The following is a 72089-nucleotide window of genomic DNA, read 5'->3' on the forward strand; positions in this document are numbered from 1 at the left end:
AGTCGGCAGCTGGAGGCGTCTCCTGAGAGCTGAACAGCAGACGACGCCTGTTGCAACTTGGCTTCTCCGCGGTACCAGCTAGATCGCACACGTCTTTTGTTGGGTTGGGTTCTTGAGAAGGAGGCCCCATGAAGTCGCCACCATCCCCATGATCGGCAAAGTACTGATCGACGTTGGCAAATGTATCGTCGTCGTCGTCGTTCTGATCCTGTGCCATATGCATGTTTGGATCCAGTGGCATAGGGATGTCCGGCACCGTTGCGGCGGTCTTGCCATGGGGCCGACTTGGCGCCGGCACGACTGGCGGTGTTGTCTTTGGGGTGGTGTCCCCCGCCCCCAAACGAATCTGGCTCTTCGGCCAAAGCAGGGGCCAGCTCAGGCAGGCGCTGAGGTTCATCACGTCATCATCGTCGGCCCCCATTGGTTGAATCGGAGGTAACACCTCGTCGCAGCCTGGCAGCACCCGAACCAGTTGAACCCTAAACAAGTTGGGTGGCATCTGGGTACCGTGGAACAAGGGGTTGCCCGGTTGAACGATTTTGCCCTTGGCGACATCGACCAACTCGTTGTTCACGAAGTGCAGGAGAGTGCACGGAACGTCGGCGGCGCCCTGCGAAAACATGTAGGGCGTTAGGGATGCCCAGTCAAAGGCAAGGAGATGAAGTCCTCGGCCGAGAGAGGCTTAATTAGTTACCGTGATGATGGCGTCGAGCTCGGCTAATGTCGAGGCACCGCCAACGGCGGGCGTGCAGTTGACGGAGGGGCCGCTTGCTGCAGAGGTGCCGGCCGGCGTACACCCGGGTGCATTAAGCTCCCGTGCCGGCGTCGGAGACACCAATGCCGGCTCCGCCGGAGACACCAATGGCCCCGCCATCGCGTTCTGCGAGTTGCTGGCCGTGAAGCTAGGAATCGGGGGCGGCCCCTGTTGGCCGCCCGCAATCCACGCACTAATCCCCTGGATCAAGGTAGGCACAATGGCGGTGATCGTCGCTCCGAGTTGTTGTTGCACTTGCTCTTGGACAATCTCCGGAATCCGCGCCACCTGTGCCCTGAGTTCTTGAACCTCGCGCGCCTGGCTTTCCGAGCTGGTCTTTTTCTCCTTTCGCCCAGCAGTGTCATAGTATGACGACCATTTTGTCGACAAGCCTTTGCCGGCCACACGACCAGCTGACGTCGGCTTACTGAGCTTATCCTTGTTCTTCATTACATTCAACGCCCTATTTAGAGTGGTGTCCCAAGGGTTGCTCTTAGTCGACCCCGCGCTACTGCTTTCAGTCGCCTGCGGAAGGAATGTGAACCATTTAGAAATTTGGCTTCATTAATTAGAATGCAACCATATGGAGCTAATTACGAGGGGGTGTATTCCTTACCAGAACAAGCTCAAGCGCCCTGGTCTTCGGATCCGTGGTAAGCTCCTTTGTTTTCGGGTCCTTCTTGTACCGGGCCCTGACAAAGTTCCTGGTCTGCTTGTCACCGTATTTATCGAAGAGGGGCGGTAGGCCTTGCTCGGCACGGTCCGCCTCCTCCTTGTCCCATATAGGCTCCGCCACTCTGTAACCGCCGGGACCGAGTGTGTGTTCCCCTAAGTTCAGCTCCCGCATTTCTTTCCCCCACTTACTTGATTCGGAGTTTGCGGTGCTCGAGCAATTGATCTTGAAGTCATTGTAGTCATCTTCGGTGATCGAAGGATTTTTCTCCTTGATCTTCTCATAACTCTCACCTTTCTCGACCATTCTCTTCACATTGCTTTTCCAAGTAGACAGGGCCTTGCTCATCTTCGTGAGGGCAGCATTGTTCACTTTATTCCCTTTGAGGCTTGTGTTTTCAAATTCAGCGGGGAACTTGTATCGTTCGTGCAGCTTCGTGAAGAGGAGGTTGCGCAAATTCCCTCGGTCAGGATGCCTCAGGTTCTCGGTGTTGATCGAGACGGTGCTCCGGAGAATGCACCCGAGCTGAAGCGAGTACCCCTTGACTATTCGTTCGGGCGCCGTTGGATTCCCGTCGGAGTCCACTTCAGTAACTTCCTCCTTGAGGGTGCGGAGCACGGTCGGGCGCCGGTCCTTCCGTTGCCTCTTCGGTTGGCTGCCATCTGTGCGTGCGCCGCCATCATCAGTGGTGGCATCCTCGGCGGCACCATCAGTGGTGGCCTCGGGCACCATCAGTGGTGGGGTCATCCTCGGCGGTACCATCAGTGGTCTCAGGATCGGTGGGGAAGGCGGCGTCCTCATACAAGTGAGGTTGTTCCTCCATCTCCTGGGACAGCATCCAGAATGGCTTGACGCTCGAACCCCCGGCCTCATTGTTGTTGGCCATGTTTCTCTCTAAATAGGAACAAAGTTTGGTCAAAAAGTTGGTTATTGTCAAGGAACAAGATCATGGTCTCATCATTTAGGGTTTGTCGACACCGAGGCATCCTAAAAGCTAAGCTTTTATCATTGAGGGTTTTTCGACGCCGAGGCAGCCTAAAAGCCTAAGCTTTCATCATTTCGGTTTTTATCGACACCGAGGCACCCTAAAAGCCAAGCATTAGTCACAAGTACGCCGGGGCACTTGATCCTACTTAATTAACTACTAAGATACCCCGGCCCATGCATTAGTCAAAAGTACCCCATATGTCCTATTTTTAGCAAAGTCATGCTAAAATTCACGGAAAATTTCAGCATGACCTTTGCTGAAAATAGGACATATGGAGTACCCGAATTTGCCGGAACGGAAGTTAATCGACATTCCGGCAAACTCAAGGGCCTCTTGGGTGGACAAGGCAAAAAAGGCCTCCATCACAACATGGAAAATACACCAAGCAGTATCATTTGGCTATAATGTACAACAGGCTTTTGGTTTTTGGAACCATTTCATGCCCAAGTGATACAGTGATACAGTGATACAATGATACACAAGCAGAAACTCAGTACTTTTGCTACAATGATACAGTGATACAAGGTACTGCATTCTGTAACAAAACTACAAATCAATCATAAAAAGTAGTGAGCAAGACTGTAAATGTTCTGAAAATTAAAAGAAAAGAGTGATGTCTCAGAACTCAGCAGTTACAGCAGGAGGTACTGTATTTACTTGGAAACACAAATATGTTTTTCATTATCTGCTCATTACACCCAGAGGTTATTTTTTGGCAAACAAAATTGAGAAATTTTAAGACACTACTGAGTTAATATTAGCCGTTGATTTTTTAATTTTCTGTTTTTTGCACAGGTCACTAGCTGCAGATTTTTTCCTCAGGTATAGGTTGATGCTTTTCTTCATATTTGCCATATGAAAAAATTAGGATGCTATCATCCTATATTTTGCCATGCTAAAAGATTGTGCCATGTAGAAAATTGCCATGCTAATCTTTAGATAAATACAAATAGAACAAACTCTTAGATAAAAATTTGCCACTGTTTTTTAGCAATGCAAGCAACAAACATGCTTTTTACAAATTGTAGCTACTGTTTTTTAGCAATGCAAGTAACAAACTCTTAGATAAAAGTTCCTATAACATGGCAAAGTTTCTATAACATGCTTTTTACAAATTGTAGCTACTGTTTTTTAGCAATGCAAGCAACAAACAAACATGATCTCCCTTGGTTTGATCACATGTATGTATATGATGTACAGATGAAGACATCTAATTATGCAAAAGATTAGGTTCAAGTAATCTTCTAAGAAATAATGGAATCAAATATAGCAAGGGCATACACAATACACCATCATGAAAACTGCCCAAAATGGATAAAATAAATTGAACCCATGTAGCAAGATATGATATGGAAGTGTCATAAATCATCCAACCGTTGCCAAGTGATATGTGCTCAATTGTTTCAAAGTCACATTATTCTTCTACCTCTCTTTAGTATGACTTTATAATTACTGATTATTGTACTACAGGATCTACTGAAAAAAGTAAGCATTGTGACATGGTTAGCACTCTTCAAACCCTGACTTACAACTGCAGATTGTATGGTGTTGTTGTACCCTTTCTTCTAGTTGCTGTAGTGGTATTCTTTAAACAAATCTAATGCAGTGTGTTCATCTTTGTATTTTTCTCCCTGAAATGACATATATGCAGCAAGCTTACATATGGAGAAACTCTGCTGTGAGGAGTTCAGGTTACTTGAGCTACCGGCACCGGACGTTCTTGATGACCCGAGAGCAGTACAAACTACAGGGGCCTACAGTGATAAGGATCCAGAAGAAGTGATCGATCAAATGACAAGCAAGATTGCTAAAATGACAAGCAGCAGTAACATTTTTACAAACAAACTACAGTGATAAGGGGCCTACAGTGATCGATCAAGCAAGAAGTACTTCATATTTTTACAAACAAACTACAGGGGCAGTACAAACTACAGGGGGACAATACAATACAATACAATAATAATTGCGACATTCCCACTACAATACAATACACGATAGGATCCCTGAGCATTTGGTACAAGGCAGGACAGAAGAAAGAGACTAGGACTAATGGTTGACCATTGTTATCTTATAAACAAGAATCCAAAAGAACTTTGCAATTTCTTCTTTGAATCTGAGTGCCCAATACTAGTTTATATGTGCAGTCCATTTTATGATTCCAGTTGGGCTGGCAGTTAATCATCATCAATTTGTGACTATGAATATATTTATGAATCAACATCTACTTTGCACTCTTGATAGTTGTGAGGTAAACAAACAGATGATGCAACAATTGCTGCAGGTGAGGCGCTACCTAACATTAGCATCAGTAGTTGAGACCAACTGAAGAAGCACTCTGATTGGAAGAGGCGAAACATACCCTGCTTGCTCCCAGACCAAGAGCTCCTTAGTCCTCCGCAGGGCAGGCGGAGGAATCGTCAACAAGTCCCCAATCGGGTGGCTCAAGTGAGGCGCGCCGCTGTACAATGGGTTCAGGTTAGGGTTAGGGTTGAAGAAGAAAAACACATGAGAGAGAGGGACGGGGAGAAGAGAACCTAGCAGGATTTGAGAACTCAACGGCGGCGGCGCTGTAGTCACCGGAGGAGGAGGGCGAGGACGAGGATGACGGGGCGGCGTCGAGGCGTCGGGGCGTCGGGGCGGAGACGAGGACGACGGGGCGGAGAGGGGAAGGGGCAGCGGCGTCGGGGCGGAGACGAGGACGACGGGGCGGCGTCGAGGCGGCGGGGCAGCGGCGTCGGGAGAGGAGAGGGGAAGGGGATCGAGGGCAAGGGCAAGGGAGAGAGAGGCCGGTTTGGGCCGGGGATAGGCGAGGGCGAGGGCACAATACTAATGGCGCACCACCCCTCGGTGCGCCATAAGTACATCCACACTAATGGCGCACCTCACCCTGGTGCGCCATTAGTATTTTTTTTATTTCTGCTCGAGCCAACAGGTTATCTTCCACCTTACCTGATCCACACCAAGTCCCCTCTACTAGCTCGACTGGTCAGCAGCCAGTTCTCACACCAAGAGGTCCTGGGTTCGATTCCCAGGCTCCACAATTTTTTTATAAGACAGTAATAATTTTTTATAAGACAGTAATAATTTTTTTATAAGATAGTAATAATTTTTTATAAGACAGTAATAATTTTTTATAAGACAATAATAATTTTTTTATAAGACAGTAATAATTTTTTTATAAGACAATAATAATTTTTTTAAAAATATCATCAAACAGTAATGCCGGTGGAGCGGGGGAGGGTGCGCCGGGGTGCGGGGGCCGGTGGACCGGGGGGTGCTCGGCGGCGAGGGGGACCGGATCTGGCGAGGTGGGATAGCTAGCGATCGAGATGGAGGGGGATCGATATCGAGTGTCCATGAAATTTAAAAATATTCATGATAGTTCAAAAAGTGCCCATGAAATACAATCGAGAAATGAAGGCTACGATTTAAATACAATCGATCTCTTAGCTAGCTATCTGTTCACAATCTTCTTGCCCTTCTTTTTCGCAAATGGAGTTCTTCTGTGGAACGGACGTCCTTTAGGTAGGGTGGTCCTGCTTCTTATTGTGGTGTATGCTGGTACTTCATCATCGTCGTCATGTTCGATTCTCGGGTCGCCGTACTTGTCGAAGTCTTGCTCATTGGCTACTCCATCCATTCCGATGATCTTCCTTTTGCCTCTCCTCACGACAACACGACTGGGCTTTGACGGGTCGGTAATGAAGAAGCATTGGTCCACTTGGGAAGCCAGTACCCATGGCTCATTTTTCGCGGTGACGTTTGCGCCTGCGGTCTTGGATTTGGCTTCGGGTATAACCATGGTGGTGAAATACCGGTCTTCTTTTAGGACGCTCTTGGCCCATCTGACACGGAACATCGGGACCTTCTCTCCAGCGTAGCTCAGCTCCCAGATCTCCTCGATCCTTCCGTAGTATCTGTCCTTGTCGTTACCGGTGTAGGATTCCATCGTTACCCCGGAGTTCTGATAACCATCGCTCTTCATGTCCTTGGCCTCGGTGTAGAATGTGTAGCCGTTGATATCGTACGCCTCATAGGTCATCAGGTTGTGCTCGGCTCCCTGTGACAAGGCGAATATGAGTTGTTCTTCCGCGGAAGAATCCTCATGTAAAGGGTACGACAGAAGCTTCTGCTTGAACCAACGCGTGAAACATGAGTTGTGCTCTTTGAGTATATCTCCGTCCGTCCTCTGTTGGCCTCGGTCATTGTACGTCTTCTTAATAAAGGTTTTGTGCTCTACCACCCAAGGATCGACCACGTCTATGTGTTGTAGTGCGACTAGGTTTGCTCTTTCAAAGTCGGCGAGTCGACCCTCGAAGTCGACATGCATTTCGCGGCGACCCTCACGGTGACCCCATCCAGCGAGCCTGCCGAGGTGCCTGTTGACGGGCAGACCAACGGGGTTCTCGATGCCTAGATAATTCGTGCAGTAGGAGATGCACTCTTCGGTCAGAAAGCCCCTGGCTATGCTTCCCTCTGGACGTGACATGTTGCGAACATATCCTTTGATGACACCATTCATCCTTTCGAACGGCATCATGTTGTGCAGGAACGTCGGCCTGAGTTGGATGATATCGTCCACGATATGGACCAGCAGATGCACCATAACGTCGAAGAATGCGGGCGGGAAGTACATCTCAAGCTCGCATAGTATCACCACGATCTCTTCCTGTAGCCTTCTGAGTTGCCTCACGCCAACAGACTTCCGAGAGATGACGTCGAAAAAGTTGCATAGGCCAAATAGCGTTTCACGGACGTGCGCGTCCATGATCCCACGGATTGCAACTGGAGAACAACATAATATAGCTTCCCCCCTTACTTACCTATCAAAACAAGGTAATTTAACCACTTAAATTGAATGAATCTATGGTGGAAATGAGGTGAAAAAGAGGAGGCACCCGAGACAAGGAGGAGGTGGAGAGAATGAAGTGGGGAGAAAGTGAGTGTGGGTAGGAGAGGCTGTCCAAAATATCTTGTTGCTGCCCACTTACTAATGGCGCACCAACTCTTGATGCGCCATTACTAATCCAGGTTACTAATGGCGCACCTCCTGGTGGTGCGCCATTAGTATGTTTGTACAGGCTCACTAGTAAAAAAAACTTTTTATACTAATGGCGCACCCTGGGCCTGGTGCGCCATTACTAGTTACAACTAGTAATGGCGCACCATGGGCAGGATGCGCCATTAGTATGTTTGGACAGGCGCACTAGTTAAAAAAAAAATTTGATACTAATGGCGCACCCTGGTCAAGGTGCGCCATTAGTAGTTTCAACTACTAATGGCGCACTGTCTCTGGATGCGCCATTAGTATGTTTGGACAGGCGCACTAGTTTAAAAAAAAATTTGATACTAATGGCGCACCCCGAGGCAGGTGCGCCATTAGTAGTTTCAACTACTAATGGCGCATTGTCTCTGGATGCGCCATTAGTATGTTTGGACAGGCGCACTAGTTTAAAAAAAATTTGATACTAATGGCGCACCCTGGGCCAGGTGCGCCATTAGTAGTTTCATCTCTAATGGCGTATCGGAAGGTGGTGCGCCATTAGTATATACTAATGGCGCACGGCTTGTCTGGTGCGCCATTAGTGTTAATCCCATCTATAGCCCTTTTTCTAGGAGTGCTAATGAGATGGGGCATTATTGATTACCTAGTCTAATGCTGGCAAGGTGCCCACATTACTAGTGACAAGGGTGACGTGAGTTTACTCTCGGGACGGGCTCGTGCTTGGATAGGCGGCCATGACTGTTTTTGCAGGGCACAGGATAGACCTTTGGTCCTTTCGTGTAGGTGGGTTGATAAAAAGTGCAAAGTCCCAAGATCTTTATGATTATACACAAGGGTTGTGTACCAACGAGTGGAATCTATGTTAGTGTCGCCTAGGGGAAGATAGTGATCGGGTGCTTACCCTAAGTACATGAGGTACTGCGGGTCGTGGATGACACGAAAGTTCCTTGGATTTTGTGGGTGAAGTGTACAACCTCTACAGAGTGTCAAATTATTCGAATAGTCGTGTCCACGGTCATGGACAGTTGGGTGGTGCTACTTAAACTATGTCAGAATCCTTTTACACACTCGGTTAAGTACTTTGTTGATGCAATCGTGATAAGTCGCGATAAGCTTGAGAATGAGTTGTGTATAACTCTTTCTCGATGTTGATGTCTATAACCTCTCGATACATGTTACAGACGCATTCATGACACCATTGAGTTTAATCATAATTGCATAAGAAAAACTATCTTACCACAGTTATGCCAACATAGTGATATTGCCATGCATACTTTACTCTATTTTCATTCATGGGTTGCTTGCGAGTACATTCAAACGTACTCACTGGCTTGTCCCTGGCTGTTTACTTGGCCATGCCTGCAAGAGCAGGAATATGAAGAAGAGTTCTTTGGTGAAGAACATGCGAGCTAGGATGCTTTCCTAGTAAGAATGCATGTAGGGTTAAGGCAGATGGCATGGGTCCTAGTTATCGACGAAGATTTCCGCTACGATGTTATATACAAGACATGACCATAATGGTCCTATTTGTGTAAGACGAGATGTAATGGATGTAAGCTCTTGATATTCAGTCTGTGGTGTATAGCGAGCATTGATCCTTGGGATTACTCTACAGGTGTAACCGGTGGCTTTGACTGTGTAGGTTGGGGTCCCCCCAGCGTGGGGTGGAGCGCGGCTTTGGCGGAGAGAATGGAATGGAGGGGGCCAGGGGGAGGGGGTTTGGGGAATATTATTGTCTATTTGGCCGAAGGGCAGTTGCATCTGGGATTTGGGGGGAATTTTTGGGGGGAATTTTCACGCGGTGGGCGGGGGAGTTTGACGCATGGTCGGTTTCTCCAAACACGGTCCCACGTGTTAGTGAAGAGGCAAGCCAAAGCGCGTTCCATTAGGGTGAGCTGTGTGCAGGACCGACCATGTGAGGGGTGCAATGCGACCACGACAGGCGTGTTGTGAGTGTACTGCCTTTTTCCTTTTAAACTTGGTGCTTCGCGTGATTCATCGATACTAGTAGTAATCCGGTAATCCCGACTAAAAAGACACGACCCGGTCTTTTTAGGCGCGATATGCTGGGAGGTCAGCTTAATTGATTTTTCTAGGACTTTATTTTTTAGGAAAAGGCTTAGTTGGTTTGACAGACGGAACGAGAGAAAGATGTGAAATGCATGAATGTGTAGTGGACGTACCATTGGAGTGCCTAAGATAAATTATGTATGTAGTCCCGATGTGTTTACTTACTTCGCATGTTAGCTTTTCTTGGGTCAAACCTTCTAAACTTAGACCAAGTTTATACACACAAAAACGAATCATCATTCAATATATTTTCATACAATATATCTTACTATTATTGTGAAAGTTCATATACACTGGATGAGATTCATGCAAACACGACAGATTTTCATTACATTTCGAACTTTTATAGGACAGACAAAGAAAAGAAACCCGACCCTAAACCTATTCTATGGTGGCAACCGACGTCCACCTTCCTTTATACTTCTGCATCGTCGACGATGTCCTCCATCTACTGTCTCCATGAACGGCGGTGGGGTTCAAAACCCATGAAGTGAAGGTGCGGTCTCCGCCGAGAAAGAGTAGAACACGGGAGATGAACCGGCCAGTTGGCTCAGCATGCCCTGTCGCCTCACATGCCCTACTCATCCTCAGAGGAGTCCCCGACCTCGGCGGTGCTGGTGGACGTGAGGAAGATGATGATAGACGTGGACGGTCCATCCCTTCACCTGCCACATGTGCCACCGAACGTAGGACGTGTGGCTGGCAGTGCTCCCGTCATCGGCTGCCAGCATGGCCACCGCTTGTGCGGCCGCGTCCGCATCCAGCTATGCCGGTATTGCATTGTGAGCGGTGACTTGAGCGAGGGCGGCGACCTCGAGCTTCATCCCCGAAGACAAGCTCTCCCGTAGAGCGTTCCCGCTCACGGTCATGGTGGATGTGTGATACTTCTCCAACGTATCTATTAATATGCATTAATATGGTATTTTATATTATTTTTGGGACTAACCTATTAACCTAGAGCCCAGTGCCAGTTCCTGTTTTTCCCCTGTATTTGAGTTTCGTAGAAAAGGAATACCAAACGGATTCCAAACGGAATAAAACCTTCGCGGTGATTTTTCTTGGACCAGAAGACAACCAGGAGACTTGGAGATGAAGTCGGAGGAGCCACGAGGCGGCCACAAGGATGGAGGGCGCGCCCGGGGGGTAGGGCGTGCCCCCACCCTTGTGGCCCCTCGTGCACTTCCTGACCTAATTATTTCGCCTATATATACTCATATATCCCCAAACCAATAGAGGCATCCTCGAAAACACTTTTCCAACACCGCAACCTTCTGTACCTGTGAGATCCCATCTAGGGACCTTTTCTGGCACCCTGCCGCAGGGGGATTCGATCATGGAGGGCCTCTACATCAACTCTATTGCCCTTCCGATGAAGCGTGAGTAATTTACCACATAACTATGGGTCCATAGCTAGTAGCTAGATGGCTTCTTCTCTCTTTGATTCTCAATACCATGTTCTCCTCGATGTTCTTGGAGATCTATTCGATGTAATACTCTTTTGTGGTGTGTTTGCCGAGATCCGATGAATTGTGGATTTATGATCAGCTTATCTATGAATATTATTTGAATCTCCTCTGAATTCTTTTATGCATGATTTGATATCTTTGTAATTCTCTTCGAACTATCGGTTTGGATTGGCCAACTAGATTGGTTTTTCTTGCAATGGGAGAAGTGCTTAGCTTTGGGTTCAATCTTGCGGGGTCCTTTCCCAGTGAGAGTAGGGGCAGCAAGGCACGTATTGTATTATCGGCTTAACAATTGGGAACGTAGGGGTAATCACAGGAGCCAAGAAACCCGGCTTGACAAAGATCTTAAGTCAAACAAGTGCATATGTTGGCTTAACATGTATGAGAAGGATGCAATCATAACGAATGCGATCTATGTATTTATGCGACTCGTCTAGGGGATCCCCTAAGCAAAGCTGGGTATTACATTTAATGGTGTATATAATAAGGGCCTGGTATGGTTCAATTTAGCCGAACTAGCACCATGACGAAACAGAGAAAAAGGTAAAAAAAAGGGAAATAAAAGGCAAAAATTGATGTCGGACTCAGGCGTAAAAACGCCGCAGCCTTGCTACGTTCCATGGGTTCGCCTCGAGGCCGTTGTCAGATGGGCGGTGAAGACGATACACTCCTTTGACAAGTACTTCATCGATGATGTATGTTCCCTCCCATTTAGGTGATAGTTTATTCTTCTGTTTTTCAGGGAGTCGGAGGACAAGGTCTCCCACGTTGTATGTCTTTGCCCAGATTTCACGGTTGTGGTAACATCGTCCTTGCTGTTGATAGAACGCGGACGGAGCCCGAGCTATGTCTCACTCTTCTTCGAGAGCGTCCAGATCGTCCTGCCGATCGAGCTCGGCTTCCTTTTCTTCGTACATGCGCACTCTGGGCGCGTCATGGATCAGGTCGCATGCGAGAACTACTTCCGCACCATATACCATAAAAATGGTGTGTATCCTGTTGACCAATTATGTAACGCCTGGATAATTAAGCTACAGTGAACCTCCGCTAATGATGCCACGTCACCTCGGTTACTGTTGATAAACTCGCGTCAGTTCAAAACCCAGTTCAAATTTAAAATTTAAAATAAAGGCAAACAATAAAAGTTTTCAAATATTAAAAATAAATGTTCGGGTGGAGCCAAATAATGCATAGGTAATTATGGTGGAGAAAGCACAAATTTATAAAATGTTTAAATAATCTAAAATGAATAAAAAAGTAGCTAACAATTAAATAAATGTCTTTTGAATTTTATAAAATACTAAACTATTTTGTTCAGGGGTAAAACTTTTTGTGACAGTAGTTGGAATTGTAACTCTATATTAGGTGTGGGTTTTACATTTTGTAAAACTATAAACTATTAAAGAAATAAAAGAAAACAAAAGTCAAAAGAAAATTAAAACAAACAAAAGAAAAGAGAGCCCGCCCTTTTCCCACTGTGCCTCGGCCCAACTCGCCGAAACCAGTCAGGCCGGCCCACCCGGTGCCCCTGTATAACCCCCTCACCCCACAAACCCTAACCCACCCGACCCCACTTCCCCCGATCCCTCTCTCTCTCTCGTTCGGTTCCCCTCCCCCTCGATCTGGATCGAGGGGCGCACACCGCTCGCTCCCGACACCATCGCCGGACCTCCCCGCCTCACGCCGGCCCCCCGCCGCGACATCGACGCCGCCGCCACCGGATCGCCCTTGCTGCCGTTCGCCGGGTCGCCCGCCACCTCGTCGGCGCCACCTCCCCGCCGAACTGCGTCGTCCCCGTCCTCCACGAGCCCGCTGCCACTCCCTTATACCGTCCATGAGGACCTCCCTATCTCCCCGTCCGCGTCGCCCGTTCCGGCCACTGCGCCGTCCCGCGCTCGACGCACCCCATGAGCGCCCCGCCCGCGGCACGCCCCGCCGCCCCTGACCGCGCCTGACCTTTCCCCTACTCCGCCCCGCCTGCTGCCTTCCTCCACCGCTCACCTACGCCCGCGCGCCTCGCTGCATCGCCTCGCCGGTGCTGCTGCAGCTCGCCGGTCTCGTCGCTCGCCTCCGCCCCGCTTCCTGCGCGTCTGCTGCATCGCCGACCTGCGTGGTCGTCGCCTCTGCCGCACGCTCGCCGCGCCCGCACGCGCTGCTCCTCCCCACTCGCCCTGTGTCGCGCCGAGGAGCCTCCGCCCCTCCCGCCGCGACCTCGCGCGCCCGTCGTCCACCTCCGGCCGCCCTGCTGCGTGTCGGCAGCCGCGACCCTCCCCATGCTCCGCCTGGTCGCAGCCGCCGGAGCTGAACGTCGACGCACTGGCGCCCGTGCCCGCCAGCAGCCCAATGTTGCCCAGTCGGGTGCGCCCCTGCGGGCTAGCGCTCATGCCCGCTATGGCCTCCGGGCCACTGCCAAACAGGGCCCACTGCCCAGAACGTTTAAAAAAAGAAATGAAAATGAAATTAGTAAAATTAATAATTAATTAATCAATTAATTAGTGAATTAATTAAGTTGATTAATTCTGTTTAACTAAACTAATTAATATTAGTTAACCTAATCAATTAGTTAAACTAATTAACCCAGTTTAGCTAACTCGAGTCTATGACCAGTGGGACCCACGTGTCAGTTTGACCAGTCAACGGTCAGCGTTGACTGCTGATGTCATGCTGACATCATAAATGCAATTTCGAATTAAAATAATCTGTTAATTCTAGAAAATGATTTAAAACTTTAAAAATTAATATAAAATAATCCGTAACTCGGATGGAAAAACTTTGTACATGAAAGTTGCCCAGAACGACGAGACGAATCCGAATACACAGCCCGTTCATCCGCCACACATCCCTAGCATAGAGAACACGCAACTTTCCCCCTCTGGTTCATCTGTCCGAAAACGCAAAACTTCGGGGATATTTTCCCGGATGTTTCCCCCCTTCGCCGATATCACCTACTATCGCGTTAGGGCACACCTAGCACCGTTTATTGTCATGTCGTGCATCGTCATGCATATGTTTGCTTTTATATTTATTGTTTCTTCCCCCTCTTCTCTCTCTAGACACCGAGACCGACGCCGCTGCTACCCAGTATAACTATGGTGTTGACGACCCCTCCTTCTCGGCTGAGCTTCCAGGCGAGCCCCCCCCCCCCCCCCTTGATCACCAGATGTCGCCTATTCCTTCTCTCTACTGCTTGCATTAGAGTAGTGTAGAATGTTACTGCTTTCGATTAATCCTATTCTGCTGCATAGCCTGTCAGTGTTGCTACAGTTGTTACCCTTACCTGCAATCCTAAATGCTTAGTATAGGATGCTAGTATTCCATCAGTGGCCTTACATTCTTGTCCGTCTGCTATGCTATGCTATGCTATCGGGCCGTGATCACTCGGGAGGTGATCACGAGTATATACTATGTACTTTATACATGATACATGTGGTGACTAAAGTCGGGTCGGCTCGTAGAGTACCCGCGAGTGATTCACGGATTGGGGGCTGAAAGGACCTTTGTCCTGACGGCCCTCTGTGTGGATCTTTGTGGCAGAGCGACAGGGCAGGTTGAGACCACCTAGGAGAGAGGTGGGCCTGGCCCTAGTCGGCGTCCGCGATTATTTCATAATAAAACGCTTAACGAGATCTTGGTATTTGATCTGAGTTGGGTCGTTGACCTTATACGCACTAACCGCCACATGGGACAAGATATGGGCAACCGGCGTCGTGGTATCAGTCGAAGCTCTTTCTGACGTCAGCGACTGAGCGGCGCGCGCCGGGTTGGACTGGAACGCCTGTTCTTGTATAAGGGAGGCTAGGTCTGCTCACCGACCGCGTACGCAACGTGGAGGTGTGCAATGGGCGATGGGCCCAGACCCATGCACACATAGGATTTAGACCGGCGTGCTGACCTCTCTGTTGAGCCTAGGTGGGGTTGCGACGTGTTGATCTCCCGAGGCCGGACATGACCCAGGAAAGTGTGCCTGGCCAGAGGGATCGAGCGTGTCGGGTAATGTGGTGCACCCCTGCATGGAAGGTGATCTATTCGAATAGCCGTGTCCACGGTAACAGGCGACCCGGAGTTGTACCTTGACCTTATGACAACTAGAACCGGATACTTAATAAAACACACCCTTCCAAGTGCCAGATATAACCCGGTGATCGCTCTCACACAGGGCGACGAGGGGAAGATCGCCGGGTAGGATTATGCTATGCGATGATATTTGGTGAATTTACCATCTACTCTCTTCTACATGCTGCAAGATGGAGGCTGCCAGAAGCATAGTCTTCGACAGGACTAGCTATACCCCTCTTATTCTGGCACTCTGCAGTTCAGTCCACCGATATTGCCCCTTTACACATACCCATGAATATGTAGTGTAGATCCTTGCTTGCGAGTACTTTGGATGAGTACTCACGGTTGCTTTTCTCCCTCTTTTCCCCCTTTCCTTTTTACCTGGTTGTCGCAACCAGATGTTGGAGCCCCGGAGCCAGACGCCACCGTCGACGACGACCCCTACTACACCGGAGGTGCCTACTACTACGTGCATGTCGCTGACAATGACCAGGAGTAGTTTAGGAGGATCCCAGGGAGGAGGCCTGCGCCTCTTTCGATCTGTATCCCAGTTTGTGCTAGCCTTCTTAAGGCAAACTTGTTTAACTTATGTCTATACTCAGATATTGTTGCTTCCGCTGACTCGTCTATGATCGAGCACTTGTATTCGAGCCCTCGAGGCCCCTGGCTTGTATTATGATGCTTGTATGACTTATTTATGTTTTTAGAGTTGTGTTGTCATATCTTCCCGTGAGTCCCTGATCTTGATCGTACACGTTTGCGTGCATGATTAGTGTACGATTGAATCGGGGGCGTCACAAGTTGGTATCAGAGCCGACTTCCTGTAGGAATCCCCCTTCCACACTCCTTGGCCGAAGTCGAGTCTAGAAATTAGAAAAACTTTTACTAATATGGATGTGTGTCTTACAGGCCCACGTCGCCATTTGGGTGGTATTAGGATCTTTTACTTCTCGATCTATACTCTGGGACTCTGATCTCTCTTCTATTTGGATTAAATGATTTTTCTAAGATCTAACTTTAGGTTGTCGAGAATACTTCTCCCAGAGAGCCCCTTCAGTCCAGATGACCGCCTGTTGCACCAGAAAATTTTGAAAATACTCTCCGATGTTTCCCCGAGACCCTTGTGCCCCTCGCCGTTGCAATTCCATACCACCGATAAATCCCTATGGAAAGCTACATACAATTGTTGTCCATAACTTTGTTTCCAATTGTTCTTGTTATTACAAGGTACCCTGAAATACTTCGGATATTCCGAGAATCCTTTGTGTCTGCTCCCTTGCAGCTCCTTTTCCCCATGAATACATGTATGAATAATTCCTCACACTTATCGAGGATTCGTTCATCCCCAGTTGTTTAGGTGTTTCGCAAAATTCTTTGAAATACCATTCGATCTTCTGAAATCCTCAGTAGCCTATTGATCTTGATCTTCTTTACCTGCTTGCATAATGGTTACTTCCATATGTCAAGCAATATTCATTAAAATACTTTGTGATCGACCTTCTGATCCTATTGATTCAACATGTGTGTGAATGCACAAATCATCAGTTATTCCTTGAAAATTATCCTTCCGGCTCAGACGTCATTTTGAACATGAGCTAGCTATCGACCAATCGAATTGCCACCGTTTGTGCCTCTAAGTCTATTCAACTTACTTATCTTTTGATCAGAGCATCTGCTTCTGATCCCCCAATTTGGAAATCATATTTCCTTGTATTTAAGCTCTCGAATTATCAAGATATTTATATAATCCGATGCCTTTGCATTATTTCTTCTTCTGGTTGAACATATATACTCACATCAAATTCTTTGCGGTCCGCCAGATCGTTTGGTGGATTATTATCCGACCGTTTCTGCATATTCTCAAAACCTTGAGTTCTTCCCCTGATACACAATGCCTTTGGTAAATTGTATCCCCTGCTTTTGTCAATCATGCTCTATTTTCGAGCTTGTGTTAGTTACACCTGAAGATCGTGGTATATGTTTCTAAGATGCCCCGATGGGTTGATCCTATACCTTCCCTAAAACCGTATGCACCCGAAAGTTTACACAAGTCATACCATTCTGGTGTTTTACCAGATAATTTCTGCTCTACGACTTCTTCGAAGACGAGAAGTAAATGATAGGTTAGGCATTGAAGAAGTGGGAGTCGACCTTGAACCCTTGTGTTCATGCCCATGGAACCGATGTGGAACTTATCATGGAAGCTTCTTGCTAAATATTTAATCATTTGAATAACTCTTCCGGAGTCGTTATTTTGGATCCCTGATAGCAATGGTTCCGACCATGCTAACTTTATTTAATATACTCTGAAGGAAAACCATCCGAGTGCCTCGTCTATTTTGACAAGGTTAAAGTATCTGATATCGCCAGTCAACGATCTAGTTTGGATACTATACTGGTCTACCTTTGAGTTTTACCTTTGTTATCTCAATAATATCACAGAACCATATTACTTCTATTGAGTTCTTCTTGAAGTATTATTTCTCACTGATTCCAATTTTCCCTGGATTCTGAGATGTTAGACACTCAAGGACACCTATAGTGAATCGAGTCTGTACTCCGATTCAATAACTCTAAGTAATTTTCATTGCTTACGAGTTTAATAATCCTTCAAGTCATTCCTAGCCTGATCGGCTATATCATTATTGTGCTAAATTCTAATTGTGCTACCTGGTCCTTCTTCCCGGAGCACAATTTTCGATGATGAGCTAAGCTTACGTCAATTTTCCTCGTCATATCATTTCGCCTTGAACAGCAAGCATGATTTCGAGTTTGTGCCGTACTCGTGGTTCCAATAACCTTTTGCTTCCTCATTCCTTTGACTTGATGTCATCGCCGATCGATTACATCTTCACGAAATCTCTTGACAATTGTATCATGATCATCATCAACATTCTGAGCTCATCCAGGATATCAATCGAATTCATGATGAGAAATAACGTCATTGTCCCCCCGATGATTTGTATTAACATCGACAACATTCTTGCATTCACTCCGACCCAAAACTTGTTCATGTTTTGTGTTGCACCAAGAGTTCCTTCCTATCCAACTTATATTATGATTCCATCTTGGAGTATTACATCTTTTATGTGAAGGATGTTGAGAGAATTTCTCCAGCTATAGTGATACTTCTCACCATCTCCATTCGTTTCTTGGTCTCCGTGTTGATTCTAACCGGAATACCGACAAATGGACTATGAGGTGTAAAATTCAAAACTTCTAGCAACCCTATTGCTTGTAAGTTAATGAATGATAGTTTCATTCTTTGTGTATTAGTTACTGAATCACCATTCTAAACATTGATCATGCTACCTAAGCCCATATTTCGGGTGCACCTTTCAACCAATGTTTAACTGTGTATGTTTTCCTCGAGCATACCTCATTACATCATTTGATCTGACAAATGTTATCCCCTTGTTCACATAAGTGTGGAAATCCATCCTTTGGAAATCTCGATGATTTGTCGCTGAGTCCATCAGCCACTTCCTCATCCTCTCCTTAGTTTACTGATGAACTCTTGTTTCGGAACTCGCTTCCATAGTTCATTTCCTGAGAATCTTATAATGTCTTCTCGTCAGTTTGTCACACATTTGCTTCTCAGACATCCTGAGTCTAAGGTATCCTTACACCAATCAGATCTGAGTCTCGGTCAGACATGATGGTTGGAACATATTTACATGAGTTATAACGTTGGTCTTTATATGACCCCGTAAGGTGATGTCATGACTAGCACGCCTGGCTGGAGGACCTATTATAATAGTTTCCTTTTTGGCAAGGTTACTCATTCTTCCATGAGGGAATTGTAAGACTTATTCTATAAGTCGATCTCAATGGATCCTTTGTGTTGACCTTTGCTTGAAGACCATGTCAATGCTATCTCGAAGCATGTCTATGGTACTTCGATTTTCAACAAGAACATTTGAAGCACCATGCTAAATGTTTGTTGTTCAAATTACCCAAACACCGTTGTATGGGTAATGTCATGAAATTTCTCTCCCCTTACCTGAAGGGTTTTCTACTTTATATCATGTCTTGGATATCATGCTCTGCTTGTCCTTGGGAAGGATATACCCCTGAATTATGTGTTTAAACACATTTTCCTTTCCATTGTTCTGTTTAATCTGAAAATCGCATTTTCCTTCCCATTGTTTTGTTTAAACCCTTCTTTTAATCTACTTAACTGGGCAGTGATAATTCCTTGCTTAGGTAAGCACCTCGTTGTACCACTCTGCCAGTAAGACCCTATTACTTTTGTTGATGACATTCCGGTAACCACTGATGGACGAGAACTTTGCCTATTGGTCCGCCTCGTCCAACGAGCAGGAGAATGGTTCTCCTCGTCCCTCGCCCTTGGTACCGATGTTGTTGCCGACATAACTGACAGGCTATCCTCTGGCATGCCTTACTTACATGATCGTGCAAGTCGTCACCGCCTTCCTACTTTTAACCCACATGGTGGGCCCATAACCCACAGTTCCACATGATCGAAACCTAACTCTCCTGTACACCCTATTGTCAAAGTTATTCCTCGCACGTGGCCTCGTATGTAATTCGCGAGCCACCTTCAAGTCTGATATTAGACACAATACTTATTCCCGTTGCTTTGAACCCCTTTCATGCCCTATAACAGGCATCGAACGATTGCCTGCACGCTTGAAACTTCCCAGGATATCTCCTTACTTTGCTCTCAATATTTCCTTAAGTTTCAATTCGAGTGTTACTTTCCGCCACCCTCCTCGATGTTGCCGACCAGATAGTCAACCTTGCATAGGTGCGTTCTCCTGAAATACGCACCTTTTTCTCTCATAAGTACGATGGAGTTCTCGAAGAAAGGATGCCGACTTCATCATGATGACCTGAAGCATAGAAATGAAGACATCAATGTAACTGATCGACCTCTTCGAGAAGAGCGACTAAGACCAAGAACACTCGTTAGAATTTCGTAACCAAATCCCTTCCCCCTACTCTCCCTCTTAAATCTCGGGACGAGATTTCTTGTAGTGGAGGAGAATTGTAACGCCTGGATAATTAAGCTACAGTGAACCTCCGCTAATGATGCCACATCACCTCGGTTACTGTTGATAAACTCGCGTCAGTTCAAAACCAAGTTCAAATTTAAAATTTAAAATAAAGGCAAACAATAAAAGTTTTCAAATATTAAAAATAAATGTTCGGGTGGAGCCAAATAATGCATAGGTTATTATGGTGGAGAAAGCACAATTTTATAAAATGTTTAAATAATCTAAAATGAATAAAAACAATAGCTCAAACAATTAAATAAATGTCTTTTGAATTTTATAAAATACTAAACTATTTTGTTCAGGGGTAAAACTTTTTGTGACATTAGTTGCAATTGTAACTCTATATTAGGTGTGGGTTTTACTTTTTGTAAAACTATAAACTATTAAAGAAATAAAAGAAAACAAAAGTCAAAAGAAAATTAAAACAAACAAAAAAAAGAGCCCGCCCTTTTCCCACTGGGCCTCGGCCCAACTGGCCAAAACCAGTCAGGCCGGCCCTCCCGGTGCCCCTGTATAACCCCCTCACCCCACAAACCCTAACCCCCCGACCCCACTTCCCTCGATCCCTCTCTCTCTCTCGCTCGACTCCCCTCCCCCTCGATCTGGATCGGGGGGCGCACACCGCTCGCCCCCGACACCATCGTCGGACCTCCCCGCCTCACGGCGGCGCCCCGCCGCCACATTGACGCCGCCGCCACCGGATTGCCCTTGCTGCCGTTCGCCGGGTCACCCGCCACCTCGTCAGCGCCGCCTCCCCGCCGAACTGCGTCGTCCTCATCCCCCTCCTCGCCGGACGTCGTCGACGCGCGCCGCCCCGCCGCTGCACCAACGCCTCGACCTCACCGTCGTCCCCGTCCTCCTCGAGCCCGCTGCCACTCCCATACACCGTCCGTGAGCACCTCCCTCTCTCCCCGTCCGCGTCGCCCGTTCCGGCCACTGCGCCGTCCCGCGCCTGATGCACCGCGCCCCGCCCGCGGCGTGCACCGCCGCCCCTGACCGCGCCTTCCCCTGCTCCGCCCCGCCTGCTGCCTTCCTCCGCCGCTCACGTATGCCCGCGCCCCTCGCTGCCCTGCCTCGCCGGCGCTGCTGTAGCTCGCCAGTCCCGTCGCTCGCCTCCGCCCCGCTTCCTGCGCGTCCGCTGCATCGCCGACCTGCGCGGCCGTCGCCTCTGTCGCACGCTCGCCGCGCCCGCACGCGTTGCTCCTCCCCGCTCGCCCTGTGTCGCGCCGAGGAGCGTTCGCCCCTCTCGCCACAGCCTCGCGCGCCCGTCGTCCGCCTCCGGCCGCCCTGCTGCGTGTCGGCAGCCGCGGCCCTCCCCATGCTCCGCCCGGTCGCAGCCGTCAGAGCTCAACGCCGGCGCGCTGGCGCCCGCGCCCGCGAGCCGCCCCATGTTCCCCAGTCGGGTACGCCCCCGCGGGCTAGCGCCCGTTCGGGCTATGCCTGTTAGCGCCCGTGCCCGCTATGGCCTCTGGGCCAGTGCCAAACAGGGCCCACTGCCCAGAACGTTTAAAAAAAGAAACGAAAATGAAATTAGTAAAATTAATAATTAATTAATCAATTAATTAGTGAATTAAATAAGTTGATTAATTATGTTTAACTAAACTAATTAAAATTAGTTAACCTAATCAATTAGTTAAACTAATTAACCCGGTTTAGCTTACTCGAGTCTATGACCAGTGGGACCCACGTGTCAGTTTGACCAGTCAACGGTCAGAGTTGACTGCTGATGTCATGCTGACATCATAAATGCAATTTGAAATGAAAATAATCTGTTAATTCTAGAAAATGATTTAAAACTTTAAAAATTAATATAAAATAATCTGTAACGCGGATGGAAAACTTTGTACATGAAAGTTGCTCAGAACAACGAGACGAATCCGAATACACAACCCGTTCGTCCGCCACACATCCCTAGCATAGCGAACAAGCAACTTTCCCCTCTGGTTCATCTGTCCGAAAACGTGAAACTTCGGGGATACTTTCCCGGATGTTTCCCCCCTTCGCCAGTATCACGTACTACCGCATTTGGGCACACCTAGCACCGTTCATTGTCATGTCATGCATCATCATGCATATGTTTGCTTTTATATTTATTGTTTCTTCCCCCTCTTCTCTCGCTAGACACCGAGACTGACGCCGCTCCTACACATTACAACTACGGTGTTGACGACCCCTCCTTCTCGGCTGAGCTTCCACGCAAGCCCCCCCTTGATCACCAGATATCGCCTATTCCTTCACTCTACTGCTTTCATTAGAGTAGTGTAGAATGTTACTGCTTTCAAGTAATCTTATTCTGCTGCATAGCCTGTCATTGTTGCTACAGTTGTTACCCTTACCTGCAATCCTAAATGCTTAGTATAGGATGCTAGTATTCCATCAGTGGCCCTACATTCTTGTCCGTCTGCTATTGTATGCTATCGGGCCGTGATCACTCGGGAGGTGATCACGGGTATATACTATATACTTTATACATGATACATGTGGTGACTAAAGTCGGGTCGGCTCATAGAGTACCCGCGAGTGATTCACGGATTGGGGGCTGAAAGGACCTTTGTCCCGACGATCCTCTGTGTGGATCTTTGTGGCGAAGCGACAGGGCAGGTTGAGACCACCTAGGAGAGAGGTGGGCCTGGCCCTGGTCGGCGTCCGCGGTTACTTCATAATAACACGCTTAACGAGATCTTGGTATTTGATCTGAGTTGGGTCGTTGACCTTATACGCACTAACCGCCACGTGGGACAAGATATGGGCAACCGACGTCGTGGTATCAGCCGAAGCTCTTTTTGACGTTAGCGACTGAGCGGCGCGCGCCGGGTTGGACTGGAACGCCTGCTCTTGTATAAGGGAGGCTAGGTCTGCTCACCAGTCGCGTACGCAACATGCAGGTGTGCAATGGGCGATGGGCCCAGACCCCTGCGCGCATAGGATTTAGGCCGGCGTGCTGACCTCTCTGTTGAGCCTAGGTGGGCTGCGACATGTTGATCTCCCGAGGCCGGACATGACCCAGGAAAACGTGCCCGGCCAGAGGGATCGAGCGTGTCGGGTAATGTGGTGCACCCCTACAGGGAAGTTGATCTATTTGAATAGTCGTGTCCACGGTAACAGGCGACCCGGAGTTGTACCTTTATGACAACTAGAACCTGATACTTAATAAAACACACCCTTCCAAGTACCAGATATAACCCGGTGATCGCTCTCACACAGGGCGACAAGGGGAGGATCGCCGGGTAGGATTATGCTATGCGATGATACTTGGTGAATTTACCATCTACTCTCTTCTACATGCTGCAAGATGGAGGCTGCCAGAAGCGTAGTCTTCGACAGGACTAGCTATCCCCCTCTTATTCTGGCATTCTGTAGTTCAGTCCACCGATATTGCCCCTTTACACATACCCATGCATATGTAGTGTATATCCTTGCTTGCGAGTACTTTGGATGAGTACTCACGGCTGCTTTTCTCCCTCTTTTCCCCCTTTCCTTTTACCTGGTTGTCGCAACCAGATGTTGGAACCCCGGAGCCAGACGCCACCGTCGACGATGACCCCTACTACACCGAAGGTGCCTACTACTACGTGCAGGCCGCTGACGACGACCAGGACTAGTTTAGGAGGATCCCAGGCAGGAGGCCTGCGCCTCTTTCGATCTGTATCCCAGTTTGTGCTAGCCTTCTTAAGGAAAACTTGTTTAACTTATGTCTGTACTCAGATATTGTTGCTTCCACTGACTCGTCTATGATCGAGCATTTTTATTCGAGCCCTCGAGGCCCCTGGCTTGTATTATGATGCTTGTATGACTTATTTATGTTTTTAGAGTTGTGTTTCGATATCTTCCCGTGAGTCCCTGATCTTTATCGTACACGTTTGCGTGCATGATTAGTGTATGATTGAATCGAGGCGTCACAAATTAGGGGTGGTGCGCAGCCCCCATAGTACGGAATCGAGTTCCTCGTCCCAATAGTAGTCTAATTGTTGAAGGGACCGAACAAGGCGAGGCTTAATGCCGCTCATAATGATTCCATTGGCCGTTCGAACTACCCATTGGTCTGTGGGTGGTACACTGAGGTGTAATCGAGCTTGATGCCCATTTCGCTGCACCAGTCTTTGACCACCTAGGCAGTGAAGTTGGTACTATTATCGGTGATTATGCTGTGGGGGACACCGTAGCGGTGGACGACATCGGATAAGAAGTCGATGATTGGTCCAGATTCTGCCAAAGTGACGAGTCTTGCCTCAATCCACTTGGTGAATCTATCGACCATGACAAGAGGTACTTTCTTGTTTGTCCCCCCTTTGAGTGGCCCGACCATGTCGAGACCCCAGACTGCAAAAGGCCATCTGATCGGTGTGGTCCGGAGAGCTATGGGGGGCATGTGCCTTTGGTTTGCGAATAGCTGGCATCAAACACAGTGTTGGACTAAAGTCCGGGCATCCTCGCTGGCAGTAGGCCAGAAAAACCCTGCTCGGAAAGCTTTGCTAACCAAACCCTGAGCTGCCGCGTGCTGACTGCCCATGCCTGCGTGTATCTCTGCCAAACGCTGTCGCCCCTCTTCTTCGGAGATGCACATTTGTAAAACTCCTATAGTACTCTTCTTATAGAGTTCACCTTCATCGACCTTGTATGCTTTAGAGCGGCGAACTATGCGTCGTGCTTCTGTTTGGTCCTTCGGAAGCTGATGTTGCGTGAGGTAGGCTAGAGGGGGTTCTGTGGAGGGTGGGATTACGGCCATTACCTCATGTGCGGAAGGTGTTTCCTCGAGTGCGGAGCCGCCGATGACATGGTCGTCTTGTTCGTTTTTGTGCGAGGCATTGTGAGCGGGCTTGTCGGATGGTGCACCGATGACGTAGTCCTGCCATACCACGGAGGGCTTAAACAGCCATTCGAGGAAGGTGCTTTTATGAACCGCGTCTGTCGGTGTACAAAAGTAGGGGCACACCTTTGTACCCCTTTACTTGTGCATGGGCAGTCGGAGCCGCGTGCCACGGCCACACTAAGTAGGGCAGAGGAGGGGAGCCGGAGAAGCCGAAGCACAAGATGTCCAAGGCAACGCCAAGACCAAAGATACCAAAGAGCGAGAGGGCGAGGTGGACTCTCCCGGCAAGGCCCTTGCCGGGGGCAGCCTCCGCGGCCCCGGCAAGAGCCTTGTCGGGGCAACTTGCCCGATGCTAACATAGCGAGCCACCCTTGAGCCCAAGGTTCCAACTCAACCAACCACATTGGAACTAGGGCTCGGGAGGCACCTCCGCGGTAGCATGCAAATCTTTGTCAAGACCATAGAGATATGAGATCAGATGAGAACCAGAAGACGGCGACCCTCGGCGGGATCCTTGCCAAGGAGATCCACAAGACCCCCGGCAAGCGCCTTGCCGGGGACGACTGCAACGCCACGGCAAGACCCTTGCCGGGCCCCCGGAAAGTCCCTTGCCGAGGGCGTCAGCGGGGCCACAGCCAGGCCCGTGTCGACCAAGACTCCACCGCCATCCCCAAGCAGCTGCTAGCTCAACCAGCTGGGCAGGCACCTGCGTGGCGACGGGCGGCCTCTACGCCAACTCAGCAAGCACTTGCGTGGTGGCATGCAGATCTTCGTGAAGACCCTACCACCGCGCCACCTCAGCTGCCTGCCTGCCTACATGGCGCCGCATGCACCGCTGGCCTGGGCGCGTGTCAAAGCAAGGCGGGGCGGCAATGGACGGGACGGGCCTCGTTCCCGTCCCCAATAAAGCTAAGGGACACCTAAGCTACGCATTAAATGTGTCTTGTCCTGTAACACGAGCGATAAGCTCGCAGCACTGTAGGCCTTTCCACCTCCTGTGTGCCACTGTGGCAGCCCCTTCCGACTATAAAACGAGGCCCTTGGCATACTGGAGAGGGATTTGGCTCTTTGGAACTAGGCAGCCACCATAGCTAGTTCGAGAGCTCAAGAACTCTCTCAAATACACACCAAAGCAGGACTAGAGTATTACGCATCCTCGCGGCCCGAACCTGGTTAAACGATCCTAGTGTTGACTTCTAATCCTGCTCTTCTCACAACCCCATGCCCCGGCAACCGTAGTAGGGATTCTTGTGATCACATAGGTGTCGTTTCCCACCGACATCTTTGGCGCGCCAGGTAGGGGGCGCAATTGTGAGAATCTGGTCTAGTAGTTAGCCTAGCAGTTCTTCATCGCCATGGCTCCCAAGAAGAAGACGATCACGGCGATCGGCTCGTCAGGGAGCCGAATGGCCTGTGCCAGTGCGAGCGAGCAGCGGGCCGGTCGCGGACAGGACCCGGGCCGCAGTCCGCGAGCACCAGCATCGCTCCGGCAATCAAAGCCTGGCGAGCGGCGTCATTCGTGCGCCAGGCGATGGGCCACAGCGTGCTCTTCCCAGGGTGCACGCGACGAGCAGCGCCACCACGCTGGAGACCCCGGACACCGCCATGGGAAGGGCCCTGTGCATCGTCCGCGGGACGAAGGAGTCCAGCATCCTCGCCGAAGTGCTGGTGAAAATGGCACGCAGCCGCTGGGCCATGGTAGAGCTCCTTCTAACGTAGTTAGAAGTCGAAGCGCGCCACGGTCCACGCAGTTGTGACCAGCACCCACGCCAGCGGAATCTTTGGAGCGCGCGCAGCTGCTCCTCGACTTCCCTCCTGCTGCGGAGAAGCTCGACGAGTGGAGAGCCACCATCCGGGGCCCCGGGAGGGAAGAAGAGGACCGGCAAGACCTCTCGCACCCACTCTGGCAAGCGCACCTCTTCGGTGTGTTGTGCTACCGTCGAGGACGTGCCTGAGAGCTCCACCGGCAAGAGCAAGAAATCCAGAGCTACGCCACCAGAGACCAAGAAGGTGTCCGTCAGGGAGGATGGCACGGGAGGGGCTTTCACCATAAGCTCCACCCTCGACAGCAAATAGGAAAGCGCGCTCATCACTTTCCTGCGGGCGAATGTCGATGTGTTTGCATGGCAAGCATCTGACATCCCTGGCGTTCCCAGGGAAGTGATTGAGCACCATCTTGCTGTCTGTCGCCATGCGCGACCCGTGAAGCAGAAGGTCAGGAAGCAAGCTTTGGAACGGCAGGAGTTCATCACAGAGGAGATCAGGAAGTTGGAAGCAGCGAGCTTGGTGAGGGGAGTACTCCATCCGACATGGTTGGCCAATCCGGTAGTGGTGCGCAAGGCAAACGGGAAGTGGAGGCTGTGTATTGATTACACAGATATCAATAAGGCTTGTCCTAAGGACCCCTTCCCGTTGTCGCGCATCGACCAGATTGTTGAGTCCACGGCCGGGTGTGATCTGTTATCATTCCTCGATGCCTACTCGGGCTACCACCAGATCTTCATGACAAGACAAGACGAAGAGAAGACAGCATTCATCACCCCATGTGGTACGTACTGCATTTTACGGATGTCTTTCGGGTTGAAGAGTGCTGGCTCAACATTTGCAAGGGCAGTCCAAATTGGTTTTGAACCCCAACTACATAGAAATATGGAAGCCTATATGGATGATATAGTGGTCAAAACCAAGGAGAGGGAAACTCTTGTACAAGACTTAGAAGAGATGTTTGCCAACCTGCACAAGATCAACCTCAAGCTGAACCCTGAGAAGTGTGTCTTTGGCGTTCCATCCGGCAAACTTCTCGGGTTCTTCATGTCACAGCGTGGGATCAAGGCAAACCCAGACAAGATCAAGGCTATCGAGCAGATTGAGGAGCCCAAGTGGATCAAGGATGTGCGTCGGCTCACTGGCCATGTTGCCGCCATGAGCCGATTCATCTGCAAGTCTGCCGAGCGTGCCCTTCCTTTTTTCAAGATCCTGAAGAAGGCGGGCCCAATGGAGTGGACCCCAGAGGCCGAAGCGGCATTGCAAGACCTGAAGAGATACCTTTCCTCTATGCCGATACTAGTTGCGCCGAAACCACAAGAACCGTTGCTGCTGTATCTGGCGGCGACGAACCAAGTGGTCAGTGCCGCGCTAGTGGCACAGAGGGAGATTGACAAAGAGGCAATGGAAACAGTAGGACCGGTGGACGGCAAGTCAGAGACTCCCCCAGCAAGGGCCTGGTGCCGGCAAGGCAAGGCTCCCGGCAGAGACTGACGCCGTCAGGACGGGGCCCGCGCGGCCAAATGAGGTGGTGCAGAAGAAGAAGATGATGCAACACCCGGTTTACTTTGTCAGCTCCCTCTTGTAGGGGGCTAGGTCAAGGTACTCCGGTGTGCAGAAATTGCTCTTCAGCCTCCTTATGGCCTCGAGGAAGCTGCGTCATTACTTCCAAGCCCATGAGATCACCGTCATCACCCGCCTCCCGTTGCAACGGATACTGCACAACCCACACGCAACCGGAAGGATTGTGGAGTGGGCCATGGAATTGTCGAACTTTGGGTTGAAGTTTGAAAGTACTTCAACCATCCAGAGCAGAGTCCTGGCGGAGTTCATTGTAGAATGGACCTCAACGCATGTCGGCGTTCTGGGAATGGGGGTCCCCAGACCTGCCTGCGGCCCATGGCGTGGCTAAGCCAGCAGGCTGTACGGCCCATCTTCATCAACAAGGCATCCAAGACCCTCGCGAGGGTCCAAGCCTCGCGAGGCGGACGACGCAGGACCTCCTCAGGAGTGGCCTAACCAGGCAGGCTCACGAGGAGCGGAGATAGCAAGGCAGGGCAAAACCTCGCGAGGCTCTCGTGACGTGAGCCATAACGAACGACACCAGGCGGGCGGCAGGCGGGCGCCAGCGCGCACAGCGTCCTTGTTTCCTCTTTTGTGCTAAGGAGGCCAACGCGGGCGAGGAGTACCGAGGCATCAGGCAAAGGTTGCTATATTGGTGCAACGAGACCAAGACTAGGAGGACGGCAAGACGGAGGTCATCATGGAGCCCAAGACGGCGTCACCACCAGAGCCTTTCGCAGGCGAAGACCACTTTTGTCAGGATAGCTTGTACTAGCTGTCCCCCTTCAAATTTGCCCGCCGTTGTTGGCTTCCTTCCCGCTCAATATTTGGGAAGAGGACCAGGGCCTCTATAAGTAGAGCTAGCCATCACAGTAGGGGGATCAAGCAATTCACCCAGCTCTCACCCGCTAAGACACCAAGCACAAGAACACCTCAACCTCAGGAGGCTGTTCTTCCCTTGTACTGTTCTTCATCAGCCCAAGAGGCAATCCACCACCACCACACTGGAGTAGGGTATTACACCACAACGGTAGCCCGAACCAGTATAAACCTCGTGTCTCTTTGTGTTCTGAGTTTGTCAAGTTCGTCCGTGAGATCTTAGCGAGCTAGGGCGTAGATTGGTAGGAGGGAAAGACTTCGCGCGCACCCCAGTGTTCGAACCTTAAGGGTTTGTCGAAACCCCACATCCGACAACGCCTGACGAAGAGATCCAGGAGACCACTCTCCCCGGCAAGGAAACAGCTCGCGACTGGATTATATACTTTGACGGAGCTTTCTCGCTGCAAGGCGCCGGTGCTGGTGTGCTGCTCGTCGCACCCACCGGAGAGCATCTCAAGTATGTAATCCAGATGCACTTTCCCAGGAAGATGTCCACCAACAACACTGCTGAATACGAGGGATTGCTTGCCGGTCTTAGGATTGCGGCAGACCTCAGAGTAAAAAAGCTCATCATCCGGGGTGATTTACAGCTTGTCGTCAGACAAGTCAACAAGGATTATTAGAGCCCGTTGATGGAGGCCTACGTAGATGAGGTGAGGAAGCTGGAAGAGCGCTTTGACGGTATACAAGCGGAGCACGTTCCCCGAGCGGAGAATGACATTGCTGACTACCTATCAAAGCGCGGTGCATTCAAGCTACCTATGGAACCAGGTACCTTTTTGCTTTGGTTGACTCAACCATCCGTCGAACCATCAATGGAGCAGAACAAGCGGAGGAAATCAGGCCCCGGCAAGTACTTTCCCGCCGAGCCCCCAGGGGCCGCCGGCAAGGGTGTTGCCATGGGCCCTGTGATGCGGAGCATCCTACGGTCATCCCCATGGACCTACCATCATCTCATCAAGAGCCAAGAGGACCCATGACACGAGCACGAGTTAGAGCTCTCGAGAACGAGGTGACTTCTCTCCTTAGTGATATCACGTATGATCCACTCGAGACATGGCTACTACCTAAGTCCGATATGCTATGCATGATTAGGTGTCAAGAGGACCCTCCCGGAGATGTACATGAAGACGGACAAGTCGCCAAGTCCATGGATGAAGAGAACCAACGGAAGAACGCAAGTTCACCTCCCAGGCCCTGGACATCCGGCCAAGGCCCCGGACATCCGGCCCCTGGAGCGTCCACATCAGCAGTAGCCCAGCCGCCCAAGTCTACACGGCCCGGACATCCGGCGTCCAGCCCGGACATCTGGCCCGAGCCCGGAAATCCGGCCAGAAGCCTGGACATCCGGCGCCATGCACCAGAACCTACAGAAGCTATCGCCAACAGCCCGGACATCCGGCCCCCAGCCCGAACATCCGGCTCCTCCTGAAGGCCCGGACATCCGGCCCGACACCCGGACATTCGGCTCCGCCTGTCTGCGCACAGTGAAGGGCCGAGGCCCATGTACCTCTTCGCCCCCTAGACTATATATACTCCATCCCCTTCCTCTTTCTAGGGTTAGCATTGGTTTAGCTCATATGTGAGATAGAGCATTGCTCATCCATTACGGATCTACTCCACAAGAGAGACCGCGGCCCCTCTACGGAGAAGATCACCTTGGATTCAAGACCCCCTCTTGAGTGGCCCCCATCAAGACCTCCTTACGAAGAAGAACCGGTTACCTTTGTATCGTCCTTTGTTGGACTTGGATCTTGTATCTCACCTTTGTGTTCATCGATCTAGCGCATGTGTGATCTATTCTCGTTGGTTGAGTGATTCTCTCGTGTTTCCTCTTGTGATTTCCCTCGTTTTCCCCTCGTGTTCTTCGTGTCCTTAGTTGGGATCCGCTCCTTTCGTGAAAGATCGGCCGTCTAGGGTTCCACCCTACATCATCTTGGTATCATGAGCCACATTGATCACGATTTCGGAGCCCCCTCTCTTTGTTTTCTAGCTTGATTTTGTTGTTTTTCATCCTAATCCGAAAATTGCCCCACAAAAATATACCCAATTTTTTTTGTGATTTGTTGGTGTGATGAAGTTTTGTTGGATTTGATCCGCGGATTTCATGTGTTGCAGGTAGATCTAGCTTTTCCCCATCTTTTCCCCAAATTCCATTGACAAAATCTTCCGAATTTTGCCCCGGATTTGCCCTCTCCACGCGATGTTCTTCGAGTTCGTCCACGGATCCCGAGCCCGGACATCCGGCCCGACAGCCCGGACATCCGGCCCGACCCGGACCTCCGGCCATCAGCCCGGACATCCGGCCCCTGACAGCATCACTTCCATCCTCCACTCCGTTTCCCGCCTAACTCTCGCCAAATTTTGTCCCGGTGCCCACATACACTTCCGCATACCACCACCACTTCCGCATATCACCACCATAGCCTTTCCTGCTACCAACTCCGACAATTTTGACCCGTTTTGCTTTGAGAATTTGAGTTGTGGTTTCCGTGTCCTATTGTGTTTCGGCTATCTAGGTACGGTTCGGCATCAACATCCCCACCGCTCATCTTCGCCAAGGACTACTACGAACGGCTACATCACTTTGGTATCACCTTCACCTTGATATCATCTTCGTATCGTGATATCATCATACTCTCTTGCATTTGCATTGATAACCCCATAGCCTTACTTTTGCGTCATTTACCCATCGAGACTAGCCTTCGAGTATTGCCGGCAATGTGACTTGTGCACATTAGTGATCATACTTCCCATAGCATCCATACCATAACATCGTGTTGCATATCTTGGAATCATCTCTTGTGTCACAAAGTTGTCATCGCATACACAATTGCTATCGTGGTTCGTGAAGCATTGCATGAGAAAAGAGCTCAAACAACAAAGAGCCAAACATGATATTAAGAAAAAGAGGAAAGATAAGCAAAGAGCTTATAAGCAAGAACCATAGCATCATACAACATTAAGATTGTCATACTCAATCGTCTTGGATCATACCATCGGTATACCATACATATAGCATACTTGGGATAGAAGTCGTTGCATTTTTCCTTAGTAGGTTGTGCACAAGTTCGTATCCGCCTATTGTGCAATCGTGCTAGCGTCTCTCTAGTGTAGTGCAACAAGAGCATCTTGGTGGATTCCACATTTTGGCTCACCCTTGGTTGCACAACCCCACATTATCTATTTGCGTGTGTGTTTCCGTGTACCATATCTTGCTATTGGTCTACTTGTTGCATTCGCAAATTTGCGAATCTTTTCCAACATTATTGAGTCTCGCTTACAATTGCATCAAATTTTGTTCCACCATCCTAACCAAGCTCCACCATAAGCTTTTACTTGTGTAGGTGTGAGAAACCGACAAGAATTGGTACCAATTGTGCTATTTCCTTGTTACACATTGGAGTGATCCTTGGTCCATCTTCAACATCGGTCAAGGTACATTTGGTATTGGTTCTTATTTTTCTCCCACTCACATATCTTTGTTTGGAATGATGGATAGGCCAAGTACTTCTACCAACCCACTCTTATTGGAGCAAGACGACGACATGTCATCCTACGTCACCAAAACACAACTATTTGGCGCACACCGAGCTTTGCATCAAGAACAACTTGCTTTGGGCGACCGCATCGACAATCTCACCACCGACCTACGACAATCCGAGCAACGTACAAGAGACTACTTCGACACATCCATGAGTTCCCTCAAAGAAGATATCGGAACCATGATGGTCAACCGCTCTTCTACAACTTCGTCCTCTTCAAGACGGAGCCGCTCAAGTCGACACTCCGACGACACTATCTCCAGTTCAAGTACACCGACATCGAACACTCTTCGTCATGCCACGCGTCAAGACCGTCAAGCAAACCGCAATCCTCTACACGACACCGATTCTCAAGAGCATCGACAACGTCAAGCCCAAGCTGCATTCGCACAAGCACAAGAACAGCAACGCCAACGACAACAAGAACAAGAGGAGCGAGCGCGACAACATCAAGATGCACAAGACGCCGAGGCACAACGCCAAGAACAACAACTACGAGAAGCTCAAGCACTTGAGGCGCAACGTGCCCTTCGAGATTCAAGTCGAGCCGTAGCCAACTGAGGCCGACAAGCTCATCTACATCAAGAAGCACTTCGCGACGAAGCCCAAGAAAGGATTTATCAAGCACGTGTGCATCGACAAGCTCCCCAACAAACTCGACAAGTTCCTCCTCAAGCTAGACAAGAACATCAAGTCGATCGAGAGTATGAAGACAATGGACCCCCTCCTCGCCAAGAGCAACATGAGGTCGACAACCCTCCTCGCCAAGAGCAACATGAGGAAGACAACCCTCCTCGCCAAGAGCAACATGCGATTGTCAATCCTCAACGACATGGGCGTCATCATCCCCGACCCCAACACAATGAAGAGCAACGGTATGGCAAGCTAAAGTTCACCATGCCAAAGTTCACCGGAAGCAATGACCCCGAAGAGTACATCTCATGGGCATTGAAGGTTGACAAAATTTTCCGCTTGCACAACTACGAAGAAGAGAAGAAGATCGCAATGGCATCCCTTGAATTCCAAGATTGCGTCCTTATTTGGTGGGAACAAGTCATTGAGCGCCGAGTGGCAAGAGGTGAACCACCCCTCACTACTTGGGCACAAATGAAGGATGTCATGAGAGCACGATTCGTGCCAAACTACTACAACCGCGACCTCTTCAAGAAACTCCAACAACTCAAGCAAGGAACCAAGAGCGTTGAAGAGTACTACAAGGAAATGGAGATTGCCATGATACGAGCCAATGTCAAAGAAGATGATGAGCAAACTATGGCACGTTTCTTGAATGGACTCAATCACCCTATCAAGAAGATTGCCGACTTCCAACGATACTCAAACCTCATCGAGCTAGTGCACCAAGCAACCAAAGCGGTACGCCAAGTGCAAGACGAATTCAAGTATGCCAAGTTCTCATCCAAGTCCTATGGCCTCTCCAAAAATCAAGCTTCGACGACTCCAACACCTTCGACCTCAACCAAGCCATCTACAAGCAACGGCGACAAGTCAAGTTACAAGAAGACTTCGACAAGCTCAAGTCGTCCTCCTACTTCAAGCAACTTCAAGCCGAAAGCTTCATCATCATCTACTCCAACCAATGAGACCATAAAGACGAGTTCCTTCAAATGATTCACATGCGGTGGCCAAGGCCACAAGTCCTTCGAGTGCACAAACAAGTGCACCATGATCCTCAATGACGACGGAACCTATGACTCAATGAGTGAAGGAGAAATGCAAGCCCTTGAGCAAGTGGCCATGCACCGGCAAGTGAACAATGAAGAAGAAGATGATCACATCTTTTGTGACGAAGATTCAAGCCCCGCTCTTGTTGTCTCCAAGGTCTTGACTCTTCAACATCAACAAGACGAAGACCAAAGATGCCATATCTTCCACACAAAGGCCGGCATCAATGGAAGGTCCGTCAAGGTCATCATCGATGGAGGGAGTTGCCATAACTTAGGAACTGAAGAACTATGCTCCAAACTCCAGTTGGTCAAGATGAAGCACCCGCACCCATACAAGGTTCAATGGCTAAGCGACACCGGCACCATCCAAGTCGAGCATGGAGTATAAGTCTCTTTCAAGATCGGAGCTTCTGAAGGCACTTTGGAGTGTGATGTCCTTCCGATGACCGTGTGCCACCTCCTCTTGGACGACCATGGCAATTTGACCGAGGTGTCATCCACAATGGGCGTACAAACCACTATAGCTTCAAGATGAAAGGGAAGGAGTTTGTGCTACGACCTATGTCTCAAAGCCAAGTGCTCGCCGACAAACAAGCCACCCATCATGGAGAGAATAGTGAGAGAGCGAACCATCAAAAAGAGAGTGAGCGCCACAAGCCAAAATTGAGTGCCTCCATGATGAGCGACAAGAAAAACTTAGTTTTATTTGCCACCAAACGTGAGATGAGAGAAGTGTGTGAGAACCCATCAAGTGTCCTACACTATGTCCTATTGTGCAAGGATGAGGCACCAAAAACCAACACCTCTCATGATCTACCTTTAGTGTTATCTTCTCTATTGCAGGAATTCCAAGATGTTTTCCCCGACGAGCTACCTCCGGGTTTACCTCCACTACGAGGCATTGAGCACCGAATCGACCTCATCCCCGGAGCGCCACTTCCAAACAAGGCCCCATACCGCGTCAACCACGAAGAAACCAAAGAAATACAAAGGCAAGTAAAGCATCTCATAGACCATGGACATGTGCGGGAAAGTTTGAGTCCTTGTGTCGTACCGGTCATTCTTGTGCCAAAACGAGACGGTAGCTTTCGCATGTCTTCCGATTGTAGACCTATCAATGATATCACCGTTCGATATAGGTACCCCATTCCACACCTTGATGATATGCTTGATGAACTTAGCGGTCCCACTATCTTTTCCAGAATTGATCTTAAAAGTGGTTACTATCAAATCCGCATACAAGAGGGTGATGAATGGAAAACCGCTTTCAAAACAAAGTTTGGTCTATGTGAGTGGTTAGTCATGCCTATGGGTTTATCGGAAGCACCCGGTACTTTCATGCATCTTATGCATTATGTGTTTCGCCCTTACATTGGTGAATTTGTTGTTGTCTACTTCAATGATATCCTTGTGTTTAGCAAATCTCTCAAAGAGCATGTCACCCACCTTCGCACCGTGCTACAAACTCTTCGAAAAGAGCAACTTTATGCTAATATGGAAAAATGCCTATTTGGTGTTGATAAGCTTGTTTTCTTAGGTTTTGTAGTATCTTCTAAGGGTGTTCATGTTGATGAATCTGATATCAATGCTATTAAAACTTGGCCCAGACCAACCAATTTGCAACAAGTGCGTAGTTTTATTGGTTTAGCCGGCTTCTACCGTACATTTGTGAAGGATTTTAGCACCATTGCTTCACCTTTGCATGCTTTGAGTAAGACAAATGCACCCGTTTGTTTGGGGAACATCCCAAGACATCGCTTTCAATGAGCTTAAGAATTTGCTTACTCATGCTCCCGTGCTTGCTTTACCCAACTTTGACAAACCTTTTGAGATACATTGTGATGCTAGTGGTAATGGCATAGGAGGTAACACAAGAGAAGCGCCCAATTGGGCGCTTCACTAAAACCTTTTGAGATACATTGTGATGCTAGTGGTAACACAAGAGAAGCGCCCAATTGCTTATTTTAGTGAGAAACTCTCCGGAGCGCAACTAAATTATCCCATCTATGACAAAGAGCTATATGCTTTAGTGCGAGTTTTGCGTGAATGGGAACATTACCTCCGCCCTCATGAGTTCATCATCCATACCGACCATGAAACGCTTAAATACCTTAAGGGTCAAACTAAGTTGAACAAGCGTCATGCTAAATGGAGTGAGTTTATTGAGTCTTTTCCTTATGTCATCAAGTATATTAAAGGTAAGGAAAAAGTTGTGGCGGATGTGCTTTCCCGAATATGCATGCTTGTTACTCAACTTGAATTGAATGTCATTGGTTTTGAGCACATAAAAGACTTGTATGAGCATGATCCTACATTTGCTATTCCTTATGCCAAGTGTTTGACGCATACTTCTTGGGAACGCTATTACATGAAAGATGGTTATCTTATGAGAGCTAACAAACTTTGCATCCCCGAGTCTTCTCTTCGTTTGTTACTTTTGCAAGAATCTCACGGAGGAGGACTAATGGGACATTTTGGACGCGACAAGACATTCGCCACGCTCTCCAAGAACTACTTTTGGCCTAAGATGTTTCGCGACGTCAACTGCTTCGCCAACCGATGCTCTACATGTCACAAAGCTAAGTCTAAAGCCCAATCTCATGGCCTTTACATGCCACTTCCAATTCCATATCAGCCATGGGAAGATATTAGCATGGATTTTGTGCTTGGTTTGCCTAGAACTAGAAATTGCAAGGATTCCGTTTTTGTTGTTGTGGACCGATTCTCCAAAATGGCACATTTCATTCCTTGCAACAAGATAGACGATGCTTCACATGTTGCAAAATTGTTTTGTAGAGAAATCTTGCGATTTCATGGAGTGCCAAAGACGATTGTCTCGGACCGCGATGTCAAGTTCTTGAGTTACTTTTGGAAGACCTTGTGCGCCAAGCTCGGAATCAAGCTTTTCTTCTCTTTGGCATACCATCCACAAACCGACGACCAAACGGAGGTGACGAACCGCACGCTCTCCACTCTACTACGCATGTTGATAAAGAAGAACATCAAGGAGTGGGAGGAGTGCCTACCTATCACCGAGTACGCCTACAATCGTGCAAGACATTCGACTACCGGCAAGTCCCCCTTCGAGGTCGTCTATGGCTTCAACCCATTGTCACCATTGGACGTTCTACCTCTACCGCTACAAGAGCGCACAAACATGGACGCGAGTGCCCGAGTCAACTTCCTCAAGAAGATGCATGAAAATACAAGGAACACCATCGAGCGCCAAGTACAACGACTCGCGACAAAGCTCAACGTCAACAAGCAACCCATGATATTCAATGTTGGAGATCTTGTGTGGCTACACCTTCGAAAGGACCGTTTCCCCAACGAACGCAAGTCCAAACTTCTACCACGAGCCGATGGACCCTTCAAGGTGCTTGCATGCTACAACAACAACGCATAAAAGATCGACATCCCACACGACAAGTACTCCCTGAGCGACATCTTCAACATCAAAGATCTCTCCCCGTACCATGGTGATGAGGATTTCGATTCGAGGTCGGATCTTTCCCAAGGGAGGGGAGATGATGCGGAGCATCCTACGGTCATCCCCATGGACCTACAATCGTCTCATCAAGAGCCAAGAGGACCCATGACACGAGCACGAGCTAGAGCTCTCGAGAACGAGGTGACTTCTCTCCTTAGTGATATCACGTATGATCCACTCGAGACATGGCTACTACCTAAGTCTGATATGCTATGCATGATTAGGTGTCAAGAGGACCCTCCCGGAGAAGTACATGAAGACGGACAAGTCGCCAAGTCCATGGATGAAGAGAACCAACGGAAGAAGGCAAGTTCACCTCCCAAGCCTCGGACATCCGGCCAAGGCCCCGGACATCCGGCCCCTGGAGCGTCCACATCAGCAGCAGCCCAGCCACCCAAGTCTACAGGGCCCGGACATCCGGCGTCCAGCCCGGACATCCGACCCGAGCCCGGAAATCCGGCCAGAAGCCCGGACATCCGGCGCCATGCACCAGAACCTACAGCCGGACATCCGGCACCCAGCCTGGACATCCGGCTCCTCCTGAAGGCCTCGACATCCGGCCCGACGCCCAGACATCCGGCTCCGCCTGTCTGCGCACGTAAAGGGCCGAGGCCCATGCACGTCTCCGTCAAGCCCTGGCCGTAGAGACGGCCGCTCCCATGGCAGAAGAAATGCCTTTGGTCCTTGCCGTCGAGCCCCGGGCTCCGGCATGGGCACAACATACCATCCGATTCCTCCAAAGAGGGGAGCTTCCTGAGGAGCAGGAAGAAGTGGAGAAAGTAGCCCGTCGGTCTGCTATGTATCAGTTCGTCGATGACGTCCTGTACAGAAAGAGACCGAACGATGTGAAATTGAAGTGTACTCCCCGGGAGGAAGCACTGGAGCTGTTGGCGGAGATACACGGAGGCATATGTGGCTCCCACATAGGGTCGAGGGCCCTTGCCGGCAAGGCGTTCCGGCAGGGTTTCTTCAGGCCCACTGCCCTCCAGGATGCAACAGCACTAGTAACCAAGTGTGAAGAGTGTCAGTTCCATTCAAATAAGCTTCATCAACCAGCTCAAGCCCTTCAAACAATCCCTCTCTCCTGGCCATTTTCGGTCTGGGGGCTCGACATACTGGGCCCCTTTCCCCGTGCTGTCGGGGGCTTTGAATACTTGTACGTTGCAATCGACTAGTTCACAAAGTGACCGGAGGTGGAAGCAGTGAGGAAGGTGACAGCACAGTCAGCCGTCAAGTTCTTCAAGGGACTAGTCTTCCGTTTTGGTGTTCCAAACAGAGTCAACACCGACAACGGCACGTTGTTCACAAGCCACACCTTCATGCAATACATCCAAGACCTCGGTAGCAAGGTCTGTTTTGCCTCCATGGCACACCCACGGAGCAACGGCCAAGCGGAGAGGGCAAATCTTGATGTGTTGCGAGGCCTGAGGACAAAGACTTTTGACAAAATGCACAAGAGTGGAAGGCGCTGGATCGATGAGTTGCTGGCGGTTCTTTGGTTGATCAGGACGATGCCAAATCGAGCCACCGGCCAGACACCCTTTGCCCTGGTATACGAGGCAGAAGCAGTTCTCCCCACAGAACTCACATACGGGTCACCTCGAGTGCTCGCTTACGATGAGCTTGAGCAAGAGCAATTGCGGCAAGATGACGCAACGCTCCTTGAGGAAGATCGTCTTCAGGGGGCTGTGAGAGCAGCACGCTACCAGCAAGCCTTCCGCCGCTACCATAGCTTCAAGGTTCATGCCCGAAGCTTTGAGGAAGGCGACCTTGTTCTTCGGCGCGTTCAGTCGGCCAAGAATACCAACAAGTTGACGCCAAAGTGGGAAGGCCCTTATCGGGTAATACGAGTCACCAGGCCCGGCGCAGTCCACCTGGAGACTGAAGATGATGTCCCAGTGAGCAACTCCTGGAACATCGAGCATCTTCGCAAGTTTTACCCATAAGGCGCGGCTTGCCGGGCCCCCCGGCAAGCCACCTTTTGTACAAGCTTTGCCGGCAAGGCATGTAACCCTCTGTACAAAGCCAGGCGCAGACCCTGAGCATAAATAAATGAAGCGCTGGCGCCCTAAGTTATAGCATGCATGCTAGGTTAAGTCTCTTCCTCAGTTAGGGTTGATAGTGCTTAGCGGCGACTAACCCCTAGCCTAGAAGTCGAGTGTGCGTCTTTCTTTCCTCTTTGGTTCGCAGGGCACGTGGACATATCTCCTGAGCCGCTTGGGAGAAAGAGGATGGACCGGCGCTCCGGCCCCGGCAAGCCAGGATCGCCGGGGGCTGAAGACACAAGGATCCAACCACGGCAAGCCAAAGTTTCCGGGGGCTGCGGATTCAGATAAGTCTTTTATCCCCTGTTATGCACTTCCGTATAGAACTGGACATATGAAACCTCGTTTATATTCTTAAAACCACCGTGCTCCCCTTTTCCCGTACCCAAGAGCTATCCCCTGGGTCGGAACTTGGTCGTAGTCGCGGTGGCAAGAGAAATGAACGAGGGGCCTAACCCTGCTTCGCCCCTGCCTCCGCCAAGAGCATGAGAATGGTCGACCAAAGCGGGGGGACGGCAAGGCCTGTTGCCGGGCGACAATGTTTACCTTAGAAATAACAAGGATTCGTCCTTGGCATGGGCCTCGCTCATGCACAGAGAACCCGGCAAACACCCTTTTTCATTAAAAACGTCCCATACAGGTACAGTTCATACGGAATAAAAAACATGACCAAGGGGATTACAAGTCTAAAAATTAACAAGTCCCCGCAGGCTTACAAACTAAAAAGATATAAGGTGCCCGTAATCCCTTTCTTGTCCCTCTCCTCAGGGGGTGAAACAAGACAGCAGGAGGGCGAAAGGAGCGCCTAGGCGAGGTGCGAGAAGCAGAAGGCGCCAAGAGACCATCCCGGTGCCGGCGGAGGGGCTGGAAGATGAGGCAATGGCCCGACAATACGCGACGAAGGTGTCGGTGCCCGCGTACTCTGAGTTGATGGCCGCCGCCTGCCTTCTTCGCCTTCTCCAACCCTCCTACGCCAGCCGCCCTAGGAGGCGATGGGGAATGTGCCGATGGAGAGCTTGATGAGGAAGGCCCTCGGCAGGGCGCGAGGCCGAGGGAGGGGCGACGTGATCAGTCGAAGTCGGGGTCGGCATCTTGCTGCCCGACTCCCTCGTTGCCGTTGTCGCTGTCCTCCTCATCACTCCCGCTTGAGGAGGAATCTTCATCATCGGAGGAACTCTCCACATAGCACTTCAGGCGAGTTCCAAGATCTTCGAAGACCTTGACGGAGAGTAGGCCGCCCTCCATTAACTTGAAGTAGAGGACGAGCCCCAGCGTCAGGCTATGGATGCATGTCTTCCATCCACGACGGAAATAATAACATGCGGAGCGGGGAAGTCGACGTCGACCCGCGTACCGCCGGTCCCGCAGCCCCTCATGTGCAATCTGAGGGTCTGGGGCGGATCAAGCTCCATCTCCTCAGCGAAGGGGGTGGGGAGACGGAGATAACGATGCGGTGGCCGGCGTGACCCTCCATCACGGGAGGCACCGCTGGCGGAGGCACGGCCGAGGTGCCACCTCGTCCCCCTCTCCCCCGACCGCCGCGGTGACCTCGGCCACGCCCCCTCCCCCTTCCTCTCATGGCTGGCTCCGCCGCCACGGGTTCGTGGGAAGGAGGGACGCGCTGACGAGCAGCAACCCTCGCCGCCACCGTCGAAGGCCCAGCGCCTCCTCTCACCATGGCAGGTGGAAGAAAGAACCGGAGGTGGAGGAGGGTGGATGCTAAACGAATGTGGGATGACGCCCCCCTCACCCCCTCCTTATAAAGGGGCGGGGTCGAGGCTCGGCCGCCCCACTCAGTCAATCCAGCCGTAGGGAATCAGGACCGACCCGCTGCCCCAATCAGCGATGGCCCGGTTTCCCGCCTCCAACGCCTGCCACTTGCATGAAGGACGCGTGACGAGTGAGCAGGGTCGAAAAGACGGGTGAGGCGACCGTTCCCCGCCCCGTGATCGGGGGGGGCATGGGTGCCTTGAAGACTGCGACCCAAGTCCATCCAGTAAATGAACCGCGCCTCCACGCCTCCCTCTTTTTATGGGGAAGGCGCGAGCCGCCTCTTTATCGCGATGTGACGCATGCGTGCGAGAACTGCCCCACGCATGCCCCCCCCCCCACGTCACGCACGATCCTCCATGACGCGCGTTCAACGCGGGTCATGGGGAAGCGCAGCTGACGAAGAGTTACTGCGGTGAAAATCCGCCCCGCCCGCCCGCGCACCGTTCTGGGCTTGGCCCAACAACTATCGCGCTTATGTGTGGCCCAGGCCCGGGGGCTCCTGACGGTGTACAAAAGTAGGGGCACACCTTTGTACCCCTTTACTTATGCACGGGCAGTCGGAGCGGCGCGCCACGGCCACACTAAGCAGGGCAGAGGAGGGGAGCCAGAGAGAAGCCGAAGCACAAGATGGCCAAGGCAACGCCAAGACCAAAGATACCAAAGAGGGAGAGGGCGAGGTGGACTCCCCCGGCAAGGCCCTTGCCAGGGGCAGCCTCCGCGGCCCCGGCAAGAGCTTGCCGGGGTAACTTGCCCAATGCTAACAGAGCGAGCCACCCTTGAGCCCACGGGTTCCAACTCAACCAACCACATTGGAACTAGGGCTCGGGAGGCACCTCCGTGGTAGCATGCAAATCTTTGTCAAGACAATAGAGATATGAGATCAGATGAGAACCAGAAGACGGCGACCCTCGGCGGGATCCTTGCCGACGAGATCCACAAGACCCCCGGCAAGCGCCTTGCCGGGGACGAATGCAACGCTACGGCAAGACCCTTGCCGAGGGCGTCAGCGGGGCCACAGCCAGGCCCACGTCGACCAAGACTCCACCGCCGTCCCCAAGCAGCTGCTAGCTCAACCAGCTGGGCAGGCACCTGCGTGGCGACGGGTGGCCTCTACACCAACTCAGCAAGCACCTGCGTGGTGGCATGGAGATCTTCGTGAAGACCCTACCACCGCGCCACCGCGCCACCTCAGCTGCCTGCCTGCCTACATGGCGCCGCATGCACCGCTGGCCTGGGCGCGTGTAGAAGCAAGGCGAGGCGGCAACGGACGGGACGGGCCTCGTTCCCGTCCCCAATAAAGCTAAGGGACACCTAAGCTATGCATTAAATGCGTCTTGTCCTGTAACACGAGCGATAAGTTCGCAGCACTGTAGGCCTTTCCACCTCCTGTGTGCCACTGTGGCAGCCCCTTCTGACTATAAAAGGAGGCCCTTGGCATACTGGAGAGGGATTCGGCTCTCTGGAACTATGCAGCCACCATAGCTAGTTCGAGAGCTCAAGAACTCTCTCAAATACACACCAAAGCAGGACTAGGGTATTACGCATCCTCGTGGCCCGAACCTGGTTAAACGATCCTAGTGTTGACTTCTAATCCTGCTCTTCTCACAACCCCATGCCCCGGCAACCGTAGTAGGGATTCTTGTGATCACATAGGTGTCATTTCCCACCGACTTCTGATGCTACTATGACGAACATTCTTGAAAGTATTGACATAGCTTTCGAGATGCCATGAAGACCGTGTAGGCTATCTTTTGATTGTGCGGGTATCGTGATTTGCATGGCGTAAGTACCTCAGACATGTAGTAGACCGATTTTTGGACATGGAGCTTGTGGCCCTCGGATTCCCATGCTATGATGAGCACCGTGCTGACCACCTGATTGGTGGCCGAAATGTATAGTAGCATGGGTTCGCCAATGCTGGGTGCGGCCAGGATAGGATTGTCGGCATGGAGTGTCTTAATCTCTTCGAGTGCCATGCTTGGTTCATCTTTCCATTGGAAGTTGTTGGTCTTCTTAAGCAGTTTGTAGAGTGGCAATGCATTTTCTCCGAGGCGGGATATGAAGCGGCTGAGGGCGGCCATGCATCCTACCAGCTTCTGGACATGCTTAAGCTCCGTTGGTATTGCGAGCTGAGATAGCGCTCTAATTTTGGCCAGATTGGCTTCGATTCCTCTATGGGAAACTATGAATTCGACTAGCTTTCTAATAGGTACTCCGAGGACACGTTTCTCCGGGTTGAGCCATATGTCATAGGCCCACGGGTTGTCGAAGGTTTGACGTAGGTCGTCTATCAGTTGGTCGATGTTTTTGGTTTTGACAACCACATCGTCCACGTATGCTTCGACTGTTTTTCCAATTTGGTTTCTGAGGCATGTTTGGATCATGCGCTGGTATGTGGCTCCCGTGTTTTTAGTCCAAACAGCATGGTGTTGAAGCAGAAGGGGCCAGAGGGGGTGATGAATGTGGTTGCTACCTGATTGGACTCCTTCATCTTGATCTGATGGCACTGGTGCGCGTCGGTGCTATACAAACGGTTTTTAACCCCTTTCCGCGATGGCATTTGGAACCGTCGCCGAGTGTGGGTGATATGGGGATCCCTCCCACACGACCCAGAAACCGTCGGGGATAGGGGGCCTTGGTGCATACAGTTGTCCCTATATAACTATTTCTGATATCTCGAATATCCCAAATGCTTCATCCTTGCTACTCGTTTGTGCTTGCATTGCCATTGCAGTCGGTGTTTTGTGGTTTTACCTAAAACCAGGCAGATTCCAGGCACGGAGTTTTCCAGGAACGTACCAAACTAGCTCTACATTTACGATGCCTGGCACATCAAAGAAAGTTCGTGATTATAAACCTTGTCTGATAGGTAGACAATCACACACATTTAGTTTCCCCGCACCGTATGTGATAGTGTCTGACATCCAACTTTGTGCATTGTTACACACGTTTACTCTCTGTGAACCGTGTCGGATTATGATGTATATCGCACACGCTATGCTTTATTAACCTTGTGCGCCATAATGACTTGCACACCGTAATTTTGCCCTAATTTAATTGTTGCTACTTACAATTGTACCTAATTTAAACTTGAAAGTAGGCTATAGCTTTATTCATATCTATCAGGTTCAAACAACCAATGCATTACTCAATTCACGGGTACATATGTTTAAGAATTACATAAGCAGCAAATAAAGAATGATGAACCAGGGTTCTATACTTGTACTATTACAGATGGTAAAGAAAGAGGCGACAGACATTCTGGTTGCTGAACAAGGTGAAGCGGAATGGCCCTATTGTGCTCTCCTGGATGCAGAAGGCACGCACGACTCTAGTCCAACCCCTTGTGATGGCCGGCCGCCAATCATGTAGTTTGAGAGGTAATCTTGAGTAAACTGCTTCAGGATCCACTGCAAAGGAAAAAAGATTCATACATTTGTCATCTAACACAACTCATTACGGGCAGTATAAAGAAGGCTAAAGGGTTCTTACTTACCATCCTGCAGTTCACTGTTGTCTTGCATAAAGTGTAAACAAATAGTTCGATTGACATCTTTTGACCCATTTTACTAACAATCTTTATCAACTTCCTCACTTGATGTTGGTTCATGATTATCTGATTGCTCCATATGTAGAAAGGGTCAAAGTGTGGATCTTTGCCAATGACATGTGTACCTAAAAGCACCAAGTTAATATTAGAAGATAAACAACAATTACAAAATGATGTAGTACAACACTCCCTCCATCCCATTATATAAGATTTTATTACATGTATATCTAGACATCATCAAAACATTAAGGTAACACTCTTCCTTGTTGCTATGTAGCCTGGGTTTGCATATTTGGTCATTCAGTACAATGCATGTTGCTATGTAGCCTCAGATATATTAAATATGGCCCTACTTAACCTACTGATAAATGGGTTACAGATATATTAAGTGAAATGTCCGATTTGACAATTAATCCCTTATCAGCCCCCAGGCTATATGCTACCAGCTACCGAGATCCTGAACAGTGAGTACATATAAGCAATGCGATGAAACTAACCTCGATGGAAAACAACATTGTTCTCAATATTGTCCTATATGAGTACATATAAAGGCAGGTTAAGCACAACAGGCTAAACATCAACCAAATATATCCATGGTGGACAACATATCCTACAAGTGATAGCTTCAGTGTGCAGGCTTAAGCACGCTAGTTAAGCAAAACAAGAAGTGGAAAGGTGTGTTAGCTGCATCAGGCATAACATTTAAAAACAAGCAAATAGTCATTCAAACTGGTATTGTGCAGGTCTAAAGCACGCTAGTTATTGTTAAAAAACGAAAAGGCATGCTAACTGCAATATCCTTAACAGCAAGCAAATATCGTAATTCATAGTGGTATTGTTGAAACTGTTATAGATGAAATTGAATTGCACGACAAATAGTTGCACATATAGAGCATCACATTGTGAAGAACTAAAATAAACAAGGCATAAGGCCATCTCCAGCCGATCCTTTAAAAGTTAAAGGACTAAAACCCTTGGTCGATCTATATACACTCCAGCAATTTTTGGTTGTTTCTAGTCGATCCCCTAAACTTAATGTTGTAAACTTCAATTTGATCAAGTTCAAAGCAGTTTCAACCGAAAGTAGCATGCATTCAGACATAAACATATATAGTTTTGCATAACCGAACATAAAACATAAATTTAAACTAACCTAAACTACTTTCGGTCGAAGTAGAGGTCGAGCCAATCCTTCCTCGTCAGGTACGGTGTGCCACGAGCCGGGTCCGGGCCGGTGCCATCATCGGGGTCATTGGGGAAGACACTCCTCCACTCGTTGATGTCAATCTCCTCGTCCTCGCCGCCCACCTCGACGCCCTCCGTGCCGCCGTCCTTGCCGCCTTCGACATCATCATCGGAGGAGAGCGTGATAACCTCGCTGCCCTCCACGCCGGCAAAGATCGCCTGCTCCGCCTCCATGAGCTCCGGATGCTGCCGGCGGAGCTCTTGCATGTAGGCCTCGTCAGCGGCCTCTGCTGCAAGGCACACCCATGCCTCGCGGTCCTCCCGCGCCATAGCCGAGCTCACCACCCCTGGCTCCGGCGGAACAAGGTGGACCGGACGTGCGCCGAAGGGGAAATTGAGCCTAACCGCCGCGCCGTGGTAGCGGATGTTGGGGAACATAGTAATTTCAAAAAAAATTCCTACGCACACGCAAGATCATGGTGATGCATAGCAACGAGAGGGGAGAGTATTGTCTACGTACCCTCGTAGACCAAAAGCGGAAGCGTTTATCAACACGGTTGATGTAGTCATACGTCTTCACGATCCGACCAATCCAAGTACCGAACGCACGGCACCTCCGAGTTCTGCACACGTTCAGCTCGATGATGTCCTTGCCTTCTTGATCCAGCAAGACGGGCGAAGTAGTAGATGAGTTCCGGCAGCATGACGGCGTGGTGACGGTGTTGGTGAAGAACAATTTCCGCAGGGCTTCGCCTAAGCACTACGAAAACTATGACGGAGGATAAACTAGAGGGGACGGGGTTGTCGGCACACGGCTTGGTGTTTCTTGATGTGTCTTTGGTGCTAGCCCTGCCCCTCTATTTATATGTTGAGCCCTGCGATCGAAACTTGGAGCAAAAGCCTCCTCAAAGTCGGTTTTGCCCGAAAGGCAAGAGTCCCACTCGGACTCCAGGACCAAACGCCACAATCCTTGGCGTCTGGCCCGGACGCCATGGGCCTCGGCGTCTAGCCCAGGGCCAGACACCAGGGTCTCCGGCGTTTGGCCCCCTGGCCTCCGCAAAACTCCTTTTGCACTGACTTATAGCCCCGTGGGCCTGACCCCTTGGCCTAACCATATCATCCAATATATGAATCTTTACCTCCGGACCATTCCGGAGCTCCTCATCATGTCCGTGATCTCATCCAGGAATCCGAACAACATTCGGTCACCAACATACATAACTCATATAATACTATATCGTCAACGAACGTTAAGTGTGCGGACCCTACGGGTTCGAGAACTATGTAGACATGACCGAGACACTTCTCTGGTCAATAACCAATAGCGGAACCTGGATGCCCATATTGGCTCCTGCATATTCTACGAAGATCTTTATCGGTCAAACCGCATAACAACATACGTTTGTTCCCTTTGTCATCGGTATGTTACTTGCCCGAGATTCGATCGTTGTTATCTCAATACCTAGTTCAATCTCGTTACCGGCAAGTCTCTTTACTCGTTCCGTAATACATCATCCCGCAACTAACTCATTAGTTACAATGCTTGCAAGGCTTATAGTGATGTGCATTACCAAGTGGGCCTAGAGATACCTCTCCGACAATCGGAGTGACAAATCCTAGTCTCGAAATACGCCAACCCAACAAGTACCTTTGGAGACACCTGTAGAGCACCTTTATAATCACCCAGTTACGTTGTGACATTTGGTAGCACACAAAGTGTTCCTCCGGTAAACAGGGGTTGCATAATCTCATAGTCATAGGAACATGTATAAGTCATGAAGAAAGCAATAGCAACATACTAAACGATCAAGTGCTAAGCTAACGGAATGGGTCAAGTCAAGCCAAGTCAATCACATCATTCTCCTAATGATGTGATCCCGTTAATCAAATGACAACTCATGTCTATGGTTTAGGAAACTCAACCATCTTTGATTAACGAGCTAGTCAAGTAGAGGCATACTAGTGACACTATGTTTGTCTATGTATTCACACATGTATTATGTTTCCCGGTTAATACAATTCTAGCATGAATAATAAACATTTATCATGAAATAAGGAAATAAATAATAACTTTATTATTGCCTCTAGGGCATATTTCCTTCAGCGGACCTGCCAGCGGTCGTACTCCATGGCCGCAAGCTCGGCCGTGTGGAAGCTACCGAGGCACCGGCGGGTGTGGGTCTCCCGATATGTAATCTCGGCGACCCACATCCCACACCGCCGCTGCCGGACCTCGAGGTAGGACCTCGTCGGCTGCCGAGTCCGAGGGAGGATGGGGAATTCCTCGAACTGGCGTAAGGGCGCGGCGGTGGGCTGATCGGGGGACCGGCGATGGCGGATCGATAAAGGGCCCGCGGAGGAGGACGGGGAAACCTCGGCGGCCACCTCGCCGGCGTCGGGCACAGAGGCCGTGATAAACCTCTTTTTGGCCATTGGCTCCTCGAGCTCCCCGGCACACAGGCAGAGGTTGAGGATGGAGGCGGCGGCGATAGCGGCGACCTACCAATGGTTTCGGGGGTGGTGTGTGTCTGTGTGAGTGGAGGTTTGGGTAGTGTGTGGTGTGTGTGGAGGGGGGCAAGGTGTTGTTTGAGGAAAGACCGCGACAACTGAAAATTTTACTAGGCGGGAGTAACAAGGATGGGATATTGAAAATTTGGATCAAGGGCGAGCAGATATTTTCGAGATTGCGAGGGATGCAGAGGCGGGAGTAAAATGCAGGGCCCGGGGCTACTGAAAATTTGAATCAAGGGACTAAAGCCGAGCGGGAATAACAAACATCGCACAAGGTCTGCACATACTAATCGTGTGCTATCAAACATTAAAACCTTCCACGCAGTAGATATTTTTGAGATTACGAGGCAATAGATATTTTTGAGACCGGGATGCAAGCCTCGTGGAGCCAAATCTACTGTGCTGGTGTGAGGGACTGCAGGGCACGGGCGTGGTACACGGGTAGTCTGACTGAACTGTGTCTGTTGCGTACCCAATCGTAGACGGTTTCTACATCCAACTCGTGTGCTATTTATAAATTTGGCAAAAAGAATAATGCGGGGGAGGGTCAGAACACACTTGCATGTGGAGCAAATATATGTATGAAAACGGTGGTTTGATGTACCGAATGCACAACTTCGATGTGGCACCTGTCGCACAAAAGCACAATATTGCTAGTCAGTCACCCCCCCTATGAACCCCACATCATGTCGGCAGTAAGGGAATCCTAGCTACGAATGCATGCCCCCAAATAGATACCATTCATATAGGAGTCCATCATATATATATATATATATATATATATATATATATATATATATATATATATATATATATATATATATATATATATATATATATATATATATATATATATAGACACACTAAACTAAGCCTGAGCGCATTCGAAGCAATCGTACGCTCCGGCTGCTGCGCAGCGCGCTACTAACTGACCCTTCTTTTAATTAGGCTAACCCAACCACCCCTGGACGACACGGTAAATTGATCGTAACCAAGAAAAAATATAGTAATGCCATTACTAACTACCTCATACCGTTAAAGTGATCGTAACAAAGGGAAAAATAGAAATGCCATTACTACCTACCTTTGTAGCAACTATTACCTCTAACGAAGGGAAAGAAATAGTATTTGAGTGTGTATGAAATAGTAACAAAGTTACTATCTAGTACATTTTCTAGTAATATTACTAGATTTTAGCACATGTAGTAATGTATTACTAGACTTAGCACATGTAGTTGTAGTAATGTACAATTATATAGCACATGTAGTAATGTATTACTAGGTTTTAGAATGCTTTTACTAGGTTTACGAGGTGACGGATTGAATGACCACTAAGTCATTGGTTGGTAAAGCATTTTCTTCTATTACCATCTATTCTATCTATTTTACTGTCAATAATTAGTGAGTAAAACATACGGTAATTTGTTACTAGATATTGGCATGGTTTTACTAGGCTTATAAGGCGACAGATCAAACCACCCCTAATTCCTTGCTTGGTAAAGCATTTTCATCCATTACGATCTATACTATCTTTATTACTACCTACTAATACTGACTTTAGCAGCGTACGTGGACCGCGTGGGATGGTAAGCAAATTAACTGCATTACTATTTTTTCTATCACTTTTACCCTCAATTAAATCCCGATCTATTCATGCGGAGGGATCCGCCCGCCTAATTAGGACCAGCGCGTAGGATCAGCTATTATGCGCGCTCGCTCAGTTTAGCGCCACCGTATATATATATATATATATATATATATATATATATATATATATACTAGCACAAATGCCCGTGCGTTGCAATGGGAGACAAAAAACCCACTTTACTAATGCAATGGCTCACATCATGAGACATGATGATATCAACAAACTCCTTGAAATCCTCCACATTGTCACATGAGAAACAACATAATATGAGGAGCGTTTTACAAATATCACACATCTTTCTATGATATAACAGAGAAAAGTGCGGAGTTTGAGTCACACACAGTAGGGACTCCGAGTCTGATTCCTTGTACTTTGGTGACGGGTGCTAGTGAGTTGATCAGAAAAATAAGAGTAAAGATGTTTTCTGTTCTCAGAAAAGTATAGCACATGACCAACAAAAAATGAACACCTTTTTATTGTGATTTAGACTTTTTTTGCATGTGTTGTACGTAATATTTTTCTCTTGAGTTAAAAAATTTCGGTACGTCAAATATTAGTATTACAACGTCATATCTTAGTCCTTGATGTCAACAGTTCTGATATAAAGAAGTGGTTCAACTGTGGTATATGCACCTAAACAAAACTCCTACCAATTCAGTTACAAACGAAGCGGTTCAAAAAATTTAGACATAAAAGAAGAAATTCATCGTCCTCGACCATGTAGGTAAATTATGATATTTTTGCACCAGACCGTCTGATCTGGTAGACCGGTCGCACATGTGATGATGATCCGATTGCATAGTCCTATCATGTCCACCGTGGGTGATGTTGTGTAAGCCATGTGTTCGCACATCACATTAATTTTTTGAATAACGCCCCCCCCCCCCCCCCCCCCGCGCGCGCAAAAAATATTTTTTTTGAATAACTCAAAATCATGATTGGCCCCGATCTAAGTTTTTCTCTAGTGCAAAGACATCTAATTTTGTATATGCTCATGTTTCTTTTGTATGTGCTCAAGTCTCAACTTGCATGTTCCATAAAAATTTGTACGCATGTTTTTTTATATATTTCTGACTCATAATGGAGTGTGGCATACATGCTTTTTGTTCCAAATATGGTTTTGCTTCCTTCTCTCATCCCCATTCGTGATTTAGTTCCTCATTCCTTGTTTGGTTTTTAATCATATCTGAAATCCCTCGTTCTTTCCTTATTATCTCAATTCCTCTTTCTTTCCTTATATTCTCTCAATGCCTCTTTATTTCCTTATTCTCATTCCTTGTTTGGTTTTTAATCCCTCTTTCTTTCCTTATATTCTCTCAATGCATGTTTCCTTTCTTATTATGAGACGTCTGATTTCCTACGTAATGATTCCTGAGATGGCTCCTCGATATCCAAAAGAAAATCAAGACGTATATCAATTAGGAAAATTAGGTCTAAGGGAGCGAGGTGGGACTATTTAATAGGTTAATCAACATTGTATTCTCATATGTTGCGATCCAGCTTAGTCCACATTTTTTTTTGCATTGGCCGCCTGGGATTATTTGACAGGCGTGAAACCATTTGTTCAAACACAAAAACATCCTAGGTCAACTGGCGACGGCTTGGCATGTTAGGTCTGGAGGTTTTGAGTTTGATCCCACCGAAGAACAGTTTTTTTCTGCCTTCTTTTATACAGAAGTTGGGCCGGCTTACTTGGGCTAGATAGACGTTTGACAAAAAATTTGATGGGCCGTCTGAGTTAGACATAGCCACAGCAACGACGGACGACAAAATATGGATCGTTAACGGCAGATGAAATCATCGTAATGACGGATGAAACTACAGATGGTTCCCCGAATTAGTACCACCTCGCGTATATGTTTTAAATTCAATCTGAAAGCGCAAATTCACGGGAGGAAACGTATTGTGACGGTGAACCCGACAAAGTCAATCCGTGCTTTATTATTAGGGAAATATATATATATATATATATATATATATATATATATATATATATATATATATATATATATATATATATGGGTAAACTTCCCCTTTCGCTTCCAGATAAAGGTGTACTGTGTGCCGACCCACAAATGTGTGCTTGTGGCGCGAGAAGGGTCAGACCACATACAAACCACGTGCGGGTGGCCCTACTATATGTATGAAAATGGTGTGGTGTGTAATATTTAACTACCATTCATAACTTTCGATGTGGCACGTGTGCCTCGCAAATTAACCGGACTTCCCCGACCCCACAGAGGTTGCAGGTAGCTCGAAGTAGCCCCTCCCCCACACACACACACATCGGGGGGAGGGCATCTCACCAAGACGTACTGTAACACGAACCAAGTAGAATCCAACTTGGTCGTACAACCTCTCCCCGCTCGTTGTTGGTCAAAGTGATGGACGTCCACACGGCCCCGCAAAATGGGCTAGCTTGTCGCCGATAACCTCGCGAGGGGGTATTGTATGAAGACAAACCCACTATGTGCATGTGGCCCAAGTATGTACTCCCTCCGTTCCAAAATAGATGGCTCAACTTTGTACTAACTTTAGTATAAAGTTAGTACAAAGTTGAGCCATCTATTTTGGAACGGAGGGAGTATATGAAAGTGGTGTGTGTGGTGTTTGAATACCCAATGCGCAAATTTGATGTGGCACCATGCTTTGGAACCGTAAAATCCCCACACTGAGCAAGGGTTCACGACGCGTAGCATGCGCTCAAACTTAATTAGGCTTGGAATGGGTCAACCTACTATACGGTAACTCGAAGCAAAGAAGAAGAATATAACCACCCCGGTAACCTTTCTCGTCGTTGGTCGAAATGATGGACGTCCACGCGAGCCCACGAATATATATAGGCTTGCCGCCCATAACCAAGCGAGTGAGAGTGTGTCCAAAGACAACCATTATTGCATGCGTGTGTCCCGAACATATTGATGGAGTGCATGCATATTTGTTGAATACCCGACCCAATGCACAACATTGATGTGGTGCATGCGTTGAAAATCGCAGAGGTCCCCACACAGAGCAAGAGGTCGTTCATGACGTGTCGTGTGCTCCCCTCTTAGATCCAGCGGGATGGATTCATGTGTAGAGATGCGCTATTATATATATATGTAATCTCACATCATGATCTATATCAAGACAAAACAAAAAATTAATCCCCTCCAAATTCAAATTAGTTAACCTCTCTCGTGCTGTCGGTGAAAGTGATGGACCAAGCTGGTCACCCCCCCTCGACACGTACTATATATACACCTAGTAACACAGCCCTAAAAGAATTAATCCTCCTTGTTCGTCAAATGCGTACCTCTCTCTCGCTGGGTCAAAGTGATGGACGACGAACTCACGGGCCCAACACAAAAGCGAAGCGTACATCGCACGCGAGTGATCATCCTACATAGGACTACGTACCACCGTGTGCATGCATGTGGCCCAAAGAGTTGTTTGTGTGATGTTTGAATACGCAATGCACAATTTTGATGTGGCACCATGTATATAGGAAACCAAAAGTTCCCCGCTGAGAGAGCGAGGTTCATTACGTGTGGCATGTGCTATATGTACGCCAACATTCGACGTGTGGTATATATGTACTTCTACTGTATAGCACAAACCAAAAAAGAATCATTCCTTGATGATCAAATTAACCTCTCTCTCATTGGGTCAAAGTGATGGAGGACAACTTCGCATGCCCATGGATGGAAGCGCCACATGCGAGTGAGTTCCAATATATAGGGCAACCACCGCCTGCATGGTATTGCGTGATGTTTGAATACCAATATAATATGCAACTTTGAGGTGGAACCTGCCTCAGGAACCGAAAAGTCCCCACACGGAGCGAGGTTATGACATGCATATATATATAGTATTCATGTTTCCCCCTCTTTGACATGTACATACTCCTATACCGTGCATATACGTAACACAAACCAATAAAGAACCATCCTTGTTGGTCAAATTAGCCTCTCTCTCGTTGTACGTTCAACTGGTCGACGACGACCTCGTGGGCCCACAGAGAGAGGCACACGCGAGTGATGTCATAGGACAAAACCACCACGTGCATGCGCCCATGTGTTATGTGATATTTGAATACCCAATGCAAAACTTTGACATGGCACATGCTTCGCAAACGGGAAACGCACTACACCACGATGCGTGTAGCCCCCTCACTTCAAGCCGGCGGGAGTGTGTACGCACGTGCTCGAACTTTGATATAGAATCCCACCATGATCCAAACCACACACATGCCAAGATGAATCCACCTTTTGGTCAAATTAATGCCTCTCGTTGTCGGTGGAAACTAAAAACCTTTGCGGGCTAATGAATGGGCACATCGCTGATAACCCCACGAGGAAGACTGTCCGAGAGGACAACCAATGCATGCATGTGGCCCGAACATTATGTATGAAAGGGTTGTGTAATGCTTTAAATAACCAATTCACGACTTTGATGTGGCATATATGACTCATAAAATGATCAATAATCCCACATGGAGGTTCACGACTCGTAGTGTACTGCCGGACCCCTCCCCTCCACCCCCACACAGACAGACACACACACATCCCGCACCACCACAGCCACTCTGAGGCATGTCAAACTTTTTCTGTAGTGAACATGTGACGAAAGGCGAAGTGTCGTGTTAATTAAAAAAAGGGACATCATTCGACCGTTTTTATACATTGATTGATTTCCTAGGGATTTAATGTGCAAAAATCAAATATGAGCTACATGTGCACAAAAATGGGTTGCAAAATCATATGTGTCCCTGGGTGCATGTTTCCCTGTGCAAGAGATTTCAAAATATTGAGAATATATATTTTTAAAATTTAGTAAATCCAAAACTTAGTTGAAATTCATGAAACTTATCGTGGTGTCATATTTGGACACCTGTAGACTGTGATATTGTATATTTTTGTCCACGAGACCCGTTTTGATATAATCTTCTTACAAACGGGAGATTATTAAAAACTGGCAACCAATATCTCATACGGATTATTTAATCGGACCGTGTGCGTTATACCGTGCCATGCTTCAGTTAAGCGGTAAAGCGGTAGAAAATAAACCAAAAAATATACGTGCTGCCACACGCCCCTTGTGCCGTGCGAGCAAGCGTGAGTTGACGGGACGCATGCGAGCAGTCCTCCGCGCAGGCATGCCGGGAGGCGTGCATGCAGGTGTGCGTATTGACGGGGAGGCGTGCGAGTAGCTGTGTGAAATGATGGTTGGAATGGCAGAATTCCGTCGCGCAGGCTCACCGGGAGGCGAGACAGCTTTTGACCGCAGCCTGCCTCACTCCCATTGGTCCGTATTAATTGCGCGCCCAAGCCACCGGCCATAATAGGCGGCCGCACCCCCGGTCCACAGTGGTCACCATCGTCTGGACTCTGGAGTGTATGAGGATGCCGCCGAAGCGCACCATTGGAGGGAGTGGCGAAGCCAGGGCTGGTGAAGCACCCGCGCAACGCGTGAAGCTGGGCATAGAGGTTGTCGTCGCCGCCAATGAGGTCTCACGTGGGCAGCAGCACGACCTTGACTTCGTCGGCGCCGTCGTCCCCCCCCCCCCCTAGCTGGAGCCGAAGGTCAACAGCAACTCCGGCAATGACTGCGACTCCGACGGAAAACCAGTTAGTCATCTATATAATTTTTCTGGAATACAAATCCTATGGTTATGTTCTCTCAGTCCATGAAATCAGAGTAATTAAGATCCGTTAGATGCACGTAGTTTCTCGATTGTTTGACTGTTATCCGGGTAGAGTTAGTGATTAATTGTTTGTTCTGTACAAATGTTTTTTGCTAATAATCCGACTAGGGTTAGCTTGAGTGCTAACAATTCGTGGCCAGATCTTGAGAATTGAATTTGAATGTCCTACATATATGTTTGTGCCTTTTTTCTTCCCGATCTTGAGAATGGATTTCGAATGTCCTACATGTTATGCCATTTTTTTTGTCAGATTGGTATGTACACAGATGAGGCTCCGGCCAGCACCGCCCCCGGATGTAGATCTTGGACCCGGCTGTGGGGCCAAAAGCGGACCCCACTGGACCTGAGGAACCAGTAGAATCTCCGGCAGACGGCATCAGCGATCTCCCGGACGGCATCCTTGGGGAGATCATCTCCCTTCTCCCCACCAAGGATGGCTGCCGCACACAAGTCCTCGCATCTCACTGACGCACTCTTTGGCGCACCGCCCCTCTTAATCTCCACTGTCGTCAGCTATCTGTCGTTGATGATTCTGAACTCCCCGGAGCCATCATCTCCTCCCACGAGGGCTCCGTTCAACGCATCTGCATCCCGGCATGCTACCTGCTGGACATACCCTGCACGGTGGCTGCCTGGCTGACATCCCGTCAATTTGATAAACTCCAGCAGCTTTGAGTTTGTCGGTGGGAATGACACCTATGGGGTCACTGGGATCCCTTCTACGGTCGGCGGGTGCGAGGTTGTGCAAAGAGCTAGTCTGACAGGAAGCACACGGATCGTTTATGGGCCGCGAAGATGCGTAATACCCTAGTCCTGCTTTGGTGGATGTATTGAGTGTTCTTCTGTTCTTGAGCTAGCTACGGGGTGCAACTTGCCCAAAAGAGCCGAATCCCTCTCCTGGTCGCCTCGGGCCTCCTTTTATAGGCAAAAGGGGTCGCCACAGTGGCACACAGGAGGTGGAAAGGTGTACAGTGCGCGAGCTTATCGCCTGGCATTACGGGACAAAGCGCATTAAATGCGCTACTTAGGTGTCCATTAGCTTTATCGGGGACGGGAACGAGGCCTGTCCCGTCCGTCGCCGCTCCGCCTCGCTTCGACACGCGCCCAGGCCAGCGATGTGTGCAGTGCCACGTAGGCAGGCAGGCTGCTGAGGTGGCGCGGTGGTAGGGCCTTCACGAAGGTCTGCATGCCACCACGCAGGTGCTTGCTGAGTTGGCGTAGAGGCCGCCCGTCGCCACGCAGGTGCCTGCCCAGCTGGTTGAGCTAGCAGCTGCTTGGGGATGGCGGTGGAGTCTTGGCTGGTGCGGGCTTGGAAGCGGCCCCACTGATGCCCTCGGCAAGGTTCTTGCCGCGGGCCCAGCAAGGGTCTTGCCGTGGCGCTGCAGTCATTCCCGGCAAGGCGCTTGCCGGGGGTCTTATGGATTTCCTCGGCTAGGATCCCGCCGAGGATCGTCGTCTTCTGATCCTCATCTGATCTTGTGTGTTTATGATCTTGACAAAGATCTGCATGCCACCACAGAGGTGCCTCCCGAGCCCTTGTTCCAATGTAGTTGTTGACGGCGTTTGGAACCCTTGGGCTCAAGGGTGGCTCGCTCTGCTGGCGTTGGGCAAGTTGCCCCGGCAAGGCTCTTGCCGGGGCCGCGGAGGTCGCCCCGGCAAGGGTCTTGCTGGGGGAGTCCACCTCGCCCCTTTGCTCTTTGTGTCTCTGGTCTTGGCGTTGCCTTGTTTGTCTCGTGCTTCGGCTTCCCTCCGGCTTCCCTCCACTGCCTTATTAAGTGTGGCCGCGGGCACGGCTCTAACTGCCCGTGCACAAGTAAAGGGGTCAAAAGTAGAGCCCCGACTTTTGTACACCGACAGAGTTCTACCATGACTATGTATGTAACATAGCACGAACCGATGTATCTGTGACCTCACCACCGATGTCCATCGCATGGTTTTCCTCCTCTCTCCACACCGACAGCTTCGCCCGGTGCCATCTAGCAGACAATCTGGTACAAATGCTTCAACTCCCACTACTAAAAAAACTTGCGCTTGTGGTGGTTGATTTGTCAGAGGCGGCACTGCACAACATCATCCACTCAAGCTGCCCTGCCCTAGAGCGCTTGCTGCTTGTTTTTGGAATGGAAATTTGTATCTGTTGTCTCAAAATAAAGTCGCCCCATGGGAATTTGTTTTTTTGGGCATGATCTCATCATGGAAGATGCCCCTTCGCTTCAAAGGTTGCTCCTTGATTTTGTTATAGTACCTTCACAAATAACTGTAGTCTCTGCGCCTAAACTGGAGACCTTGGGTGCAATTCGTGATCCTTTTAGATGGTTCAAGATGGTGTTTGGCTCCACACCTATTGAGGCATTGTATATTATTCACGTAAACTTTTGTAATCTGCTTTTGTCATTTGTGTGCATAAGTTAAGTATCATCTTGGAGTACACTTATGGTACTAATATTATGTTCTATGCTCAATGAAGAGCTTGTCCATCATATCAGTGGTGGTGGATTCTGTCAAGACCTTACATATCAGTATGTGGTGTTTTGATCTGAACATGATTATTGGCTCACTGCAATGCTTTCCATGTCTGGAGAATTTGTATATTAAGGTGATGATTTCACGCACATTGAAAACCCATATATAATGTACTATAATTAATCGTTCAGCTATCACTCTTTCAACATAATCTTTTTCAGACATTAAGTGTTTTCAATCTTCATCTCTATTTAGGCACTAACACATGGACGAGAAGGTATAACCAATCGATGGTTCAAGAACCACCAGGATTTTCTCAGATCTCATGACATTCGTTTGAAGATAGTAACGCTGGAAAGATATGCATCCAACAATGCAAACACTAGCTTTGTCACATTCTTCATGTTGAATGTGAGGGCACTATTGTCCGTGAGGATTAAGTTTTCCGACAACAAAATTCTTATGGCTGCAAGTGTTGAGCAGCATAAAAAGAAGTTTCAGGTAGACTTAAGGGCTTCTGATTGTGCTCGGCTTCTATTTACAACAGCTTGTCATCATGGACCAGTAGAATTTCTGGGCCGGGATCTTGATTTTATGGATAAGACCAATCCATTTGATTGTGACTACCGAAAGCTTTGGTTGAGTTAGATGTCATTGTCCTGTTCAATCTGGATTTTGTCTAAACCTGATGAGCAATTAATCCTCATGCTTTTGTACTGTTTGTTAGCTGGAGTTAGATATTGTTTCCCTTTTCAACTCGGCTTTGACCCATATTTCTTTCATACTGGGCCAATGGCTCGCCATTTCTTTAATTAAGACATAAATATTATAAGCATTCACAACATAGGGAAAGAACATCACTCTCGCGGGATCCTTGAGATCTTTGTTCATTACAGAAATGCAAGTTCTTAGCACCCACGAGCACCCACAAACTTATTTTCAGCTTGCACACCAAATGGCCTGTAATTCTTAATAAGAAAAGCTGCATGGTAGTGACAGATTTGGATTTATCATTTGGGACCCACGAGGAAAAGGCCTATCCAGGGCGGTGCCGACTCGATAGTAAACATTGAAAACTTGGTTTTAAAATTACTGTAAATCCAAAACTCGCCTCAAAGTCATGAAACTTGGCATGGTGCCATGTCATAGCACCAACATGCTATGGTAAAAACTTAGTCCAATTTGGGACAAGTTTTGGTACAAACTTCTTACAAACTGGAGCTTCTCTCAAAAAGGCTCATGGTTCCGAGAGGGACCTTGTCACCTATGTGTGCGAAATGACATACGCTGTCTCTTCCCGCCTTGATTAATTTTACAGAGGAAACATGCAACTATAGTAGCGTCGTCCTAAAAATATGAAATTATTCACGGTTCATTTTGCCTTTTTATACATTATTTGAGTTTCCTAGGCATTTTGGAACGTACTTTGGTGTGTGAAAAGGTCATGTGTTTACTAGCCACATATGTAATCGGATGTTCAATCTGTTTATGGAATCAAGTCCTCATAAGTTATAAGTACATATGATGTTGTTCTGTGTGCAATGACATCGCACACGGACCATACTGGGGAACCCGTCGGTGATGATTTCATCAACCGCTGACAATTGTATACCACCAAGCGTTTGCCCACAACACACACTGCTTATTAGCAGCAATCATCTGAGTTATTATCAGGCTTCGCACACATTTCTGATTGCATGCATGTTTGTCGTGTATCACACACATCTTGTTATATTGAACCATTTCTGTTCTCTTAGCTCAAAGCAAAGAGCTCATCCGAGTGAACCACATGCCGTATATCGCACACACCTTGATCTGGCTGACCGTTTCTTTTTTGTTGCCTAACCACAAATAGTTCATCCGAGTGAACCGTATGTTGTATATCGCACACACCTTCATCTGGCTGCCCGTTTCTTTTGTTCCTCCTCATCGCAATCAGTTAATTGAACTGAACTGTATGCCCTACATCGCACACGCAAATAAAATCTGAACCGTGTTTGATGCATCCGCCATCGCAAACGTTTTGCACCTTTCTTGATGGTTTTTTTACACCACTGTTTGCGATTATTGCACCGCACACAGTTTCGTCAAAGGGTCTCTGATCGTAGTGTCACGTTAGCAACATCCTTCAGTAATGTGGTATCGGGAGTATGCGTCGAGGAAGCATAAAGTGTCGTGTCCAGCGGTGGCGTCCATGATCTGGTCTATCCTTGGCAGAGGGAATGGATCTTTGGGGCAAGCTTTGTTGAGGTCTTTGAAGTCGACGCAGAGCTGCTGGGACTTATCCTTCTTGGGTACCATAACCACATATGCTAACCACTCGGTGTGCATGATCTCGCGGATGAATCCGGCCTCTAGCAGTTTTGCAAGCTCTTCGCCCATGGCCCGCCGTTTGGGTTCGGAAAATTGGCGCAGGGTTTGTTTCACTTGCTTGAAGCCTTTAAAAATGTTGAGGTTGTGCTCTACTAGTCTTCGTGGTATTCTTGGCATATCTGATGGGTGCCAGGCGTATATTTCCCAATTTTCACGCAGGAATGTCCTTAGCGCCTCGTCGACTGCGGGATCCAGCTGTGCTCCTATGGATGTCGTTTTATTAGGATCTATTGGGTGCACTTGAAATTTGACTATTTCGTCCGCTGGCTTGAATGATGTCGGCTTTTGTCTTTTATTGAGAACCACATCATCACTGTCGACTGTAGTACGTAGCGCTGTCAACTCTTCGGCCGCGAGGGCTTCAGATAGTGCCTCTAGGGCAATTGTTGACGTTTTATTTTCGGCTCGCAAGGCTTTGCTTGGGTCGCTTTGCAGAGAGATCACCCTGTTGGGCCCTTTCATCTTGAGTTTCATATACCCGTAATGTGGTATGGCCTGAAATCTGGAGAATGCCTCATGTCCTAGAAGGGCGTGGTATCCACTAAGGAAAGGCACAATGCGAAATAGAAAGGGTTCGGATTTGTAGTTATCGGGTGTGCCAAACCCAACATCTAGTGTCACACGTCCCGAGCAGTGTGCTTCTCTTCCAGATATTATACCTTGGAACATGGTATGACTGCGTTCGATGCGAGACCTGTTGAACTGCATCTTATCCAGAGTGTCCTCGTAAATGAGGTTGAGGCCGCTGCCTCCGTCCATCAGCACTTTAGCTAGCTGGAAATCGTCGACAATGGGATCGAGGACTAGCGCGGTCGGGGCGTGGTTGTTACGGGGGCTTGGCTCATCCTTCTCTTTGAAGGTCATAGGCGTGGCTGCCCATGGCTGTGCGGCCGTCACCTGATATATTTGGTTGAGCTCTCGAAGAGCCTTTTTTTCTTCTATTGTTTGAGGCCAAAGTCTCGTATACCGTAAGGACACTATGGTCTTGTGGTGTAGGTGAGGGATGTTTGTCTGGAGGTGTAAGGCCCAAGATTGGCTCCCCCTATTTGGCCACTTGTCTTACCACCCAATAAGCTCGAAGTGTGTGAGTTGAGTTTGCATCTAGTAAGAACGGGTGTATCGGGCATGGTTTATCCAGTAATTTGTCTAACACCGATCTGGATCTAGTTTTACTTTCCTTAGGCGCGTGCTCTAGTGACCGATTTGTTTAAGCCCATTTAAGGCGGGTCCTTCCGTGATGCACGGCAGGTCGAGGCCCCATGTTCAGCTGCTGCACCCTCCATGTGTTCTCCATGGCACAATATTTGCGCACCATGTGTGACTGTTCGGTAAAGCTTTGGATTCGGCAACGCGCGAGGGCGTTTGAGAGGCCCTCATCCCTATAGTTATACTGGAAGGCTTTAATTATTTCTTCGTCACGGCAAGGTGACATCCTGTTCTTTACCAAGAGAAATCTAGCCCAATAGTGGTGGACTGTCTCGTTTGGCAGCTACTTGACGTACATGAGGTCCCATATGTCTGGGTTTCCTGAGTCCGGATTATATTCCGTGTGGTGGGCCGGTGGAAAAATTTCAAGAATTCTCTCCTCCCGCGGATCCAGACTATCCTTGATGGGCGGTTGAGTCATGTCCGGTTCTAACCGCACAAGGCTTAGATCCGAACTGGTGTGCGGCCGGATAGGCTCGAGGCCGGGACTTGAGCTGGGGGTTGTGTCCGGATACACATCCGGGCTGGCGTCTGACTCCGAGCTGGGGATTCGAGTGTACACCGTCTTTAGCTTGCAAGGCTATGGCCCCTCCTGGGCCTCTTCAACTGTGGCGACGAGGTGTGTGACCGGAGGGGTGTCAATCTTTCGGTCGTCGGGTTTAAGCCCGATGTGATCATAGGCTGTAGGCTTGATAACAGAGATTCCCTTCGCATGAAAAAGACTCACCAGGTGGTCTGCCGGCTGGCCGCATGGGGGTGCCGGGCACTCGGGTGATTCGGCGGGAGATCTTTGCAGCGGTCCGTCGAAGTCGGGCTTTAGGGCCGGATTCTGAGGGTTGCCTGATTTTTGTGAATCTGCTGGTCCTGGGATCGAAGCCCCTGATCCAACAAACCCTTTGATGTGGGTGAAGCCTTCAATCTGGTTGAGGAGACTAGTGGGACCGGCGCGTGCTATTATGCTGCTGAAGACGAGGAGATGACCAGGGCGGGGAAGCCCTCGGCCCGGGTGAGGTCTCTAGCGACCGGTTGAGCCATCGATTCTTCTGGCGATCCCACAACGGAACTCTCAATGAGAGCACCAATGTTGGTGTCAAAACCGGCAGACCTCGGGGTAGGGGGTCCCGAGCTGTGGATCTAGGATCGATGGGTAACAAGGGACGACGAACACAGTATTTACCCAGGCTCGGGCCCTCTCGAAGAGGTAAAACCCTGCGTCCTGCTTGATTGTATTGATTGTATAAAGTTGTTTACAGAGTAGATCTACCTCAAGATCAGCATGACCTAAACCCTAGGCTACGGGGGATGAAGATAGCTCCCTCTCTAATGAGTACAACCCTCGGTTTACATAGACACCAATAGGGCTAGGGTTACCGAAGATAGATTACAATAAGGAATTAAAGAGATCTCCCGCCATCTTGTCTGGGAGGGCACACCATGGCTTCATAGATCTCCTGTCATAGTACGACACCACCAGTCCGGCCCGTGTGCAATGGGCCGTCGCCCCGAGGACCCCTTAGTCCATGACTCCCTCACTAGGTGTGTGTCGAAGAGCGATCTTACGAGCGAGATACAATCTCGATACCTCGGGAGATCAATTAGGTATGACATGCACAAAGAGGAAGAGAGGTGGTATGTGTGTGTGTGAGAGAGAGAGATAGAGAGAGGGGGAGAGAGAGACCCCAAGATGAAACCGAGAGAGAATGAGTGGGTGCATGTGTTATACCTAAGGCGGATTCTAAATTTTGAACCGGTGATCATAGCATCAGCAAATCATATATAAAGGGTATTCAATGTTCATTTCGCTTTTGAACGTACAATATACTACCTCCGATCCTTTTTAGTTTACATATATGTTTTATGTGTAGTCAAGTTATCTCTACTTTGATTAAACTTACAGAAAAAAGTATCAATATTCAACAACGCCCAATCAATATTGTTAGATTCATACGTACTCCCAGATTTGTATTCAAACATAAATGGTTTCCAATTTGTATTCAAACACATGAATGCTTGTTTTCGTGCATGCTCTTACTACTAGGATTTCGCCATGTATAGCCAGTCTAATAGTAAGTTTTTAAGCTCCCTATCCAATAGTAGTAGGAGTAGTAGTACTAGTGGCGTACTGACAACATCTGCAATAGAGTATAAAGTGCTCCTAGTACAAGTAGTATACTTAGTACTAGTAGTATACTACTAGTAACACTCGGTCGACCTCTCTCTCTTCTAGTAGTAAATGACGCGGGCGGGGGAGGGGGAGGAATGTCAGTTTGCTCTCAATTGTTGTCCCACAATCGAGTGAAAACGCAAGAAGAAGCGTGTTCATTCGGTGAGCGATGTGAAGGGTCCACCGTGTCGGGGTGCAACACGAACGTGAAAAGAGTGATGTACACAGTTCATTCCTATGAACTTGCATAGTTCAAGTACTCCTTTGTTTGAACACAGTACAGACGCAAGCGCTCATACATGCACGTATACACTCACCCCTATGAATGCACACACTTACACCCTACTCCTATGAGCACCTTCGAGAGACTGAGCTGGCATATCTCTATCTCTTCTCTTATCTCTACTCTTATAAAACACTGAGTTGGTGATGATGGTGTGCCTGCCATCTTGCAATATAGACCGTCCGATCTATATCTGACGGATGGAAAGCAAATTATTGAAATTTTGCAAAAGGATACCCACACCTCTCTCGTTTATCCTTATCTCCCACAACTTCATTGTCGCGTAATTAAAAAAGGAAGCCTCTGGAACAATCTGGCATGGTGGCTGCTGACGCCGTCCATCCCCATGCCTCCGCTAAGTCCGACAACCAATCACCACCGCGCCCCACTCCTCCTCACCTTATCTGTCATCTTTCTCGAGATATCATTTTTTCGATGAAATTCTTGAGATATCATTTTTTTCAACGAAATTCTTGAGATATCATTAGTTTTTACACATGGGATTACTCCTGCATGGGTCAATCACAATAGTTGTTTTGTAAAAAAAATGCATCATGATGTTCCGTGCAATGCACGGGCATCTTACTAGTCATTTTGAGATTTACGAAGTCACTGCCTCATCGTCGACAAGAAAGGTGGGGAGGTCCGGACGTCTGCCACGTGAAACTCCGAAACTTGGGTCCCACCCCACAACTCTCCAGGCTCCAGCCGTCCGGCTTTGCAAACTCCGCATAATCAAAACCGATTGACAGGTCGTCACCGGAACCACTATTCACACCAGAACTTTTGTTGCTCGGCCTACGCCAGCTACTTGCCAGCCGGTCACCACTGCGCCAAAACCACACCTACTCTCCAGCCCATTCCCCCACCTTTTGATCCCCTAGCCCGCATCAGCCATCCCCTAGTTCGCCGAAAAGCCATGGTGTGCTACAAGATCATGTACTACAAGATGCTAATGCCAGAGCACCGTGTAGAAATCGCGGCGGCGATCGACGCCACAGACCTCCATTCCCAAGCTCGCTTTGTGGCAGGCCCATCCCCGAGTTCTCTAGAGCCAAGCTCCGAGGAAGAGGAAGCCGATCCAATGTTCATGGAGGAGGTCGCTGCGCAGAAGGCCCCCGGTCCATATGACACGATGGACGTTGACTTCGTTCCGGCGTTCGGTCCCCCATGGTGTAGGCAGACCAGTGGTTCAACCTAGCGATCCTAAAGGAGCACCGGGAGGCGGAGGTTCAACTCGATGTGGAGCGCGCGGATGCCGATGCTTTCGAGGCCCTCCTGTAGGCGGAACTCGATGTCATGGACGTGAACCGCGCGGCGGAGGCTCAACTTGACGTGGAGCGCAAGGATGGCGCTGCCATCAAGGCCCTCCTGCAGGAGAAACCGGACGTCCTAGACTTGAGCCGGGTGGCGGAGGCTCAACTTGACGCAGAGCGCATGGATGCCGCTCGAGGCCCTCCTGTAGGCACAACCGAACGTCGTGGACATGAACCGAGCGGTGCTCGCGTCCGTGCAGAGCTCCCGCACGCTCCGCGTGAACGAGTAGCTTGAGGTCGAGGACAGTCACGATGCGGAGACACACGTCGGCAGCTACGGCTGGTTCACGCTGGCAGCCAAAGACGACGGGGTTGGCTCGTTCCGCGAGCAGCGATAGTTTTTATTTATGTTGTTGTTTTTAAGGATATTTTTCTATGTGAAAACATATATTTATGCAAGTCACCTAACTTTCATCATTTGGGTCATTCAACCATTTTAAGGCGGTTGGATGAATATCCTACGCCTCATAACCCTTCTTCTTCCTCACCTCTTCTTCTTCCCCAACAGACCACCGAACGGGTTGCACAAATCTTCCCCAATAGGTGGTTGGATAACCATACTGTATGAAAGAAAATTAGGTGTCAGCGGTTGGATGGCTGAGTTTGGTTTGATCACATGCGGTAATACATGTCAGTGAGGGTGTGTTCCCTTGGTTGGGTTTCCGGCCTGCGGGACTGACTGTTTGAGGGTGCGGTGCGACCAAGACAGGTGTGTGTAAGTGTACCGCCTTTTCATTTTGAACTTGTAATAGCATTTGGTTTGCCGCCTTTTAATTTTGAACTTGTAATCACATCTAGTTTGCGAGGGTGAGCGACTTCGATTTTAGTACGTACTGTGTTAAAAAAGAAGTCAGGGTTTTCCTTCGCGGGATCAATCAATACAGATCCTCGTTTGACATGTCAATTAATATGTATTTTTCTCGAACGCCCAACAAGCTAACTATCTCACTCCTCATTGCTTGATTAATGTAGCGCATGCACAGCAACCTTTTCACTTCCGCATGCATGCAAGGGTATATTAATGTCCTTGGTTGCTAGTACGAGGCAAACCCCATCAATTTTTCCTCGATTAGTGTTAGTGGCCTTCTGCAAATTATAATTTTGATAGTGGCCTTGTATACAAAAAATGGAGGGAGTAACTATTTGACTTCCTTCCCCATTGCGGTGACGTCGACGCTATCTCGATCGTTGTGGCTTTGGCAAAGTACATTCGACGGAGCACACCATCGAGGCAGACCGCGGTAAGTCGTTTGCAAGTGCCGCCTGCAAGCCAAGACAACCGCCTTCTTTGCATCCAGGAAGTCCGTTGAACCAAAGGAGGCCAATGTACTACTAGTAGCATAATAGCGTCATCCGTCCAGCTTAGTGCGGTAAAGGTGGTTTCTCAAAGAAGACAAGAAACGGAGTCAACAAAGAGTGAAATGATGGTTGCTTCATCCGTGCTTTGTGATTTATGATAGAAGGGACAAGGGAGTAGACTCCATGCTCTATACATGTGTCCAACCATGGGAGCAAGAGGAGAGAGGTTGCATTTTTCTGTTCCTTCAATCAATCAATTAGGGAGCTTCGGTTCCCTCTTTTTTGGCTTTGGCAGCACCCTTCACAATGGTTCCCATGGATGCCAAAAGCTATTTTAACATTTGGCTCCACATTGTGGATGCCCTTAAGCATACCACTTGGTTTTGCTCCTTGGTGCTATCTATACAAATCTCGATTATATTGATCTAATCAAGATTAGAAAAAAGGAGGTGATTTTGCCGCACAGAAGGTGGGGAGGTTTCTTATTTTTAGAGGAGGTTGGCCTGGCAGTTTGCTAACATGCGGTCCCACGTGTCAGTGATGTACCTAGCCGATCCACGCCCCACATGAGGCAGAACAATGGCAAAAGAAACACGTGGTTAACCTGAGGAAGATGAGGGAGAAGCGGATTCAGCAAAGAGTGAAATGATGGTTTCTTCGTCCCTCTAACTTTATTTTTGGAGCATCACTTCATCCTTCCAACTTAACTGCGAGAAAGGTGCAACTTTGTGATTTCACGCCTCATTACTCATAGATACGTCTCCAACGTATCTATAATTTATGAACTATTTACACCATGTTTACAACAATTTTATATGGTTTTGGTATGATTTGCCATGTTTACTCCAAGTATTCATGCCTCCTATTTATGATGATTATATTGACGAAAGTGGGTTTTGAAGAATTTCAACTCTAGGTACTAATGATCCAACTATTTTGGAGGGTGTTGAATCTTATTCTAATAATTATGAAAGTGGATATGGAGAGGTCATGACTTTATTTAGTGATGAATCCACTATTTCGGAAGAGGTTTCAATTGATTACGACAATAGAGTTGCTATCTATGATAGTTATGGTGATGAAATGTATGCTATATTGAATAATGATAACCATGAAACTTGTCATCATGGTTTTAATTTTCAATCAGGTGATAGTTATTTTGTTCAGTTTGCTCCCACTACTATTCATGAGAATAAATTTGGTTATGTGGAGAGTAAGAAAATTTCTGTGCTTATGCATCATGAAAAGAATGCTTTATGTGATAGTTATATTATTGAATTCATTCATTATTCTACTGAAAATTATGATGAGAGAGGAACATATGCTTCTACATATCTCAAAAATATCAATGTTCCCCTCTATGTGTGAAAGTTTTGAAGTTTTGCTTGTTTTGCTTTCCTATGCTAGTTGATTCTTGCTCCCATAAATTGTTTGCTCACTAAATCCCTATGCATAGTAAGTGGGTTAAGCTTAAATGTGCTAGTCATGTGCTTCATGATACTCTCTTTGTGTTTCAATTCTTATCTTTTATGTGAGCATCATTGAAATATTCATGCCTAGCTAAAAGGCATTATAGAAAAGTGCTTGTTGGGAGACAACCCAACATTTATATCTACTTCTTTTGTGTGTTCACATGATTTAGCTACCATAGTAATCATGTTTTATAGTTTTTGTTTCAATAAAGTACCAAGTAAAGCCTTTGGGATAGTATGGATGATAGTTGTATTTATTCTGTGCAAAAACAGAAACTTTTGCACCCAGTAACAGAATTGTTAAAAATCACTGGAGCATCAAAAATCTCTGAATTTGTTTAGATGATTTATATATAAATTCCCTACGTTGTCCTTTGTTTTTAGAATTTTTGGAGTAGCACAAGTATGGTCAAAGTTCAGATCTTTACAGACTATTCTGTTTTTGACAGATTATGTTTTCAATGCACAGTTCGCTTGTTTTCTAGTTTCTTTGGCTTATATTTCTCAATATAGATTGTGGAAATGGTAGGGTACAGTAGGCATTGTGTGAGAAAAATTATGAACCTTATCTTGACAGTACCAAAGTGAATGATTTGTCTTTATCATACTAACCCATCTCACGAAGTTCCGTTGAGTTTTCTGTGATTGAAGTTTTCAAGTTTTGAGTGAGATATCGATATGAGGAGAATAAGGAGTAGAAATACCCTAAGCTTGGGGATGCCCAAGGCACCCCAAGGTAATATTCAAGGAAAATCCAAGCAACTAAGCTTGGGGATGCCCCGGAAGGCATCCCCTCTTTCGTCTCCAATAATATCGGTAACCTCACTGTGGAGCTATATTTTTATTCGTCACATGATATGTGTTTTGCTTGGAGCGTCATTTTATTTTGTTATGCTTTTCTTGATGTTATTTTGAATAATGTTTTTCATCTTTCATTTCAATAAAAAGGTCAAGTATAGCCTTTACCATGCCTATTTTGCAAGTCTATATGTGGCTGTTTGAAACAGAAAGTTGCACGCTAGTGCGTGGATTGTCAAAAAAAGTCAGAATGTGATAAAATTTTGAATTCTTTTGCAAATAAGCTATGATAAATTTTCTACAGTGTGGTAAATTTTTAGAATTTTTGGAATTAAAGAAGTATGAATATCCTTGCATCCTTTACAGACTGTCCTGTTTAGGCAGATTGCTGCTATGTTTGCATTGTTTGTATATGTTTGCTAGTTTAATGATTCTATTTGAGGATAGGAGTATTAAATATGCATAGGAATTTAGTATGAAATATTAAGTAATAATTTGAGTGATTTGTTACAGTAAAGAATGATAAGGTGTTGTGTTGATTTATACTAACTTATCTCACGAGTTCTTGTTGAGTTTTGTGTGGATGAGTTTTTAAGACGTCTCAAGCTTGGGGATTCCCAAGGCATCCCAAGATAATATTTCAAGACGTCTCAAGCATCTAAGCTTTGGGATGCCCCGGTAGTCATCCCACCTTTCTTCATCAACAATTATCGGTTAGCCTCGGCTCGGCCTAAGGTTTTGCTTCTTCACATGATGTGTACTATTCTTAGAATGTCAGTTTATTTTGTTATGGTTGCTGTTTTAATAAAATAATTAGATCTGAAATTTTTTAAATAATAGAGAGTCCTCAAATGGCTACCCATTTACTTAACTACTCGCTTGATCTTCACTTATATCTATTTGGAGTAGTTTGTCATTTACTATTGTGCTTCACTTATATTATTTTGAGAGTTGATACTAGTGATGGCAATTTGCACAAGCTTTGAAATTTGTCCTAATATGATGAATATTCAAGAAGGATATAATAAAAACTCATGTAGATCATTGTATATGATAAGTTTGATTCATTGCAATAGTTTTGCGATATGGAGATAATAATATGTGAGTGATGTTGGTGAGTAATTATGCTTTAGTAAGAATATTGGTGTTAAGGTTTGTGATTCCCTATGCAAGCACGAAAATCAATAGTTACGCAATGAAATTTCATCCTACGTGTGGTGCATTATTCGGTGTTAGTTATGCTCAATGTTTGTTTATGTGAATTTTTGTTTCTTGGTTGGTTGCTTCTCAATCTATTTGCTAGTCCCCATTTGTACTAAGTGGGAATACTACTTGTGCAATCAAAATCCTTAAACCCACTTTTTCCATAAGAGTCCACCATACCTACCTATATGTGGTATTTTCGTGCCGTTCTAAGTAAATTTGTATGTGCCATCTCTAATTTTCAAAATGAATTTCCTTTTTGTGTGCTTGTACCGCTCATGAAGCGGCAGGGGGTGGCTAATATTTTCCATTCTAGATGTGTTATTCTAAAGATGAGTGTTTATTCACTTGTCATTGCACGAGAGTACGGAGGTAATAGGGATGCCTAGTCCTAAAATGAAAACTAAATTTACTTTATGTTGTCAAATAATAAATTCCTTGGAAAGTGTTGGTATGGACGGCACCCATGGATACGGCTAGTCGTGGAGTGTGAAAGTATGGGGGGAAAAGGAATAAACTTCATTTTATGTTTGGGAACCGCCTATGATATATCTAGGATGGGAAGTGTTGGGAATTACTTGGTCATTTTCGTTGATGGGAAAAGTATGCCTCCCAAAACATTTTTATCTCTCAATTTAAGCTTTGAACTATGGCACCTCTGCAAATCTACGCTTCCCTCTACGAAGAGCCTATCCATTTACTTTATGCATTTTTTATTTTAGTCTCCATCTTCTCTTATAAAGCACGAACAAGGGAGCACTATGATCATACTTGTGCATTGGATGTAGCTAATATTTAAGTGTGTTTCATGAATGGATCAATGATTGAGCGTGATGGGCTAGGGATAACTTTCTTTAGTGTTGATATTTTGAAAATACATGGTTGCTTGTTGATATGCTTGAGTATTGAAGTCTTCATGTCAAATTATACACTATTGTTTTGAATGATTCAAGTCCAAATGTCCATGCTACAAAAGAAAGAGTATATGATGAATATGATACACTACTACAGGTTGGTACAAACACGACAGTCCAATCAGAGACCCTTCGACGAAACTGTGTGCGATGCATTAATCACAAACGGTGATGTAATAAAACCATCAAAAAAGATACCAAACATTTGCGATGGCGGTGACATCAAACACGATTCAGATTAGAGTTGCATATGCGATGTGTGGCAAACAGTTAATCCAGCAGGATTGTTTGTGATGAGGCAGAACAACAGAAACAAGCAGCCATATGAGGGTGTGTGCGATATATGGCATACAGTTCACTAGGATGAGCTGTGTGTGATTAGGCAACACAATAGAAATGGTCAGCCAGATCAAGGTGTGTGCAATGGAGGG

This window comes from Triticum aestivum, chromosome 6D (assembly GCF_018294505.1).
Source record: "Triticum aestivum cultivar Chinese Spring chromosome 6D, IWGSC CS RefSeq v2.1, whole genome shotgun sequence".
Taxonomy (NCBI): domain Eukaryota; kingdom Viridiplantae; phylum Streptophyta; class Magnoliopsida; order Poales; family Poaceae; genus Triticum; species Triticum aestivum.